The sequence below is a fragment of the Sorex fumeus genome, unplaced genomic scaffold (genome assembly GCF_029834395.1).
Source record: "Sorex fumeus unplaced genomic scaffold, SorFum_2.1 ptg000026l, whole genome shotgun sequence".
In the NCBI taxonomy this organism is placed as follows: Eukaryota; Metazoa; Chordata; class Mammalia; order Eulipotyphla; family Soricidae; genus Sorex; species Sorex fumeus.
This window is the reverse complement of record NW_026606083.1, coordinates 16,810,140-16,882,228: the sequence shown is the minus strand read 5'-3', so window position 1 is coordinate 16,882,228 and position 72,089 is coordinate 16,810,140.

The window sequence follows — 72,089 nt, the reverse complement described above, 5'->3', positions numbered from 1 at the left end:
AGCCAGGGATTCTGATTTATCCAACTATTTGTTCTAAAATTTCTCTTAAGATCCTTGGGAATACTTGCTTTTGGAAATTATGAACCAATCTTCCACTAATCCCGAACCTCCAAACAGTGCACAACTAAAGGTAAGAACAGTGTTCGGTAGACCCCCTCTCCCCCACACACACACACTCTAGAAAAGTTTAGTGGAGAACTAGGATTTTATGGTGCTATGAATTAGAATACTAGCTGTATTCTCCCACTAAGATGGGACAAAAACAGTGCCGTGTGGAGTTCTTTCAAAATCTTTCATAACAGACTGAACATGGCCAGTTTTTTTTTATTGAATTGATTAAGCATTTTGCAAAGAGAATTGGACATCGTGTTTCTAGGGACCAACTCTGGTCCTGCCTAAAAACTGTTTATAAATTTCATCCCTGGTTTCCAGATAAGGGTACTGAGGTTTGGGAAAAGATTAAGGGTAATGTCTTCAGGGAATTTAAAGAAGGGGCTCAGATCCCTAAACAATTCTGGGTAACTTGGGAAATTGTTAACTTCATTCTTAAGACTTTGGAAGGTATCTCTGAGTAGGAGGATATTAGATATACTATGGGAGGGAAAGCTTCAGGAGTTAAACAGAGAGGATTTTAAGAAAGCTCCTACTACTGAGAGAGCCTTACCCTTGGCTCCTCCCATTCCCAAGCCTAGAAAGAAGCCTGATGCTCAATGCTTGGCTACTCCCGTACCCAAGTCCCAAAGGCAGCTCAAGGAATTTCCAGTGGAAACACGTTCTCAGAGCAAAAATCTCTCTGCCACCAATGAATTAACATTCTCTACTGATGTCAAGCCAGAGAGACCCCCACCTCCTCTCTATGACTCCACTTCCAGTACATCAGAGGAAAATGATGCATATGATGAGCCAGCTACCACCTTCTCAGATTCTGAGTCTGAGAGTGGCTTGGGACAAAAATCTTCTCACAGGAGCCACTGCTCCTCGGCCAAGAGGCTTCCAGGCCACTTGGGACATGCTCCTGATAGAAGTTTACAGCTGAAGCCTCTCAGCCGTAAGGGGTCAATCCCACCCAGACCCCATGAGCTCCATCTCTTTTTCCCCTTCCAGCTGGAGGAGAATCAGTCTCCGTCTTATGAAGGATTAAGAATGGATTCATTCAGTAATTTCAAAAAGGCCTGTCCTCGTACGGACCTACATCTCCGTACTGTAGGGAGTGTCTTACAGACTGGAGTGAAAAGGCTTACTGGGTACCTCAAGATTTTCACGTGGTCGTTAAGATGTGCTTAAGCCCTTCTCAGTACATGCAGTGGAGGATGTGGTTCAGTGATGAGGCCAAGGCACAACTTCAGAGCCTGGGCCATGCTGGATGGAAATTTTCAGGGATTAAATTGATTTATGAGATGTTAATAGGTGAAGGAAAATTGCACGGCCCTAAAAAGCAAGTCACCTCGCCTCGTGCTATTTTTGCTCATGTCCTTGACGTCGCCCTGTGGGTCTGGGAGAGGATTGATGCAGATGCTGAATTCAAGGGAAGCTATACAGAGATTATTCAGGGTGCCTCAGAACCTTATGCAGACTTCATAGGGAGGTTGATGGAAGCCACTGAAAGGCAGGTAAAGGGTAAGGAAACCCAGAAGCATTTGACGAAACAATTGGCGTTTGAAAATGCTAATGAGGATTGTCAGGTCATTCTGCTTCCCATGAAGGAGAAGGAGGACATAATGGGGTACTTGAAGGCATGTAGGAATGTTGGTTCTATCAAACATAAGGCATGTATTAATGCTGTTGAGGTCTATGCCATACAGAGGCAAGATCAGGGCAAATGTTTTAATTGTGGGAAATCAGGCCACTTCCGTAAGGACGGCAGGGCATCTCCCAATCATGCCTCTGTGAGAGTACCACTTGGACCTTGTCCATGATGCCGTAAGGGAAACCATTGGGACAGAGATTGTTGCTTTAAATTTGATGCAGTTGGTGACCCCAATTCGGGAAACTTGCAGTGGGGCCAGGCCCAGACCCTGCAAAATCAGGGAATATTACCAGCTGCAGCCCTTCTCCCCAGTGTGGAGTTTCAGAGCTCCAGTCAGTAGGTTCACTGCAACAAGCCACAGCAGGGAGCGCTGCCTTTGATATTCCCTGCTCTAATACAGTTAGCATCTCTCCTACCTAGAGACCCTGTAGATTAAATTCTGGTGCAAAGGGACAAGATTTGAACCCCCAGGTAGAAAGGGAATTTGCTCAAGTGAACCTTACAAGAAGCACATCACGTTTTTATGTTTGTCTGGAGGACTCCCTGACATTGAAGGTAAAGGCATCTCCTATCCCTGACTCCATTCCTCATGCAGAGTATTTAGAGGCTCACCAACAAGTGGTTGAGTGCAGGGAACAAGAAGCCATCCCGAGTATGGGTTATGCTGAGCTGAGTTCTGCACCTAATGTGCATCATGTTTTAAGCTAGGACAAAAGTGAAGAACTTTGGAATCAAGAGTTGTGTCTATTGGTGAACTTGTGCTGGCAAATCGAGCAGAACTTTGTGTAAAAGGGGTCAGCTACTCTGAGAACCCTCAGTCAGGTCAGAGGTGGAGAAAGTCTTCTGTAGTTTGTAGTCTTGATCCCCAAAATCATCTGCCAGTAACTCAGTCTGGACAACTGACTCTCAGTTTTTTTTTTTTTATCAGAACCAGTGGTGATGTGCTAGTTCCAAGGAAGGTTATTCAAAGACTCAGGCTGGTCCAGTTTTATTTTGGGGAAAATGAACTTCTACTTCTAGTTCTTGAGATGCCACCTCTGGGAAAATGGCTTCAGGGTCAGTGGGTACATGGTTATTCTCCCACTCAGCCATTGCTTATTAAACCAGGAGGCACAGAGACGCCTCATTCCTGGGTGCTCAGCCACTCAGCCATTACAGACACTGAGTCTAGTGTGGTACAGAAGGCATTGTCACTAGAAAACTTCTGCTTGAGTGTGCGAATGGTTATGAAGCAGGTTATTTCTGATATCAGGAAAGAGCTTCCAATGAAGGCTGTAACTTGCCACATTGGTTTCTTCACTCGCCCAAGTGCCAGAGCCTGGTGATACCATCTCAGACTCAGCTTATGTGGTTGGTCTCTTCACTGGTATTTTAACTGAATCTCTAACTGCCCCGAATCCTATAGTGCAACAGTTGCTTCAGCAGCTATATGTTCTTTTACAAAAGTGCTCTGAACTTGTCTTTATTACTCATCAGATCTCATTTCCTGGGCCCGTGACTTGGGCTGGAGTGATAGCAAAGAGGGTAGGGCATTTGCCTTGTACCTAGCCAACATGGTCGACCTGAGTTCGATTCCTCTGCCCCTCTCGGACAGCCCGGCAAGCTATCAAGAGTATCTCGCCAGACCGCAAAGCCTGGCAAGCTACCTGTGGTGTATTCAATATGCCAAACACAGTAACAAGTCTCACAATGTTACTGGGCCTGCTCGAGCAAATCTATGAACAACGGGAGGACAGTGACAGTGGCAGACCTGTGACTTGGGCACAGTTTAAAAAAATAAAAAGGGAGGTATGCCCTGTTTGACTCCTTGTCCTTGACATTGTTTTCTTTACAATTTTTGAATTTACCTCAAGGGGAGACATATACAGCAGCTGAAAGGCATTTTTAGGAAGATGCACAGGCTCAGAAAATTGTTAATTCTCCTATTTGGATTATAATTGAAAAAGACTGGGTAGCAGGGAGACAGCTCATTCGAGGAAAAGGCTGTTTTTCTTTCAACAGATAACCCCACCAAGAAACTTTGGATCCCGTTGCATTTTGTCAGGAGCCGAATTCATCTGCCTGCTTTAACTTTCAGACCTTGCAGTCCTACAGCCCTTTAAATTCCAGCCCCAAGCCCTCGCCAAGCTGATTTCAGCTGGAAGTCACAAGGAAATAAGAAGAGCTAGCATCAGAAGGTCTGCAGCAAAGGCTTCCAACTCCTTTAATATGTCATGAGGTCACATTCCTTATTCCCTTCTTTTACAGGTTATCGATTGGCCAACTTCAGGACCCCATATTTTAGATTAACAATTCTTTACTTTTACCCTCTCCTTGGTATTCACAGGTGCCTCAGTTCCCAAAGGAAGAAGAAATGACTTTTAATAGGAATACCTCTTCATTTATCTCTAGGATATCTGTTTGTATTGGAGTTCCCCCGCCCCTGCCCCCCGTCTCTTTCTCTATCCCTAGGCCTGGAGATGTACCAAACTCCAATGCTCAAAGCCTCTGATAACTTTAAAAAAAGTGTTTTTTTCAAACATAAGCTAGGTTGCACATATATGAATACCAGTGAACCTGACCAGAGAATGACTGCATTCCCCTGCTGAAGAGCTCCTGACAGAAATTGTGATGCTCCTGTTCCAGTGCTCCCTGCCTGATCCAGTGCTCCCTGAAGTTCATTGGATTTCTATAGCTGCTCCTGTGGGACTCATTGCTGTGACCACTACTGCTGCTGTTCCAGAAACAATTCTTCAAATTGTGATCCGGACTCTCCATTTCTTCAAAATGTGACTAAATGACTCTGATCTCCCTGGACAGTACAGGACAATTGGACACTTTACAACTGCTCTGGGCTCAGGGGTGAGCTGAAGTTTTAGTACAACAAACGAGACCTTTGTGTTTGGAATTGTTACTCTATTTCAAAATTTTGTGTTTTTGTAAACAGAAAAGGGGGAGATGTAGGATGGCATTAATTTGTCCTTCCTCCCTTGCCACAAGGAACACAGACTTATTACAGTGCTCCTGAGGCATTTCCATTCCATTGTGTTTATCTGTAAACTCTTCCTTATGCTCTCCTCCCCAACCCGTTAATCAGCTTTTTCCCCTAATCAGACTCTGCTAACTTGTAAGGCCAGATTCCTCAGAAATCTGTGATTTTATATGTAGGAGTGAAATATTGTCTTTCTCCTCTCCTTCTGTCTTTTGAATAGTTTACTTGAGAGCAATGCCCTTTTTGTATAGATACAGGAAGACAGTTAATATTATGCTTTTGTAATTTGGGATTTAATTGGCTTCGAATATTATTCACTCCCGGGCATCTGCTTTCTCGACCTAAGCCTCAGTTACCCTACCTGTGCTTAGAGCCAGGAGTAAGCCTTCATGCTTGGCCCAACATGCCCCAAATTCCCAGGTCCTCCCCCACAAACACATTCAATAAATAAGAAACAGATTAAAAGCTTTCAATGCATATTTTCTTTTTTTCTTTTGTGAAAAGGTAAAATATTTGCTATTGAACATAAATTTAGAATATCATAATCTATTTTTTAAAGCCAATTATTGTTGTATTTGGAGATATACATACTTATTTTTTGTATTTGGAAAGATACACATAGTCTATGTCCCCAAAAGTGTTTTGGGCTGAAGCAATAGCACAGTGAGTAGGGTATTTGCCTTGCATGTGGCTGAACCGGGTTCAATTCCTCCATCCCTCTTGGAGTCCGGCAAGCTACCAAGAGTATCTTGCCCACACAGCATAGCCTGGCAACTCCCTGTGGCGTTTTTGACATGCTAAAAACTGTAACAAGTCTCATAATGGAGACATTACTGGTGCCCACTCAAGCAAATCGATGAACAATGGGAGGACAGTGTTACCCTTAGTTCCTAGCACCCCAAAAGCAGGGTCCCGACGAAGGACTGAATGGACCCAGGTCAAGCTGTGAGCTACCCTGGCATTGAAATGGGCCAGGCCAAAGTGCCATGATTCTTAACTATAAATTAAGAGCTTGATCATGGACAAATGCTGTCATGATCCAAAAGTAACGAAAGACTAGGACCTTGCTAGGGATAGGAGACTCTCTGGCCTGAGCACTGTAGTTTGAGATAGAGATGGCCCTAGGAGAGCAATTCTATAAGCTTAATGTATTTCTTATTGTGTCCATACAAAGTGATTAATATTATGAATGCTTATATGTTTGTTGGACAAGGAGAGGAGAAACACACCTAGGGTATTCCATTCTAGGGTGGGTCGACCTGCTAAATGAGAATCTGTCCTAGAAGCGGCTTTTCTTGAGGGAAACAACTTTACACCTATTGATTGTGAAACACCTATGTGTAATTGTTACCCCAACCCCTCATGTAGGGTGATTTAACTAGGTAGTAAGAGTGGGCTGAGGGATCAGGATCCAGAATCCAGAGCCAGATGGAGAATGAAGGGGGATTGAGGAGGAGAATGAAGTAGAATGGGGGAGGAAAAAGAAGAGTGGGAAAGCAGAGGAGAGAGAAGGAGTGAATGGAGAGGAGAGTAGACCAACCAGCTTGGCCCTCATTTTCTTCCTTCGCCTGCCCATCGCCATCGACCTCCCCAGGGTGGGGGAAACAGCATGAGACTACCAAAGCAGGTGGCGGGAGAGACAGAATGAGGCTGCTGTGTCTTTTTGTGTTTACACACTACTAATCAGCAGTGAAAGGGATAAATGAAGACTGAAAAGAATTATGAAAATGGAAACTTCAGGTAATGGAATACCTACATCCAAGGGAGTGCTTATAGTCTTTTTGCTTTCATATTAATGCATCTTTCCTTGTCCAAGAATCAAACTGGGATCTGCTGCATGTAACAAAATTGTCTTACTACTTGTTCTATCTCAGCCCCAGCGGTAGTCACTTCAACACCCATTTCCAGGCTAAATTTTATTTTATTTGGTCACACACAAAGCAGAAATATCAAGGCAACCTCAAGGAACTTAAACTTTTATATCTAGGTAAATTACTTCATCATTTAATGTGGTAGATGAACAAACCTAACTTTGGAAATAATTTTTGCTCTAGAAGAGCTACCTAAATTATATTTTCACTTGATCACTTGATCACTTGACTTCCCATTACTCATCAATTTGCTCGAGTGGGCACCAGTAACATCTCCATTTGTCCCTATAGTGTGCTAGTGTAGCCCCAGTGGCATCTATTCATTCTAGGAACATGAAGAACCTCAAACCAATCATTCAGGGTCTTGAAGAAGTCTGACTATCTTGTAGGTGGGCAGCCACACAGTCTTTTGACATCCCATGGAATCCAGTTGGTGACGGCTCTAGTCCAGCGGTCCTCCACTACCTCCACTACCCAGCCACCTCCACTCTTCAGGACACTTTCTGGGTGCTCGGGCCAAGACTCATGCTCGAATAAAGCCCACCAACCACAGGTGACAAAGGGATAAAACCAGGAGCCCACCCTACCCTGCCCTGTCTGCTTCCACCAACCGCCTCTGACCCAGAGATTGAATTAGCACAGAAGACCCACCCTACTGGTACCAGATAAATACCTCACTGGCAGACCTCCGCTACCTCCACTACCTCCACTACCCATCAGGATGCTTTCTGGACGTGTCACATCATAAGACACTTAATATCCATCTTCCAGGATTGCCACACCATATTTGAGAGGGTTCAAATATGGTTTGAACCATGAGAACACCTACTGGGCGATTAGAAGCCACCCTAAAAGCTTCTATCCCTCTCGGAGAGCCTGGCAAGCTACCAAGAGTATCCTGCCCACACGCCAGAGCCTGGCAAGCTATCTGTGGTGTATTCGATATGCCAAAACCTGTAAAATCAATGGGTCTCATTCTCCTGACCCTGGAGGAGTCAACAGTATGGCAGCATTGAGAAGGAGAAATTATATTTTAGGTTGAAAAAATCGTATATGCATTCAGTATCAGGGGGAAAATGTATAACTGGAAATTTTAGCTAAAGCAAGTATGAACTTTGCTGTGAATGCAGAAATATTATTATTTACTTCCCAGAGCCACTGGTATCTATAGTAGTCAGTCTCGTGTTCCTCATATACATAGAGAAGTACATGGTCTGGTGGAGTTTGAAGTCATTGAATGACATGTGATCTGTTTTCCAGTTCAAAAGATATTTAGTTCAAAGATATAAGTGGTTTTCTGATACATGTGGCTCTAATTAAGTAATGGCTATGTATTGCTTTATTTTTACTGTGTGCCTGATTGCCATTCCATCACCAAATCTAAGAGGATAAGGCTATACAGACTTTCTAGAGAATGTGAAATATGGAATATAAAAAACCAATAGTGAACTATAATATTGAAAAGACAGAAAACATTTGACTTGGGATATAAAGTTACTGGGAATGAAAGCTGTGAGTTAGGGTTAACTGGTCTGCCTGAGGAGAATGGATGAGATACAGAGCAAAAGCAGAAGAATCCCAATTGGCAGGAGGGAGGAGGCACCTCATAATTCAGTTGTATTTTTTTTCATTATATGAGGTTTCCCATGTCTTTGCAACTTATTTCAATAGAACTTACAAATCTAAGTTTCTGTTCTTTGCAACTGCTAATTTTCATGAATCTTTACTTATATCACCATTTGTTCCTATTGACCTTTTCTTAATTATCTCACTCTGTATAGAATAGGACTTCCTAAATTGCCTGCTAACTGTAAACTGAGGTAAGGCTGAGATTTGTTGGAAACCCTTGCTTTTGCTAAATGTTGGACACACTCAACCCTAATGATAGGCATAAAGATCTGGATGCCTTGACATATTACGTATCTTCTTAACTTAAGCCACCATTATATCTCTAGGAAAAAGAGATTCCCTCTTCAAAGGAGAGTCTGTCAACAATGGCTACTAAACCAGAAGTTAAGAATAACGAAAATGTATTAGTTTTGATATTTCTATTGTACCTGGTACCTGGAAATTTGCAACTATTGCATTCTTTATAAATTGCTATTTTCAAAGACTGCTGCTAGTAATTGGTAGTCATCAGAATTAGGACAGACTTATCTAGCTTGTCCAAGTAAAACGTTTCTCAGTTCTTTTGGCAAGTAGGTATGTGCTTAATTTCAATTAGAAGCAAGATTCCAGCCAAGTGTGCATTATATAGATTTGCCAACTACCCATCTGTGAATATGGGAAGGCAAAATTAACCTCATTCAGGTACTTTGAAGTAAAAAGAGAGAAAGTAACACTATAACTACTCCTTCTATTACTAAAACTTTCCTATGTTTTTTTAGGATCCTATATTAATCAACCCAAGTTGGCATAACAAAACACCATAGTTTGGGTGTCTTAAATAATGGAAATAGATTTTCTTATAGTTCTAGAGGCTAGAAGTTTAGAATCATGAAGTTGGTATGAAGGTTCTTGGATTATAGATGGACACCTCTTTGCTCTGTCCTTGATGAGGGAGAGAGAGGAGATAGAGGAGGGGAGCAAGAGCAAAAAGAGTGGGAAGTAAAAGGAGATGGAGAGAACCCATTTCTGTATCTCTTCTTATAAGGACACCAATCCCATCATGAGGGCCCCATCTCATAACTCAGATCAAGCTAATTACCCCCAATCTACAAATTCCATCACATTGGCAGTTGTAACTTCCACATATGAATTTTAAGGAATACAATACTGTCTGTGACAGGCGCTGAGAAAGAAAAAATTATGCCTGGAAATGCCAAATCTTGTGGAAATAATCTCAGATACTAATTTGCTATAAGTAGCTTATTAGAATAATTTTACTTTAGATTTGCAAATGTTTTGTCCATTCTTTTTTTTTCTATTATGTTCCTGGATCTACCTATTTCTATTAGGTTTTGATTACTCTTGTTTTGCATAGATTATCTGGTGAGTTTAGTGTTTTGAACATTTACTATCAAAGTTTACATTTTCCCTTTGATGGAATATTTTTTAAAAATAATGCTTGACTAGGTCTGAATTAAGGTATTAAAGAAATTGCACCCATAACAAGACTTCAAGGTTTTATATAAGTCTTCAGTTATAGTCAAAATCATTTTGTAGAAACTGAACATTGTACTTCTAGAATTTGATTTATTTTTGTTTATGAGGATTTTATGCTATGCTATCACTATGATCACATTTGCCTACACTACTAGCTTGAAGATTCTCCCCTTTCTTCTTTGGCCCTGCTCCCCCCCCCCAAAAAAAAAGATAGAAAACAAGATCTTTAATTTGATATTCAGATGTATTTTAATATAACTATTATTATTTTAGTTTTTCAGCCATGTCTGGCTGTGCTTAGGGCTTACCTCTGTCTCTAAACTCAGGGATCTTTCCTGGCTGGGTTCAGGGCACCACAGAGGTGCTGGGGATTGAGTCTGGATCTGCCACATGTAAGGCAAACACCCTACCCATTGTACTATTGCTCTGGTGCCTGATCCTCAATATTTCAACTTGGATGATAGCTAGGAAAGTGAATAGGAGAGACAAGGGTTCAGGGGATTAAAGAACGACATGTTAGAACATTCATTTTATGCATCAGACAACAAGAGCATCTGATATTTAAAATAAGTTTCTCTCATGAGAATAAAAGAGATTGGAAGAAAAATTATGCTGATTTGGGAGAAAGATTGTTTTTACGTATCTTGTGCTAGAAAATTTGCTTTGTGAATATGCAATGGGAGTATATCATTTGATTTCACAGGGGCTGATGTTCTGATTCAGAGCTTCTGGTGTAAAGCACAAACTATTGTGATGTATGATGAGGAATGCAGTGCTGCTGCTTGTGTTAAGCTGAGAATCACCATAAGTTTCTGATGGGAGATTAATTCAGGAAGTTCTAATTCATGAAGTTTATTGCTGCAGTTACCATATTTCTTTTTTAAATACTACTTCTTTGAGAATAAGGAAACCTAGAGTCATGTCTAAGACAATGAACATATTCTCTGCTAAAAGGTGTAAATAAACTTATTCTTAGCCATCAGTATTGTTTCTGATTTTACATAACATATTTTCTAAAGTCATATGAGGTATTTATATAGCTTATAACAGGGAGTCAATTTTTGAGTTTACCTTAAAGAGGTCCTACCATTATTTTTGTTGCATGTGGGATTTGACTGTTGGCAAGGTGATCATACATTTAAGTTTCTCTAAGACAATTCCAGTTTCTGATTGTTATTCCACTTTACTTATTGATGGCCCTCAAGCTTGTACTCCCAACAGTCTTCTAGTTTGGATGATGAATTATAGGACTGTGAGAGACTACAGAGCTCCCTAACTTTTAATTATAGGACATTTATCTCTCCGAGTTCAAACCTCTCACACATGAGAATCTATATAACCTTTAATTACACAAGTCCCTTTTCAATAAAGAAATTAGAAGTGACTTTCCTGAATAGGCTTATTTTTGTATTTTAGCATAAAAACTATCTTTTTAAAAAAAATTTATTGAATCACTGTAAGAAAGTTTACAAGCTTTCATGTTTGGGTTACAATCACACAATGATCAAACACCCATCCCACCACCAGTGCACATTTCCCACCACCAATCTCTCCAGTATACCCCCATTCCCCACTCTCCCCCTGCCTCCATGGCAGACATTATTCTCCATACTCTCTCTGGAATGGAAAGAAATGGGAGTGAAGATAGATGGTCAGCAACTATAACACCTCTGTTTCGCTGATGACATCGTTTTAATAACACCAGACATTAGCCAAGTGGCACAAATGCTGGCCGACTTCAACTGTGAGTGTGGAAAGATCGGACTACAGCTGAACCTCACAAGGACAATGTTTATGAGAAACTGACTTGTTCTTGACAATCCATTTGCTTTCAACAGAACGAACATCTCTGAATGCAACAGTTATGTGTACCTAGGTCGAGAAGTCAACATGACGAATGACCTGGCACCTGAGTTGCGCAGGAGGAAGAGAGCAGCTTGGAACACCTTCAAGTGCATTGGAGAAATAGCTAAGAGGATGAAGAACCTCTGGCTCCAGGCACATCTCTTAGATTCTACTGTTCTTCCTGCATTAACATATGCCTCAGCGATCTGGGTCCTAAGAAAACAGGATGAGAACTCTATTCGAATCTCCCAAAGAGGAAACAAAAGAGCTATGCTTGGAGAACCACACTTCACTCAAGAGAGAGAAAGAATCCAGAATTCTGACCTCTGTCAATGATCAAGAATCAGGGATACTGTCTCATTTGCTAAGACGTCGAAAATCAGATGGGCTGAACACGTAATGCGATTTGGAGACCACTGCTGGACTAGAGTCGTTACCACTGGATTCCATGGAACATCAAAAGACTGCGTGGCCGCCCACCTACGAGATGGTCAGACTTCTTCATCAAGATGCTAAATGATTGGTTTGAGGCTCTTTGTTTTCCTGGAGCGAGCAGACACCACTGGGCTACACTAGCACATGACAGGGATGAATGGAGATGTTACTGGCATCTGCTCAAGCAAATTGATGAGTAATGGGATATTAAGTGATCAAGTGATCAAGTGACTCTCTCTGTACTTTTGGGCATTATAATTTGCAATACAGACACTGAGAGGTCATCATGTTTGGTCCATTATTTACTTTTAGCACACATCTCCCATCCTGACTGATTCCTCCAACCATCATTTTCTTAGTGATCCCTTCTCTTTTCCATCTGCCTTCTCTCCTCCACTCATGAAGCAGGTTTCCAGCTGTGGGGCAATCCTCCTGGCCCTTGTATCTACTGTCCTTGGGTGTCAGCCTCTTGTTATGTTATTCTATACTCCACAAATGAGTACAGTCTTTCTATGTCTGTCCCTCTCTTTCTGACTGATTTCACTTAGTATGTTACTCTCCATGTCTATCCACTTATAAGCAAATTTCATGACTTCATCTCTCCTAACAGCTGCATAGTATTTCATTGTGTAGATATACCAAAGAAAAACTGTCTTAAGAGTGACTAAATGTTGAAAAGCAAATTATTATTTTTTAATCCTTTGTACATTCAGAGTGGGAAATCATGGTTATCATCCAGACTTGAATTCTATGAGGGGTTTGTTTTTATAACACTTGAGACTTTTCTGAATAGTTAGTAACCCAAAACTATTCAGGACAGTTGTATTCTTCAAACTAATCAGGTCTGTATCAACAAACTATGTAACTCAAAGGAAGGAAGGAAGTATGATGTATTATTAGTGGGCAGAAAGTGAACTATTTCTCTGTAGGTTACATAGGGTATAGAGGAATTTCCAACAATCTTTTGAAGCATCTGGAATAAAATAGGAAGATTTTTTCAGTCATATTATTATAAGAGACATGTCAATGTCAAAAAACTTAAGAGTGAATGATGGTTTTTTCTTTAGATACCACTTGGACAGAATATCTGTAATCTTTTTGAAATTCCTTGTGCTTTAGAAAATGTCCCCCAAATGTTCCTTTGGTTCATCACAAATGTGTTCTTAGGTCAATTTTATCTTCCTCACCTGACAATTATAATCAGAAGTCTTCCATTGCCTTTCTCATTGAACTCCTTTATATCTTGAATCTGTTGTTTATTCCTTAGTCTTTTTCTTGACTAAACTACAAACCTCTTTTATTTTCTTTTAAATTTTTTTGGTGGAATTTATAGTCCCTTGAGAAGTTCTATCTTTTGATGAATCACTGATTAAAATGGACACAATATTAGATTTGCACAATATTAGATTTACTAGATTAATACTAGATTTATTGAGGATGTTTCCCAAGAGTTTGTTCATTTGAAGGTGCTCACTGGGTTCAATTCATTTTCTACAAATGAGTACAGAGAGGGTCAGACATAGAAAGACTGTACTCATTTGTGGAGTACAGTCCACAAATGAAAGAATGCTAAAACTATTTAAGTACTTGTCTTATGTTAATACATTACATTAAACAACCTGTAATTTACATCCCAATGTACAGGTACCTAGCAAACTCAGAATTAAGTTAAATGGCAAAGTTCCCCACCCCCATTTTGCATTTAGTAATCAGCACTCCTTCCTTCCTGAACATAGTAGTTTACTGGTTTTGAGAAGATAAATTTATTCTGACATCATTCTAAATAGTAAATTCTATTTAATGCAACAAATGTAATAAAATCTATGTTGTAAGTTTAATAAATTCAATTTAATTGCTTTACAAATGAATAAAAGAAGCAGCAAATATTTTAAAGGAATGAATGACTGACAAAAATATCTCACAAAATTTGAAACAGCTCCATGGAAAGAAATTATAAAGGGAACACAGCACCAAATAAGAATGCCTTTTTCTGGCAGAGCTACAGACCAATGGAACAGGGTTGAATATACTGAAACCTCCCCCCAAATGTATGATCTTCTAATCTTTGATAAGGGAGCAAGAAATGTGAAGTGGAGTAAGGAAATCCTCTTTAACAAATTGTGCTGGCAAAACTGGACAGCTACATGCAAAAAAATGGGTTCAGATCTCTACCTAACACCATGTACAAAAGTAAGATCAAAATGGATTAAAGACCATAACATCAGACTGGAATCCATAAGGTACATTGAAGACAAGGTTGGCCAAACCCTCCATGACATTAAAGCGAATAGTATCTTCAAAGATGACATGCCACTGGCCAAGCAAGTGAAAACAGAGATAGACAAATGGTACTTTCTTAAACTAAGAAGCTCCTGCACCTCAAAAGAAACATGACCAAAATACAGACAGTCTACATAATGGGAAAGGATATTCGCCCAATACCCATCCGACAAGGGGTTGCTATCAAGGATATACAAAGCACTGGTTGAACTCCACAAGAAGAAAACATCCAACCCCATCAAAAAATGGGGCGACAAAATGAACAGAAACTTTCTCAAAGAAGAAATCCAAATGACAAAAAGGCACATGAGAAAATGCTCTACATCACTAATCATCGGGGAGATGCAGATCAAAACAACGAGATATCATCTCACACCACAGAGACTGGCTCACATCCGAAAGAACAAAAGCAAGTGGTGTTGTCGCAGATGTGGCGAGAAAGAGACCCTCCTTCACTGCTGGTGGGAATGCCGACTTGTTCAGTCCTTCTGGAAAACAGTATGCATGATTCTCAAAAACTTAGAAATTGACCTCCCATTTGACCCAGCAATACCACTCCTGGGAGTATATCCTGGAGAGGCAAAAAAGTACAGTTGAAATGACATCTGCACTTCTATGTTCATTGCTGCACTGTTCGCAATAGCTAAAATTTGGAAAAACCCCGAGTGCCCGAGAACAGATGACTGGTTAAAGAAACTTTGGTACATGTACACAATGAAATACTATGCAGCTATTAGAAAAGATGAAGTCATGAAATTTACGTACAAGCGGTTCGACATGGAAAATAACATGCTAAGTGAAATGATTCAGAAAGAGAGGGACAGACATAGAAAGATGGCATCTCACCTATATCTTCTTTAATCAGTTGTATCACTTGTATCTCTTGTCATCTTGTTGATCATCAATTTGCTTGAGTGGGTGCCAGTAACATCTCCATTCTCCCTGTCACATGTTAGTGTAGCCAATGGCATCTGCTCACTCCAGGAACACAAAGAGCCTCAAATCATTTGATCTGGGTTTTGACGAAGAAGTCTGACCATCTCGTAGGTGGGTGGTCATGGGTTCTTTTCACGTTCTGTGGAATCCAGTCAGTAACAGCTCTAGTCCAGCAGTTATCTCTAAATCACAGTACTTGTCCAGTTCATCTGATTTTCAATGGCTTGGCAAATGAGACAGAGTCCCTGATTCTTGATCATTGAAGGAGGTCGGAACTCCGGATTCCTTCTCTCACTTGAGTGAAATGTGATATTCCAAGCATAGCTCTTTCAATTCCTCTTTGGGATACCTAAATAGCATTCTCATCCTATTTTCTCAGGGGCCCAGGTATCTGAGGCATATATTAGTGCAGGAAGAATGGTGGAGTTGAAAAGATAGAAAAGATGTGTTCGAAGCCGAAGATTCTTCATCCTCTTAACCAGTTCTTCAATGCTCTTGAAGGCGTTCCATGTTGCTCTCTTGCTCCTGCACAGTTCAGGTGCCAGGTCATTTTTCATGTTGATTTCTAAGCCTAGGTACACAAAACTCCTGCATTTGGAGATGTTCGTTCTACTGAGGGCAAATGGAACATCAGAAACTAGTTCATTTCTCATGAACATTGTCTTTGTGAGATTCAGCTGCAGATTCCGAACTTTCCACACTCACAGACGAAGTTGGACAGCATTCATGCCTTTTGACTGTTATTTGGTGTTATTAGAACGATGGTATCAGCGAAGCGGAGGTGGTGTAGTTGCCGACCATCTATCTTCACTCCCATTCCTTCCCATTCCCATCTTCGCATGATGGTCTTGAGGGTGGCATTGAAGAGTTTCAGTGAAATGGTATCGCCCTGTCGAAACCATCTCTTTACTTTGATGATCACTTCCTTGTAGAATGATTAGATCCTGGTAGTGAATCTGCAATGCATCTCCTGGAGGATCCTGATGTACTGAGTTTGAACGTCCTGTTTGGCTAGGGCTTCGATTACCACTTCAGTCTCAACAGAATCAAAGGCCTTCTTTAAATCAATGAACATTAGACAGAGTGGCATCTTGAACTCTCGTGAAACCTCAATGAGCTTTGTCACCATGTTAATATGGTTGATCATGTTGAATCCTTTTTGGAATGAGGGTTGCTCACATGTTTGTTCTTCATCTAGTGTTCTGCCAATCCTATTCAGGATGACTCGAGAGAATAACTTGTGGATGACTGACAACAGGCAGATGGGACGATAGCTGATGATGTTGTTCTTGTACAACAGGATGGTCCTGCTGGTTTACCATTGGGACGGAAGTTTGCATCAGACAGGTAGCTTGTGAAGAGCCAAGCCAGTGTATTGATGAGTACTGGCGGCAGATTATTCAGGTGTTCGGGTCTGACCTTGTCTGGACCGGATGCTATATGCTTCCTTACCGACAAAATGGTGTGTCAGATTTCAGAAGGGAGAATGCTGGGAATGACATATCCATTCTGTGTAATTTGGTATGTGGGCAGGTGGACATGGTTATCAAAGTGATACGAGTAGAAGTCATGGATAACCTTCTCCATTGCCCTTCTGGAAGATGTGATAGATCCATCAGGATATCGGAGGGCAGTCATCTTGGTATTATAGTTGGTGAAGGACAGACGGGCATTGGGAATACTTTTTCCCCGCCTCTGTCGCATCAGCCAACACTGCTGCTCTTCTCTATTTGAGGTCTTTCTTTATCTCTTCTCTGCACAGCTTTGTGAGCTTGGATGTTAGCTTGTGATTGCCTGAGGCTCACAACAAACCACATTGGTGATGAGCACAAGAGTTTTCGAAGACAGGAGTCTTTTATGGCTTTCTCTCTCTTGGTGTTCCTCACACAATCATGGAGGTCCTGAACGAGTCTTTTGTATTCTTTGTTGATGTTGTCAACGACAGCATCTTCTCATATTGCTGCAATAGTGCCAAAGAGCTCCCAGTTGATGGTAGTTCTGGGAGTTCTCTTCTTAAACTTTGCAGTCCTGTCTTTCTGCTCCATAAAGTAGAATTTTGCACGAAGGTGACAGTGGTCTGATCCTGTTTGGAATTTTGGGACAACAGTGACATCAGTCAGGCAAAACCATCGATTGAATATGATGTGATCAATTTCATTGTGGAACTGTCCACTGAGAAACTCCCATGTCCAACATTTAAAGTTGGCTTTCTGGAACTGCAAGTTACCTTGGATGGTCTTGGTCAGGATAATGAACTTAGACAGTTTCTCACCCTGTTCATTCCATTCTAGGCCGTGGATCCCAATGTGGAATCCTTCGGGCGACCTTCTTGGTCCTATCTTGGTGTTAAAATCACAGACAATGACGTTGTAGAAGGTGTGGTCTTCTTTATAGAACTTCTCCAGCTCCATGTAGAACTTCTCAATTTCTTCTCTGTCATAGTTGAATGTTCGTATATAGATGACGAAGATAGAAACTGCCAGCAATGAGCCACATCTATTCAAACATAAGTGTCCGATTCAGGTTGGTAGGCATTCAAATGAATCAATGCTCATGGCCAAGTTCATGTTGACGAGGACACTGGCACCACCAACGCCTCTATTGTCATATGTTCTGAGGTACAGTTCTTCTCCAGTGTTGAAAAAGGCATGATGTGATTGATGCCTTCTTCTCTCTGTCAATCCAATGACGTCATATTGTTCTTCTGTGTTTGCACCACCAGGTGTATGTAAAAAATATGTATGTAAAAAATACCATTGGATGTTCTTTAATATATACACATATATGAATTATAAACTGAAAATGTGGTGATGAACATATAGAGAGTAAGTATCTCTGTTGCTCTGCTGGTGGGAATTTGAATTGGAAAATGATATATAAATATCTAAAAGGAAAATGATATATAAATATCTATAATTATAAATGCCTATGATTATAAATATCTAAATTTATAAAAAATTTAAACAATTCTAAATTACTAATTTATATAATTTCACTCAGAGGTATGCAGCAAAAAAAAATAAGAAAACACTAATTTGAAAAGATACTGGCACTCCTCTGTTCTTAGAGCACTAATCAAAATAACCAAAATGTGCAAACAAATGAGATCTTTTAGTTTGAATCATTTACATTTCAGATTTTCTTTAAAGAGTATGCTATTTCACAGTAACTGCTATAGATCAGGTGACAAAAGTTCTCAGTTGACATACATTTTTCCCCAGGACGCACAGCCAATTGAAGTGTTAGCATTTAACCTCAGGTCTGTTGAGGGTGGAGTCTCCCACTTGCTCCTCATTTACTGCGTTTCTAGAGGAGCATTGCTCCTGTTACTTTTTAACTTGAACAAGTTTGGGGATCACTGGGTGTCATTGATCCTAGTATTCTTTATTAATTTTTAAAAATAAGTCAATGAATTGCACAGTAAGAGGGTGGATTCAATATTGTAGTGTGGGATTGGTAAGAGAAATTAAGTGAAACAAATATCTTGGTACCTTGAGGATAAATGATATCCACAGGGAATTCTCTAATCTCTGTTTTTCCATCCAGTATTGATTTTGCCTAGAAATGAATATGTTCATACATAAAATTTGGAAACACTGTAATACATTTCATACAGAGCAAGTACAATGTTAAGAGAGTTCAACACTGAAGTAAAAACATTTCCTGGAGCCTTAGATAAATTAGCAGCATGGGATATATATATATATATATATATATATATATATATTTCTCAAAAAGAATTTTGCCTCACCTCTTTGCAGGTGGATCAACCCCTGGACCTGTGCTTACAACCTCACAGGGACTTCACAGTTGCATTCACTGATTCTTGAGATGGTCGGAGTATCCTGGGGTATCCAGGTGGGTCTGAGGTAACCGTAGATGTCTTTATAAGGAAACTGAATCAGAGGGGTAGGGACTTAGTGTTGGAAGCAGACAGATTATGAACTTTGAAGACAGAAGGAAGGGGCTTGAATGCATGTGAGTTTGGTACATTGCAAAAAAGGCACGGAACTGTAATTTTGCATCATTGTCTCCAGAAAGAATCAGCCCTGGCAATACCTAAACTTTATCCTATGAAAATAAGTTCAGATTTCTGAACTGTTGGAATGGTCAGAGAATAAATTTATGTTATTTGAGATTAATGGTAATTTCTTATTAGTGCACAGCTTCCTAATTCAGGCAGCTAGATATCTCAACAAAGAAAATGAGGTTTTTTGCAAATAAATATTTTTGAGTGGAGAGGGGCTGGTCAAGGATGATTTCAAAAGGACACTTTCGTGGAGCACGAACAACCAACCAGCATCTGTACTTCAGGGAAGAAGGACAATTTGAGAGGGTCTCTGGGGCAGGAGGTATTTAAGTGCCTGGCATTATTTTATGTTGTAAATGAACTAGCAGGTATTTGACTCTTATTTTTGTAGTTTTTTTTATCATATATATGAACAACAAAAAGTCCAATTTGGGGGCTGGGAGGTTAGTACAGTGGATACTGTTCTCGCCTTATATATGACAGAGCTGGGCTCAATTCCCAGAACCCCATTGATCTCCCAAACCCTGCCAGGAGTTATAGCTGAGTGGAAAGCCAGGAATAAGCCTGGACACTTCTGGATGTGGCCCCTAACTTTTAAAAATGAAATTTCGGTAGTTGAAAATTTTATGTTACCAGTATTAGGAAAAATATGGAATTTTCTCTCACGGAGAATTGTAAGACATCTAAATAGCTTAATGTATATGTTATTCATCAAATGAGTGCCAGTTAATTGATTAATTTATGGGAGAGGTTTGATCATGGGCATTTTTTGTGAATGAGAGATAATATTTATAGGGATTTATTATGTTCCAGGCACTGATGATTCTTCTGATCAGTATTTTCTCATGAAATTCTGACAAACATAGACAAGTGTATTTACAGGGATCCAAATGAGTTATCAGAATTTAGACCTCAGAGTAGATACTTGGGTTCAAAACTTCGCTCTACCATCTCCTAACCCTGGGACCACAGGCAAATTACATAAATATGTATGGGTCTTTGATTTCTCATCTGAGAAATGAAAGCTGTGATAATAGTAGTACATAATTCATAGAGTTGTTTTAAGTAATAAGTGAATTCACGGTCACGATCACAATCATCCTGTTGTTCGTAGATTACCTCGAGCAGGCACCAGTAATGTCTCCTTCTTCCTAGACCTGAGATTTTAAAAGAGCCATATTCAATGCTCTTTCAGGGCTAGGAGAATGAGACCTATCATTGTTACTGGTATTTGGCATATTGAGTATGACACGGGAAGTTTGCCAGACTCTGCTGTGTGGGCAGGACACCCTCGGTAGCCTGCTGGGTTCTCCAAAGAAAAAGCGAGATGAGATGTCTCAGCTGCACACTTCCGGGAGTTGGGTTTTATAGTCTATGGGTCTTGGCCATTGATGGGATCACCGGGCACTGGCAGCAGCTGGTGGGTGTGACACCTACCTACTGGAAGATGGTGGATTTGGGTGGAGGAAGCCCAGTTCTGATCGAAGCAGGCTTGGTGATTCAGCCCCGGGACCCACATGCCTGAGTTCTTCTCCAGTTCCTTCATGCATGAGGCTTGTCCGGACGTGTGGAGAGTGGTCTCAGCTTGGCTGTGCCTGGTTCTGGAGGTCTTTGGCTACTGGGGCTCGGCTCAGGGCGGGGAGGGAAACTCAACCCACCCCCTTCCAAGGGGCCCCCGTGAGGACAGCCATGTGCGGGGGCAGGAGACTCTGTGAATAAGTGAATTAACTCATTAAAACCTCTTTGAGTAGTACTCAAAAATTTGTAATGACTAATTGCTATTCCTCTTAATAACTACTACTGTTATTAACAGAAAATCAGAGTTTCAAACAATTAATGTAGGAGCTATAGCTTAGTAAACATATGACTGATATTTTGTCTTAAGCATACTGGATGAACTCCACCAGATATAATGTTCAGTTCAATATGTGACTATAGCAGTCAAAATAATTCTTTTTAACCTCCTTTTAAATAAAATCATTCTCCTGATTTTTGAATTTTAAGTCAGTTTTTGTTAAATATTTGGATTTAAAGAGTTATATATACCCATTCTCTATATTAGTTAAGAAAAAATAAAATACTTGTAATCTTCATAATTTGCCGAAATATGAATTAGAACTGTCCATTTTTGATAAATTATTTTTGTATTCCAATACTGGAAAGATCCTTAAATAATTCTCTTGGCAGAGGGAGGAATAAGTTCATGGTATTGCAACCTTTCCTTAGCTACCTATAATAGTTAAAACTAATGTTTATACCTCCTGAGTTTCATCTAGATTGAGAAATTGACTTTGGTCAGAACTAGCAGGGCATAATATAAGAGAAAAACAAATTTTTCAGTTTTAATAAGAACTTTCTTAATAGTGAGGAGTGCTTTAAAGACAGATATTTTGTGTAGTTTTTTCATTGAAAATTGCTATGGAAATTTGAATTAATCCAGTATGCGTGTGCAAAACTAGCTATTTTATCACTTGATCCTTTGACTTCCCATTAATTGTTGATTTTCTCGAGCGGGCGCCAGTAGCATCTCCATTTGTCCCTTTCGGGTGCTAGTGTAGCCCAATGGCATCTGTTCATTCTAGGAAAATGAAGAGCCTCAAACCGATCATTCAGGATATTGATGAAGAAGTCTGATCATCTGGTAGGTGGGCAGCCATGCGGTCTTTTGACATCCCGTGGAATCCAGTCGGTAATGGCTCTAGTCCAGTGGTTGTCTCCAAATCTCATTACGTGTCCAGCCCATCTGATTTTTGATGCCTTGGCAAATGAGACAGCGTCCCTGATTCTTGATCATTGACGGAGGTCAGAACTCCAGATTCTTTCTCACATTTGAGTGAAACGTGATACTCCAAGCATAGCTCTTTTGATTCCTCTTTGGGAGACCCGAATAGCGTTCTCATCCTGTTTTCGTAGGGCCCAGGTTTCTGAGGTGTATGTTAATGTGGGAAGAACAGTGGAATCAAAGAGATGTGCTCAGAGCCGGAGGTTCTTCGTCCTCTTAGTTATTTCTTCGATGCTCTTGAAAGCATTCCAAGCCTCTCTCTTCCTCCTGCGCAACTCAGGTGCCAGGTTATTCATCTTGTTGACTTCTCGACCGAGGTACACATAACTGTTGCATTCAGAGATGGTCGTTCCTTTGAGAGCGAATGGAGCGTCAGGAACGGGGCTGTTTCTCATAAACATTGACTTCGTAAGATTCAGGTGTAGTCAGACCTTTCCACACTCACGGTCGAAGTCGGCCAGCATTTGTGCCACTTGGCTAATGTTTGGTATTATTAGATCAGTGTCATCAGCAAAGCAGAGGTGGTATAGTTGCCGACCATCTATCTTCACTCCCATTCCTTCCCATTCCAGTCGTCGCATGATGTTCTCGAGGGTGGCACTGAAGAGTTTCGGTGAAACGGTATCACCCTGCCAAACCCCTCTCTTGACATGGATGATCACTTCTTTGTAGAATGGTGAGATCCTGGTAGTGAATCCATAATACAGCTCACGGAGGATCCTGATGTATTGAGTTTGAATGCCCTGATTGGCTAGGGCTTCAATGACCACTTCCGTCTCAACATAATCAAAGGCCTTCTTTAAATCAATGAATGTTAGACAGAGCGGCATCTTGAACTCCTGAGAAACCTCAATGAGCTTGGTTATCGTGTGGATATGGTCGATGGTGCTGAATCTTTTTCGGAACCCAGCTTGTTCGCATGGTTCTCCTTCATGTAGTGTTCTGTCAATGCTATTCAGGATGACTCAAATGAACATCTTGTAGAAGACAGACAATAGGCAGATTGGGTGATAATTGCCAATGTCGGGGATGTCTCCCTTCATGTACAATAGTACAGTTCTGCTGGTTTTCCATTGGGGCGGAAACTTGCATTCAGATAGGTAGAATGTGAAGAGCCAAGCCAGCCTATTGATGAGTTCTGACGGTAGCTTCTTCAGGTATTCAGGTCTGACCTTGTCTGGGCCGGGTGCTGTTCGTTTCTTAACCGTCGAAATGGCGTGTTGGATTTCGGAAGGGAGAACATTGGGAACGACATATCCATCCTGTGGAATTTGGTATGTGGGCAGTAGACATGGCTATTGAAGAAATCTGAGTAGAAGTCATGAATAATCTTCTCGGTTGCCCTTCTGGAAGATGTGATAGATCCATCAGGATCAGAGGGCAGTCATCTTGGTCTTGTAGTTGGCGAAGGACAGGCGGGCATTACGAATGCTTTCCCCGGCTTCTGCTGCATCTACCAGCATTTCTCTTCTCTCTTTGAGGTCTTCCTTGATCACATCTCTTCACTGTTTTGCGAGCTCGGATGCTCATTGTCCATGCACCAACATCCAATTACGATGAAGGAGAAATTGAGAAGTTCTACATGGAGCTGGAGAAGTTCTATAAAGAAGTTCTATAAAGAAAACCACACCTACAAGATCATTGTCGGTGATTTTAATGCCAAGATAGGACTGAGAAGATCAGCTGAAGAACTCCACATCAGGACCCATGACCTAGAATGGAACGAACAGGGTGAGAGACTGTCTGACTTCATCATGCCGACCAAGACCATCCATGGTAACTCACAGTTCCAGAAGGCCAAATCTAAACATTGAACATGGGAGTCTCTCTGTGGACAGTTCCACAATGAAATAGACCACATCATATTCAATCGACGGTTTTGCCTGACCGATGTCACTGTTGTCCCAAAATTCCAAATGGGATCAGACCACCATCTCCTTCGTGCAAAATTCTACTTCACAGAGTGGAAATAAAGGGCTGCAAAGTTTAAGAAGAGAACCCCCAGAACGACCACCAACTGGGAGCTCTTTGGCACTATTGCTGCAACATGGGAAGATGCAGTTGTTGACAACATTGACGAGGAATACGAATGACTTGGTTCAGCACCTCTATGATTGTGCGAGGAACGCCAAGAGAGAGATAGCCACAAATAAACGCCTGTCTTCGAAAACTCTTGAGCTTATTTTCCAACGTGGTTTGGCGCATGCCTCAGGCACCCACAAGCTATTTTATATACAAAAAAATAACCCTGCTAGAGTACCAACTCAGAGAGTGCGTTCATATCATTACTTACATTACAATTTGTAAAAATGTTCACTTTTTAAAGCAGATATTCACTGAATGAGTCAAATGCAATTTTAAACTCACTTCAAATAGCAGCAAGTAGACTTTTAAAAGCAAGTTTTTACTTTAAGGGTTCAACACAACTTTTTTATTCACAAATATGCACATTAAACCAAATGGTTAACTAGCTGTTGCAGATACTTGCAAAATAGTACAAAACCTGTCAGTGAAATGAAAAATCATTGCTCTAAGGGTGCTTACTCTAACAATGTTTTTCAATCAACTATAATTTGATCTTTTTCTTATTTCAGTAATTTTCAAAGCAATATTGTGTTAGTGCCTTCTCATTCTTCAAAGCTCTCTGGACGATTTTTTACTGGGTTTGATTTGTGATTGGCAGTTTCATGAACACCTAAGGATTTGCCACTTGAGTAAGCCAAGCCCTCACTTTCTTGTCTCTCTAGAATCATAATATGAAATTGATTCACGGTCTCCACTCATATCATGTACACCTAATTTCCAACAGATCTGATGCTGTAACAATCTTAGTACCTGAAGAAGACCAAAATAATAGTGTGGGGAATTTTTAGATTCCTTTATATATAAGGTAGTTTTAACTATTATAGGTAGCTATATATTTACATATAAAACATTTAGGAGAATCTTGGGCTCTTAGGAAGGAAATTGTTAGACATGAGAACTAAATAGTCTAGCAGGAGAGTAGAGGGCAGAGGGTGGGCAAAAGTGCTTTAACTTTGCAGTTTCATCTGGAGGCTGCCAGTGTTTAGAATATTCTTAGGAGGCTTATCTTCTCTAGCTCACTTCTTTGTCTCTCTGTGGGGAGGGTGTTGTATATATCCTTCATGAAGTGGTAGTAAAGAGGATTTTTATTGCTAAGGGAATGCTTCTTAAATGATAAGCACTGAATTTTTAGCTGCTGATTAGTGACAGCAATGATAAGTTGAGAACTTTAATGTTTTTATTTACTACTGTAGTATAGAACCAGTGCTATGTAAAGAATTTCCATAACCTTCCTCTTTTCCTTGAACCCTCAGAGAAAAATCTAAAAAGCAAAAGACCCTCCAAAGAATTTTGCTCATATGGCAGATGAACGGAGGCTCACTGTTAATATGACTTACCATGAACGAGGCAGGCTAGTTGCTAATAAAATCTGTAATATGGACATCCATAGCGAGGTTCTACTCGAGATCTTGTTTTCATTTCTTTTTCCAGGTTCATGTGATTCATTGAGGCTCTACATTTGCTTTTGTATGTCTTATCAGTGTTGCGAGATAATATTCCATAGTGTTCCCACAACCGAGGAAGTGTTGGTGCTGGATTATGTTTTGAGGATGTTCATACCACAAAGAACCTTGCATACTAGGATTGGCCTCTCTATGTCAGAGGTCAGATAAGTCTCAGAGTTTAGCACTCTCTCCCTCTGGGGTGCAGGTTAAGTGGGTTTGCCTGCACACCTCCTCATAATATTGGTGTTTTCCTAACATGGGGAATCCTCAACTTTGTCACAGACCCACTGGATGCAAAGCATAAAGACAGCCTATCTCCCATTGCCCCCCAAAACTTGGGGTGACTGGGAGAACTGATGGAAACAAGATTTCATGTTGTTTTTTGAGGTGAATAGTAACAGTTTCATCTTTGACTCATGAGCCTCATGTCTCTTTCCAGGGTCTGTGAAACTGTGGAAGTTTGACTTATGAGGCCAAAAACAGGGTGAATTTTCAAATCTTTTCCAGTTGTGTTTTCTTTGTTCTAAATATGGATGATTTCATCTCCCCATGATTGTACAGCATGGAGGTGTTCAAAAATTTTTTTAACCCAAGCTTCATTTATCATCCTGTGCTTCTGATAATTCAGGGGCAATATGCCTATCTATAATACATATATACATCAAATCATCATGGTTATATTTTAAACATCTTACTGATTTATTTTTTAATTATATGTCAATAAAACTGAATATAGAGAGAGAAAGGCCAAGAAGCTCATAAGACTCTTGGAATATGCTTTTACATCTAGAGGAGAGTGATGGTATAATGGAAAACCCCCAAGCTTTGTTAGAACTAAGTGGAAACATCTTCAGATATTGCAACAAATCAGGACTGTGTATAACCCACCCACTCTGTTACAAATATGTAGAAATTATCTCATGTATGAATCATTAGATGCTGTAATACTGCTGGAGATGAAGCACATGCCTTGTAGAGAACATGCTTTGTATCTATGAGGCCCTTGATTAGATCCCTGGGCCAATAATCATCATAATAAACATTTTAGTTTCATGTTGTAATATGCTAAAAAGAATTTAATTTAAATAATTTTTCATTTATATGAGGAGAAACTTAATAATAATTTTTTTTTCTTTACCTTAGCTAGTGGGTTGGGAATGGAGGAGCCATCAGACTTGAACCTTGGACTCATGTTAACCCTTTATTGTTGGCACTACCTAAAACTTGTTGGAAATGCAGAATATTATGACCACCTAGACTTACTACATCTCAATCTGAACCAAATTCCCAGAGATATACATGAGAATTGCAGTTTGAGGGGCTCTGCTCTAGAGGAGTTGTTCTAAGGTAGTTTCGCTAATCCAACATCCATCCTAGTCCTCTTTTGGTTTTGATGGAACCTAAGCTTAGTAAATGAGGGAATACTGAACCATGAGTCTGGAGGACACAAGAAACTACAAAATGACAAGCAATTGAAAACATGGGAATAGAACATATGCTTCCAAGAAAACAGACTGGAACAACAGAAAAAAACCGTAGATGGTAAACTTGCACCTGTGTGATCTGTGACTCACCTGTACCTCCTGGATTCAAGAAATCTGGAAATTCAATTAAAGGTTCAAGTCCAGTTTGTACCCAAAGACAGTTTTTTTGGTTTTGATTAAAAAAAACCCACTATGTCAACTTTGTTCTCTAAAACCTCATGCCACAGAGCTTAATGTATCTTTTACATGATACGTTTTCCCTGCCTTGCCTGACAGGAAACTAGTTAGCCTTTACTGTGTGTCAAAAATGTTACTGTTTTGGGCCAGAGAGATCGTACAGTGGGTAGGACACTTGGCATGCTTATGGTCAACCTAGGTTCAATCCCTGGCACCACATATAGTCCTCTAAGCTCCACCAGGAGAACTTGACGATTTCTTCACTGCCTTCTTATGTTCTAAGGATGAGAATTACTAAACACTTTTCCTTTGAATCCTTTGGCTGGCCATACTACACAGTTCTGACCAATTGAGACAATAGTCTGTGATGCTATCCTGTTTCTCTGGACTAGAATATAAACTCTGGCTGGCACAGGAGCAGCTGTCTCGTAACCATCAGATGATATTAATAAAGATTAAAATGTTTGTATACCTTATATTTTAAGATTCTTCACATTTCAAGATTTGAAGAAGCAACAAAAAAATAACCTATCTGTTATACTTTTATGGAGGGTGTGGCTCACCTGACTGTGTCCAGGGTTTTTACAGTTCGAACCCAGATCAGTTGTGTGCAAGACAAGTTCCTTCTTCACTACACTCTCTCCAGACTGTCTTTTCATTATGATGGAAAGGAAATCCTGTTTAATCAAGTCAATTCAATAAAATTTATTAGCTGCTATTAAATGCAATTCTCATTGATAGAATAAGCACAATAAGCAGCAAGATCTACAGGAGTAAAAAATTAGAGAGGGAGAGAAAAAACATTTCCACTCTGGGTGTTTTAGAGTAAATATCCAGAGGCTCTCTGAGACCAGTCTCCACACGCATGAAGATACCAGCAGAGGAACAAAGGCATGCAGGTCCTGGGGCTGAGATCTCCAAGCCTGCTCAGATCGGGGCTGAGCATCCTCCACCCAGATCCTCCAAATTCTAGTAGGCAGGGGTAACACCTACCAACTGGCCCCCTGGCGCCGTGTAATCCCATCAACGGCCAAGACTCAGATTATAAAACCCATCTCCCGGAAGTGCGCAGCCACAAATCTCATTTCTACTTTGGACAAACTGGAGGCTACCGAATGTAACCTGCCCACACAGCAGAGTCTGGCAAACTCACCGTGGCATACCCAATATGCCAAATACCAGTAACAATGATGGGTCTCATTCTCCTAACCCTGAAAGAGCCTTGAATATGGCACTTTTTAAAAAATCTCAGGGCTAGGACAAAGGAGACATTACTGGGGCCTGCTTGAGGCAACTGATGAACAACAGGATGGTCATGATCATGATCCAGAGGCTTATTTTCTAGAAGAGATTTAGATAACCAGCTCATGGAGTAACCATAATGCTGGAGTACTGAATGAATCTATTAAAGAGCCCAAGTACTATTAATGCACATGGTAATACAATTTTAACTCCAGACTTTAGCACTTACCTGATCAGCTATGCAAATTTCTTATCTATTGAATTGAAAGCTAGTATTTGTTTCATAGAGTTGTTGTGAGTTTTAAAAAGATCTTTTTAAAAGAAAGTTACCATTGTTAGTTATTTACAAAATACAGTCTGAAAATATTACATAGCAATGTAATGATTATATGCTTATGTTTAAATATTATACTTAGCTAATATGTGTGCTAGATAGCATTATGAACATTCAAGAATACTTCTGATCACTCTGAGCATGTGTTTATTCATTTTAAATGAGTGCATTAAGACCTTTATACTCTGGATGTGCATGATATAGTATCCAGTAGTCTGTTTTCCCCAAGAGACTTTGATAGCCAGCTCTTGGAATTTTGTAGTTTTCCGGATATCCAAATATTTTCAATACTGCCTGCATTCCCAGAGTTTCACAGGTCTTTGAGAGTTTCTGTTTAGTGAACTGAATCATTTTTGGAATTCTATAGACTGAATTCTCCAGATCAGGTCAACCTAAGAGATGGTACTCACTGTTAATATGTCTGTCTGGAGGCGTGAAATATCCTAAGTTACTTTGAAACTTTAATAGACACAGAAGTTATTCTAGATACAACACATTATTATTTAATTTTATTTTCTGTGAGGGAGAGGAAAGTATGTTGTTCATTATATCATATTTATGACATCTCGTACTGGTTCTTGGCTCCTTTATTATCACTATGGCTTTATTTTGGGTTGATTCCAACATCTCCTTTTGCTCTTCTCATTGATAGCTTATCATTGTACATTTTACCTTCCTCAAGACAATTAAGATTCTCTTACTCAGATTATTGTCATGCTATGCTATTCTCAAGCTTCAAAACTTACCAAATTCCATACTCCCAGAGACGCCTTCTCCTCCACAGACACTCTATGTAGACATAGAGATGTTTGTTTTATTCTTTTAGAAGCATCATTTATACTATGGAGCTACTTTCAATCAGAGAAAGGAATGTTCAAAAAATTAAGAGCTATATATATGAACCCACACACATTACATACATGATATAGTACTCTCTATGTGGATTTGGGTTCAATAAGAGAAGGAGATTGGTAATTACAAAAGGAGCCTCTGGCATAATTTATAATCCCCTCTGCTTTTGGGATTATGTATAGAACATGATGATTGAGTTCATATTGGTGAAGATTAAGTCATGAAGATAAAGCTAAACCAGGTGAAAGAAAATCTTAAGTTCTGGTATTAATAGAATATGTGACCTCAATCTTTATTTTGGAGTGGGATTTTTTAGGTTGATCTTATAAAGCTGGAAAAATGGCGTGAAAAGCCTGAAAACTTTTCTCCAGGCTTTTGGAGATGAAGATAGATGAAAGTTGAGACTTCCATCTACCTTTGGGGAAGCAGATTATTTTTCTGAAGTCTGGAGAAATGAATAGCTTCCTCAGGATAAGTTTGAGTTTAATTCTATAGGTGATAGTGAATCTCTGAAAGAATTTGACCAGAAGAATGTCATTGATCAATATACTCTTACAAAGATTGAACCAGAGAGAGAAGGATGGATCACTGTGGGAAAGGGAAGAGAATTAGCTGGATGCTTGAGATTTATGGTTGCTTCTGAAATATCTGTGTTTATGAGAAAAGTATCAAAATACAGGTCCAGACAACTCTATCTGGGTTATTACATCAGTGAAAATTTTAATGATAATGGAGTCATTTTTGTCAAAGTGAAAGTTACAGGGTTAGTTTGGGGCAATGGACCTAGTAGGAATTAAATGTACGTTGAGCCTGACCCAAGTGTTATACTTTCTGTCCTTGGGAACTCAGCGCAGAAGGACAGTTAGGCAAAATTAAAAGTTCATTTTTTTCTTCTAGTTTTAACTTTTCCTATTTAATGCTTCTGCTCATGCTCTATGAGGATTGTGACTAGACATAATTAACACAATTTCTCTCTTCCTTTCTCCTTCTCTCTGTAAATATACTTGCACAAGAATATATAGTACATTTATATGTACGCATGAATATCCATGCTTAAATTGGTTTCTAATTAAAAGATATGCTGCTCTCATTTCTCAAAATATATTTAAGCAATTTAGTTTATTATCTCTGTAAAGACCTCAGTAAAGGACCTCTAGTAGAAAATATTTATATTATTTATATATGATCCCTAATTAATCATAGAAATATTTCTAGCTATTAGAAGCACTTCACAGGAAACTGACACATCTTTGTGAGTCTATTCCTGTTTGAGATGAAGCGTGGTTTCCCTGCTTGTTCATGCTATTAGTGTGTGATCATGTCTACATGCACCAGAAAGGAGCTATGGGTCAATCGGGTAGCTTATACCGAGTTTCCCTGTTCACCACACCTTTGATAGGACTTCATAATATATAATTCATGACTAAAGCAGAGATTGTTAGAGGTTAGCCAAGAAGTTTCCATTTGAAATGACATGAGAAAAGAATTCTTAATGAATAACACCAAAAGATTTAAGCAGTAACATTTTTCAGTCTTTGCCTATATTTTTAGATTCCTAACAGTCGCCAAATTGTGTTTACATTTTGATCTCTAGCAATCAGTGAGTTCTCAGAAAGAAACTTCCCTAAAGAAAGACCTGCATGATAAATTTTGGACAGGGACATATTGGAGAAAAAGAAACATTTATAAAATAAAAAGGGGAGAGAGTGGAGTTCTTTTGACGGGAACTAAATGATGTGTGAAGAATATAGCCAGAGTGAAGGTTTTGTTGGTTGTTGATTGGAAAGCATTAGGCATCAGTCTGTATACTCCTGTGTACCAAGGTCCTCCATGTTCATTTAGATTCAACTGGTGTTTAGAATTTCTGCCCAAATGCCTGTAAGGAATCTGGTGGAATACTTAAGTATAAGTTAAGTTGGAATTAAACTTAAATAAATGGATGTCCCTTATTTCTTATTTGAGATGATGAAATTCATCCTGATTAAAAGAGGTAAGTGATCTTGTATAACTTAGATGAACACACACAGAAATGCTGTTTTTGATCATCACCAAGACCATCAAATTAAGATTGTTGTTCCCTAAAATGACTTTTGATCCCCTAAAACACAATATCCCAAAATGTGTTTTGTGAAAAACTTGTGCAGAAAAATCATTTAGAAGAGTAAATAAAGGAATTCTACATTAACTAATGCCCTCACCATCACCAGACTTAAAGAACTTTGTTAGCATACTAAGAATTTGAGATACCCTCTGGTAAATAAAATCCATTTAACTTTGCTTCACTAAGCATTGCTCATAGTTATTTGACCACAGAATATTTTTGCATGAAATGTCAGCTAACACTCTTTGGTGCCAATGTTCTAGGGACTGTGGGATTATATTTTTGGGAAGATTGCTTTAGTCCAAAAACCAGGTAACAAAGTGAGAGGGGGGGGGTTGATAGATTTTCCCCTCAGCATTTTATAAATTGCATATTTTAATAAAGTTGCATATTAGGGATTATTTTCATTTGTCATAATAATGAGCTTTTAGGTTGATATTTCAAAGAGTAAAATCTGTCCAATTTAGAAGTCTCCTGTTTTTTATTTTTATTGTTGGCATATTTAAGTTTTAAGTGAATCCAGAATAGAGAGTTACAGAAAAACATTTAAAATTTGTATTTATTCCCTTTTCAGACAAATTCTGGACAAAGGCGAATATGAATGATTCTGTTTCCATTTAGTACCTGCTGGTTCTTTTAGTAAAAATTATTCCTTATTAAATATTTGCAAAGACCCCCTCCCGTTGATCGTCGATTTGCTCGAGCGGGCCCAGTAACGTCTCCATTGGAGACTTTGTTGTTACTGTGTCTGGCATATCGAATACTCTCGGTAGCTTGCCGGGCTCTCCGAGAGGGGCGGAGGAATCGAACTCGGGTCGGCCATGTTGGCCGCGTGTAAGGCGAACGCCCTACCCGCTGTGCTATCGCTCCAGCCCCGTTTGTATTTCTAAAATAGTTGGAGTATCTAAATATATATCTTGTATATTGTTCAACCATCTTAAGATATGAAATAAGAATCTCTTAGAAGGCCCTGTGTTTCTCTTCAGCCCCAGTACTACAAAACCATGTTCCTGAACTTTGAAGATTCAATTTCTTTCTTTTCCTTCGATAGTTTTCAAGTCTAACCATCAATCCAAAGACATTTTTTGATTATCTAAAAGAAGAGAAACATCTGGTGTAAATCAGCCATCATTTTTAAACATCACTATCAGAAAGCAAAGCTGATGGATTTTTAAGCATCTTAGAACAGCCTCATGAAAAATTTATTATTAATTTGCATCTAAAATGAAACCTGATTAAAGAAGCTAGCATGAAACCATCAAGAAATAAAACCAAAAGAATATAATTAAAAGAGAAAAGTTTGAGAAGTTTGAAGGAAAGAATTTCAAGAGACATCGACACATATATATTTGGAAAATGTAGAATTGTTAATAAAAATGTGACAAGTGTAATCTTTTTTCTTCTTACACAATACTGTAACTGTGTGGAAACTTTTGAAAATAAAAGAGTCCAACTATGAAGCAATTATGAAGATTTTTGCATAAATGTTCTTAAGTTATTAAGGCAGTTAAATGAAGCACAAATAATGAAATAAAACATCAGCAATTAATGTTCTAAAAGAAGTGTGATCTATTGTAAATGAGGAACCAGAGAGCATTGAAATTTCTCTAATGACAAAGCATACTTCTCAGAAATAAAATTTTAAATGTAGTTCTTTTAGAAAATAAATTATTTTCCCAGGACTGAAACCACCAGTCTTGGATCTGTAAAAATCTGTATGTAAATGAAACTATTTTACTTAACTTGGGATGTATTATTTAATTTTTATTTTAAATTGTAAATAATAAATAATAAGTCACTGTGAATTATAAATTTATTTATTATTGGGTTTCAGGAATACAATGTTTCAATACCAATTCCTTCACCAGTGTCCACTTGCCTCTACCATTACCTCCCATTTCCCTCCAACCAACTCACCTACTTCTATGAGAGGCACCTTTTCTTAATAACTTTTGACACTGTGGTTTACAGTACTGTTACAAATAGGTTATCATGCATAAACTTAACTATCTTGTTGAACAATTTTACCCACTATTGTTGTAGCTCTTCCTTCCCTGTCCTATCCTCCAAGCCGTCACCAAGTGAATTGCTTCCTACTGAAGACCTGTATGCATGTACTTTGTTTCTGTTGTTTTGAGGCATTTGTAATTCCACTGCTGTTTCATTATATCCAATATATGAGAGAGAGACAGAGAGAGAGAGAGAGAGAAAGATTTCTGTGTTGGTCTCTTTCTAACTTCACTCAGTCTGATTCTTTCCAGATCCATTAATACAAGCAGCAAATTGCAGGATTTTATCTTATGTCTGAATAATATTCCATTTGTATCTGACCTATATTTTCTTTGCCAGTCACCTATTCTTGGACACTTGGGCTTTTTCCAGATTTGGTCTATTGTGGATAGTACTTCAAGGAACATAAGGGTGCAAATGTCTTTTCTCCATTGTGTTTTTGAGCCCTTGGAGGTAGGTGCAATGAAGTAGAATTGCTGAATAAAATGGGAACTCAGTTCCTAGTTCTTTTAGAAATATCTATATTGTTTTCCTGAAAGGCTTGACCAATTGACATTTTTACCAGCAGTAAATAAAGGTCCCCTTTCCCTTGTATACTGCCAATACTGTTTGTTGTTCTTTTGGATGTGTGCCAGTCACTGCGATGTGAGGTGCTATATCATTGTTGTTTTGATTTGCATTTCCCTGATAACTAGTGCTATAAGGAATTTTTCCATTTCCTTGTGGCCATTTGTATTTCTTCTTTGAGAAGGTTTCTGTTCATCTCTTCTTTTTGATGAGATTAACTTGTAATTTAATGCTGAGCAAGAACATTGGAATTATTATGGAAATGAAATGCTACATATTTCTCTGAAAGTAAGAGAAAAATATGTCAATTATGTCTTCCTATAAGCAACTGGTCAGAAGACATAGACGGATGTTTGGAATAGTTAACATAAGAAAATGACTCAGAAAATGACATTTCAAGTTGACATCAATTGATAGTAATTGTTCAGTCTAGTTGATAATCAGCTCAACACTTGATATGTCAAAGGAAAGCAAATCTTTTTCCAGTGACTGATTTAGCATTTGCCTATTATGTCAATCTAAAGGGTTTTACTTATTTTCTGATTGAGTTAGAATATGTTCAGAAATCTTAGGAAAACAAGATTGAAAGTCACAAACATCACTGTCACTGTCATCCTGTTGTTCACCGATTTGCTCGAGCAGGCACCAGTAAAGTCTCCATTCGTCCCTGTCACGTGCTAGTGTAGCCCGATGGCATATTGGAGGCTCTTTCAGGGTCAGAGGAGTGAAGCAATTGTTGTTACTATTTTTGACATATAGAGTATGCCACAGGGTAGCTTGCCAGGCTCTGCTGTGCGGGCGGGATACTCTTGGTAGCTTGCTGGGCTCTCCGAGATGGACGGAGGCTTTTGGGGTGGCCTCTAATCACCTTTACCGGTGTCTCCAGTCTATCAAATGTAAGCTTTTGGCAACAACAACAACAAAATACCATGACTGGCATGTTGTAATGATCTGCACACTGACAAACGCACCTGTCTGCATCTCTGGACAGCACCTGGGACATCTGTACCCTCAGGTTGATCTTCTTCAGGTTGATGGAGTGTGTCCAGAGGTTGTTGAGCAGCTGACAGAGAAGGACTCTATTTCAGAGGGTCTGTGCCAGGTCGAACAACTGTGCTGAGTCCCAGGTCACCTAGTGGTTGGCTGGCAGCACCCCAGAGTGGATGAGCCACTGTGCACTGCCGCCACGGCTCTATGTCTGACGTGCTGCAACTCAGTTCAGCCAGGGCAGGTTTCAATGCTGTGGCTGCCGCCTCGTTTTTTTCCATGCCCCGCCAACACCATTTTGTCCAAATCTCGCAAAACAGCTGGCGATGTCCATCAGGAATCACACATATAGTTCCAGCAGGGATCACACATACAGTTCCATGCCTGGCATGCTGAGCCGAGCATTGTCTAAGGCAGGATGGTGAGCTGGTGATACCTAAGGATAGTAGATACATGGACAGGTAGATTGCTCTATAGCTGGAAGCCTGCCTCATGAGCAAAGGGGAGAAGGCAGCTGGAATAGAGAAGGGTTCACTAAGAAATGATGGCTTGAGGAACTGGTCGGGATGGGAGATGTGTGCAGAAAGTAGATAAAGGACCAAACATGATAACCTCTCAGTTTCTGTATTGCAAACCATAATGACCTAAAGTAGAGAGAGAGAGTATGGGGAATATTGTCTGCCATGGAGGCAGGGGGAAAGTGGGAAAGGGGGGGTATACTGGGGATTTTGGTAGTGGGAAATGTTCACTGGTGGAGGGATGGGTGTTTGATCATTGAGTGATTGTAATCCAAACATGAAAACTTGTAACTATCTCATGGTGATTCAATAAATTTTTTTAAAAATCATATACAATAAGAGAGAGAAATACCTAGAGCCCTCTAAAAAAAAGAGATGGTGAGCTGGGTTTGGGAGAGCATGAGGGGTTCAGGTGGCATCGGTGCCACCTTGCCTTTAACACACAAACACATATGGGAATTAATTCTTAGCTGAAATGATGACTTGTCTATCGGCCTTTGAATACTTCTCCTTAGCAAAAATATGGAAACCAATGGCCATTATCTAGGACTCTCCTGGCTCCACAATGGTTTCTTCCATGAAATTCTCTTCATTTTAGTCCATCTTCCGATTTCTGGACTCAAAAACCCTGAAATGAGTCAGATCATTAATTATTCGCAAAATTGTTTTTCTGCTTCTCTGTGGCTTGTAGAATACCTAGATTCTTCCCTATATAGAACCAATACTAGCCAACCATCTCTCCACCAGATCACAGCACTCCTAAGTCTCCCAGCTAGATGAAATCCTCAACCTTACTGCTGAGACCTCAGTGCCACAACTGAGCTTTTAGTCCCACAGCTGAGTGCTTTAGGCACCCTTGATGGAAAATGTCCCTTGATTGTAGTTCTAATGATATTGAAAACATGCAGCATTATATATGGGAGATATATGTATAAATATGTATATATAGGATATATATAGGGGATATGTATTTTATATATCAAATTATGTGCGTACTATATAAGACAAGACAGAAACAGAAGGAGAAGATTATACTAAGAAATGCCAAGTTTGCTTACTGCCATCAGTAGTTAGGAGAAAAATAATGAAATGATTCTTTTTCATAATCTACTGTAACCAATCCTGCAAGTGTCATAATTTTCAATTTATGGCCTCCCAAATTGTGAGAGAGAGTGAGTTGTTTACATCCACTGAGTAGAGCTGTGTATGGCAGCTTTAGGAGATTGATTCATTCTCACTCTGCTCATTTCTTCCATCAAATAAATGCCTTCCTCAAGACCCAGACCAAGTGCTGAATTCATGGTCTAGGAATAAGTGGCAGAGGTTCAGTGAACTTCTTGACTACCTGAACTCAAATACTATCTTTGCCATATAACGATAAAAAAATATTTGGTGGTACATGCCTTGAAAGCAAGAGGCGAATTTTTTTCTTTTTTGCCTTTTGGGTCACACCCGGTGATGAACAGGGGTCACTCCTGGCTTTGCACTCAGGAATTAGTCTTGGCGGTGCTCAGGGGACCATATGGGATGCTGGGAATTGAACCCGGGTCGGCCAAGTACAAGGGAAATGCCCTACCTGCTGTGCTATTGTTCCAGCCCGAGGCTGATATTTTGACCCTCATCATCACTTCACATGTCCAGTGTGATCCCAGTGGCACTGTCTGACCTCTGAGATTCCTATAGTATCTTAGGAGAGCACCAAAACCAGGAGTGGAAACTCAACAATAACAATAGCATCAATAGCAACAACAACAAAAAATGTGAAAGACAAGGGAAATTAAAAAAAAAACTTCAGATATTTGATCTCTCTAGACTTCAGCTTTCTAAATGTGGGAATGTAGAATTTTTAGTGAGTGTTCCAGAACATGGAAAATAGTTAGAATATTTTTGAATTATAAAAACATTAAAAATGTTAACTATTATTCTTTATGTGCACGCCTTCATAATTTCCCCCAGAAAATATTTGTCACCGCTATTTAAGGGGCAAAAGTAAAATAGGAAGATATGTAATAAATAAACTAGCACTTAAGGAAGCTTAGAGCGCTAAGTAAAACTATTGTAAAACTACTCTGAGTCTATGGAAACATCTCTTAATTCTTTCCTACCTCAAGACTTATCATAGACACACAGCCGCAGAGAAGAAGGGCCACGTGGAGGGCTGGCTCCACAGCTCCCGGAGAAGACACCAGGTTCCAAAAAGAGCCGAGATCACCGGGAAGTCCCAGATGGGGTAGGTGCGGCATCCCACCTCCCCCAGATGGAACCCTGGTGTCCAGAAGCCTCTACAATCATAGCTCGAGTATGTGAGAACTAGGACTTTTCCTCCAAACCACACAGCCGCTTACGAGGGCCACGCGACATCTCTATATAAACAAAGTGATCAATGGGAAGTTAATCACCCAACGTTTCTCCCTGAAAATCAGAGTTAAGCTTGGAGCAGAAAAGTGAACGGACTATGCGTTAATCCAGGCCATCATGTCTACCCCGAGGGGAAAGGGTATTGCTCCCTTCCGCCCTCCTCCCTCTGGAAAGAAAGATGGCAGCTGCATGGGAGCCTTGTGGAGAGCAGGTATGAGCCGGGGTGTGGGGGCGACTAAAACCTCATGGGAAGGGGGGCGTTCCGGTCTGTCCTTCATGCCCTATCTAGGTCACCAGTTGACCCCCACAAGCGTCTCTCCAGCACAGCCACAGCCCCGGAAGCACAAGGACTTAATGCAGAACCCAGCAGCTTGGAGCAGAAAAGTGAACGAACTATGCGTTAATCCAGGCCATCATGTCTGCCTGGAGGGGAAAGGGTGTTGCCCCATTCGCCCTCTCCTCTCTGGAAAGAAAGATGGCGGCCAAATGGGAGCCTTGTGGACAGCAGGTATGAGCCGGGGTGTGGGGGCGACAAAAACCTCATGGGAAGGGGGGCGTTCCGGTCCGTCCTTCATGCCCTATCGAGGTCACCAGTTGCCCCCCACGAGCGGCTCTGCAGCACGGCCACAGCCCCAGAAGCACAAGGACTTAATGCAGAACCCAGCAGCTTAGAGCAGAAAAGTGAATGGACTATGTGTTAATCCACGCCATCATGCCTGCCCGGAGGGGAAAGGGTGTTGCTCCCTTCCGACCTCTCCTCTCTGGAAAGAAAGATGGCGGCTGCATGGGAGCCTTGTGGAGAGCAGGTATGAGCCGGGGTGTGGGGGCGACTAAAACCTCATGGGAAGGGGGGCGTTCCGGTCTGTCCTTCACGCCCTACCGAGGTCACCAGTTGCCCCCCAACAAGTGGCTCTCCGGCACAGCCATGACTCCAGAGCACAGAAACCAATCTCTTAATTATCTGACTTTCAGTAGAAATACTTCCAGGGTTAATAAGTAAAATAGCCGAAATCTAAAACCAACATTTAATTCTTGAACCCAGCTGTAGAAAGCAAATCATTTCATAATGCTTTTTCAGCATGTCTGATTGTGGGGGGGTGGGTAAACTCTAAATAATAGTGGTGCATCTTTTATTGAAACAATGAATCTAATCAAAGCAGATAGAGTGTTAACTAGAATTCATCTGCCTCACAGGAAAGTATTGGTAAAGGGAAATGTATTTGATATTTGCATGACTGAGACCTAAACCTGAAAGCTTTGTAACTTTCCCCACAGTGATTCAATAAATAAATAAATTATTTAAAAAAATAATAAAAAAAATAAAAAATGGAAAAAGACTATAAAAAAACTTATCATAACTGGTTTCTGTATCTATTCAAATTGGTGAGTTTTTCATCCAAATGTCTAGCATGATCCTTAGAAAACACACAGCCAACAATCAGTGGATGAATGTATTCAAGAGCCCAGAGACAGATGGATAAGGATTGCTTTCTCATGGATGGATGTTTCTAGTAATACAAATTTTGTTTATTTCAAATGGCAATGATTATTGTTTATTGTCTCAACTCTGGTTCCAGCAAGCTTCTGGATGATGGAAACTTGATATTCCTCAGGTGCCCTTCATCATGTTTTTTTATCTAGCAAGTATCAGTGAACATACCTTGTGGTGCTGGTGGTGTTTATGTAAGAAGAAATACGAACTTGCTTCTGACTGTTTCTCACACTTGGACTGATTCCTTTTCTCACATCTTTGATTTTTTCTATCCTCACTACCTCAGGGATACCTAGTTATACACAGGTTTATAGCCTCACTGACAGTTTATGGTTTTTCATCAAGTCAAAAGTTAATAAGATGATACTGTTTTCTTTTTTAAAAAAAACCCCGTATGTCTTCCTATATCTTCCCAGATATCAGATTAGAAATGATAGTTTCCAGCCGTCTGCTGAGTTCTCTAACCACAGAATTACAGATTTTTTTAGAGTCTTGGGGCAATCATTCAGTTCAAACAGAATTTCTCAACTATTAATTGACACCTGATATATGTCTGACACTATTTGATATATCTAGAGCAGGACAAGAAGGGAGGAGAAACTCATACTAATCTTATGCTAGGTGATATTTAGAATGCAAAAAATACTTTTATAGAATTATTGTCTAAGTACTTTTGCATTTGAAACCTATTTATTGTTATTTATTGTGTTTCTTTAGATGTAACTAATAGTAACTTTAATTCTTTGTAGCACAGAGGTAGGGCGTTTGCCTTGTGCACAGCCGACCTGACCCATCCGGGTTCAATTCCTCTGCCCCTTTCAGAGAGTCTGGCAAGCTACTGAGAGTATCTTGCCTGCACGGCAAAGCCTGGCAAGCTACCCGTGATGTATTTGATATGCCAAACACAGTAACAACAAGTCTCAAAATGGAGATGTTACTGGGCCTGCTTAAGCAAATTGATGAACAATGGGGTGACAGTGACCATGACAGTGAACATTAAAAAATTATAAATATATTTAGAAAATAAAAGGAAGCAAACACCCAGTTGTATTGGGTAAAGAAACTGGAGCAATTCAAGATTTTTTGTATAGATGTTAGCTATTCATACTATCAGTTTATTTATTATCTTCAATGTGGTGGACAAACACCTGTCTCAGTTTGTGGTTTATAAAAGAGAATTGCTCCTTGCTCTTTATATATGATAGAGAATAAGCAAGGATATAAGAGAAAATAGCAATGGATAAAAGTTAAAATCAGAGGAGATAATGGCAAGCAAAGTCCTGGGAATTTTAAATGGAGCTCTCAGAAATGCTTTTTGGAGGAGGAGATTTTCAAAGTGACTGAGATGAAAGAGAAGAGGAGAACATGGAATGTTGGAATACAACATTCTGGTTGGAGAGACAGACAACTACAAAGAATCTGAATCAGGGCTATACTTGAGAAGTCTCAGAATGTCAGTTTTATTGGCCTGGGATGGAAATAAACAGCAGGACACATTGTTTTAAATTCTAGCACTTGGCCTAAACCCGCAGGGGAGAAGCAATGGGACAGATGTAACTTATGTTGCATGGCCATGACTTGCTAGTGTAGCCCAATGGCATCTGTTCGCTCTGGGAACATGAAGAGCCTCAAACCGATCGGTCATGATCTTGATGAAGAAGTCTGACCATGTGGTAGGTGGGTGGCCACACGGTCTTTTGACATCCCGTGGAATCCAGTCAGTAACAGCTCTAGTCCAGCGGTCATCGTTAAATCTCATTACGTGACCAGCCAATCTGATTTTTGACACCTTGGCAAATGAGACAGTGTCCCTGATTCTTGATCATCAACGGATGTCAGAACTCCGGATTTTTTCTCTCATTTGAGTGAAACGTGATATTCCAAGCATAGCTCTTTCTATTCTTCTTTGGGAGACCTGAATAGCGTTCTCATTCTGTTTGCGTAGGGCCCAGGTCTCTGAGGCATATGTTAATGCAGGAAGAACAGTGGAATCAAAGAGATATGCCCAGAGCCGGAGGTTCTTCGTCCTCTTAGCTATTTCTTCGACGTTCTTGAAGGCGTTCCAAGCCGCTCTCTTCCTCCTGCGCAGCTCGGGTGCCAGGTCATTTGTCATGTTGACTTCTCAACCTAGGTACACATAGCTGTTGCATTCGGAGATGGTCGTTCCGTTGAGAGTGAATGGGGCATCAGGAACAAGGTTGTTTCTCATAAACATTGTCTTCGTAAGATTCAGCTGTAGTCCTACCTTTCCACACTCACAGTCAGAATCGGCCAGCATTTGTGCCGCTTGGCTGATGTTTGGTGTTATTAAAACAATGTCGTCAGCAAAGTGGAGGTGGTGTAATTGCCGACCATCTATCTTCACTCCCATTCCTTCCCATTCCAGTCGTCGCATGATGTTCTCGAGGGTGGCACTGAAGAGTTTCGGTGAAATGGTATCACCCTGCCAAACCCCTCTCCTGACATCAACAATCACTTCTTTGTAGAATGGTGAGATCCTGGTAGTGAATCCGCAACACAGCTCATGGAGGATCTTGATGTATGGGGCTTGAATGCCCTGATTGGCTAGGGCTTCAATGACCGCTTCCGTCTCAACAGAATCAAAGGCCGTCTTTAAATCAATGAACGTTAAACAGAGCGGCATCTTGAACTCCTGAGAAACCTCAATGAGCTCGGTTACCGTGTGGAATTGGTCGATGGTGCTGAATCCTTTGCGGAACCCAGCTTGCTCACATGGTTGTCCTTCATCTAGTGTTCTGCCAATCCTATTTAGGATGACTCAAGTGAACAACTTGTAGATGACAGACAATAGGCAGATCGGGCGATAGTTGCCAATGTCATGGATGTCTCCCTTCTTGAACAGTAGTACGGTCCTGCTGGTTTTCCATTGAGACGGAACCTTGCATTCAGACAGGTAGCGAGTGAAGAGCCGAGCCAGTGTATTGATGAGTACTGACGGCAGGTTCTTCAGGTGTTCAGGTCTGACCTTGTCTGGGCCGGGTGCTGTTTGTTTCTTTACCAACGAAATGGCGTGTCAGATTTCGGAAGGGAGAACGTTGGGAACGACATATCCATCCTGTGGAATTTGGTATGTCGGCAAGTGGATATGGCTATCAAAGAGATTTGAGTAGAAGTCATGGATAATCTTCTCCATTGCTGTTCTGGAGGATGTGATGGATCCATCAGGATGTTGGAGGGCAGTCATCTTGGTCTTGTAGTTGGTGAAGGACAGGCGGGCGTAACGAATACTTTTCCCAGCTTCTGCCGCATCTACCAGTACTTCTGCTCTTCTCTCTTTGAGGTCTTCCTTGATCGCATCTCTGCACTGCTTTGCGAGCTCAGACATTAACTTGCGGTTGCCTGAGACATGCGCCAATCCACGCTGGCGAATTAGCTCAAGAGTTTTCGAAGACAGGCGTTTTTTTGTGGCTATCTCTCTTTTGGCGTTCCTTGTACATTCATGGAGGTGCTGAACCAGTCGATCGTATTCCTCGTCAATGTTGTCAACAATGGCATCTTCCCATGTTGCCGCAATAGTGCCAAAGAATTCCCAGTTGGTGGTTATTCTTGGAGTTCTCTTTTTGAACTTTGCAGCCCTTTCTTCCCACTCTGTGAAGTAGAATTTTGCACGAAGGAGACGGTGGTCCGATCCCGTTCGAAATTTTGGGACAACAGCGACATCGGTCAGGCAAAACCGTTGATTGAATATGATGTGGTCTATTTCGTTGTGGAATCATCCACCAGGAGACTCCCATCTCCAACGTTTAGATTCTGCCTTCTGGAACTGTGAGTTACCATGGATGATCTTGGTAGACATGATGGACACTACCTCCACTACCCAGCCCTCGCCACACTCCAGGACGCTTTCCGGACCCGCGTGGCAGCTCTGGCCGAGACTCACGCATGACTGAAGACCCACAGAACAAGATAAGCGGAACTCTCTGAGACCTTGGACTCCAGCTCGGCAGATCCAGGGACAGAGTATCTCTGCTTGCTCCCACCAACCACAGGTGACAAAGGGATTCTAATCAGGAGCCCCACCCTACCCTGCCCTGTCTGCTTCCATCAACCACCCAGGGATCGGATTGCGCACAGAAGACCCACCCTACCCAGATAAATACCCCACTGGCAGACTTCCACTATCCACACTACCTCCACTACCCAGCCGTCGCCACACTCCAGGACGCTTTCCGCAAAGCGGCCGCTCAACACATCATAAGACACTAAATACCCATCTTCCGGAATTGTCGTACCATATTTGATAGGGTTCAAATATGGTAACACCTACAAGGGGGATTAGAGGTTGCCCCAAAAGCCTCTATCCCTCTCGGAAAGACTGGCAAGCTACCGAGAGTATTCCATCCACACCGAAGAGCCTGGCAAGCTATCTGTTGTGTATTCGATATGCCAAAACCAGTAACTACAACTGGTCTTATTCACCTGACCCTGAAGGCTTCACTGACATGGCAGCACTGAGAAGGATGAGAAAGGAGAGGCCGACAAAATCTCAAGGCCGAACTAGGCTGCCACAACGAAGGAAGACAAAAATGATTGTCTATAGTTTCTATGCACGTACGCTAGCATCAGATACATCCATCGAGGACCTGATGGTACAAGCGTGAATGATCAAGTACGACATCATTGGTCTGACCGAGACAAGAAGGCACGAATCTCACCATGCCATTTTTGACACTGGAGAAGAATTGTTCCTCGGAACATGCGATAAAAGAGGTGTTGGAGGCGTTGGTGTCCTTGTCAAAACAAACTTGGCCAAGAGCATTGATTCATTCGAATGCCTAACAACCCGAATCGGACGTTTACATTTGAATAGATGTGGCTCACTGCCTGCAGTTTCTATCTTCGTTGTCTACGCACCAACATCTCATTATGATGAAAGAGAAATCGAGAAGTTCTACATGGAACTGGAGAAGTTCTATAAAGAAGACCACACCTTCTACAAGATCATTGTGGGTGATTTTAATGCCAAGATAGGACCGAGAAGATCAGCTGAAGAATGTCACATCGGGACCCATGGCCTAGAATGGAACGAACAGGATGAGAAACTGTCTGAGTTCACATTCTGCTGGCACCAGATAATCTCATTATCAGCCGCCATCCCGATTTTTTTTCCCCCGGAAGGGAGCAACATGACACCCAGCCTAGCCATGCCACTGGACCCCTCACCAGGCTGTTTTACTGGGGGCGCCCCAGAGTGGGGTGGGTGCGAGCCCTCCCCATCCCACGGGACCCAGCCCCAGCAGCCAAAAACCTCCAGAACCCAACCACTGCCATGATCAAGGCTGCTCTCCGCATGCTCTGGCTGAGCTTTGCACACAAGTGAATGTATTCCTGGACCATATGACCACATAGGACACTCCCTACCCATTTTCCAAGAGTCACGGTCATGGTCCTCCCGTTGTTCATCGATGCTCGAGCGGGCCCAGTAAAGTCTCCATTGGAGACTTTATTGTTATTGTGTTAGGCATATGGAATACATCACGGGTAGCTTGCCAGGCTCTGCTGTGTGGGCGAGATACTCTCGGTAGGTTGCCGGGCTCTCCAAGAGGGGCAGAGGAATCGAACTCGGGTTGGCCATGTTGACTGCGTGTAAGGCAAACGCCCTACCGCTGTGCTTTCACTCCAGCCCTCTCCAAGAGTACCATACCATAATTGATGGGGTTCAAATAGAAGGCAGCCAATTATACAGGGAAATATATATATATATGCATACATACATATTTTCTGACATATATATATATATATATATATATATATATATATATATACAAAAGCTCGCATCACTTTTCTTTTAACAACATGTTAGTGATATCCTAAAGAATTTCTTAGTGGCCCCTGCCAAAATAGAACAATCTTCACACCTTTTTCCCTCTGGAAACTTTTTTGTAGCATTTTCAGCAGTTTTCCATAACAGATGCACTGTAGCACTGTAGCACTACAGTTGTTCATCGATTTGCTCAAGCGGGCCCAGTAACGTCTCCATTGTGAGAATTGTTGTTACTGTGTTAAGCATATCGAATATGTATGTCATGCGTAGCTTGCCAGGCTTTGCCATGCAGGTGAAATACTCTAGGTGGCTTGCTGGGCTCTCTGAGAAGGGTGGAGGAGTTGAACCTGGGTCGGCCAGGCCGGCTGCATGAAAGGCAAATGCCCTACCACTATGCTATCGCTCCAGCCTTCCATAACAGATGATCACTTGATCACTTGGTCACTTGACATCCCGTTACTCATTGATTTGCTCTAGGGGGCACCAGTAATGTCTCCATTCGTCCCTGTCACATGCTAGCATATCCCAATAGCATCTGCTCGTTTTAGGAACACAAAGAGGCTCAAACCGATCATTCAAGGGTCTTGACAAAGAAGTCTGGCCATCTCATAGGTGGGTGGCCACGTGATCTTTTGACATCCTGTGGAATCCAGTCCGTAATAGCTCTAGTTCAGTGGTCATCTCCAAATCTCATTACATGTCCAGTCCATCTGATTTTCTATGCCTTGGCAAATGAGACAGAGTTCCTGATTCTCAATCATCAACAGAGGTCAGAACTTTGGATTCTCTTTCTCACTCGAGTGAAGAGTGATACTCCAAGCATAGCTTTCTTGATTCCTCTTTGGGAGACCTGAATAGAGTTCTCATCCTGATTTCATAGGGCCCAGGTCTCTGAGGCATATGTTAATGCAGGAAGAACAGTGGAATCGAAGAGATGTGCCCGGAGCTGGAGGTTCTTCATCCTCTTAGATATTTCTTCGATGTTCTTGAAGGCGTTCCAAACCGCTCTCTTCTACCTGCACAACTCAGGTGCCAGGTCATTCGTCATGTTGACTTCTCGACCTAGCTACACATAACTGTTGCATTCAGAGATGTTAATTCTGTTGAGAGTGAATGGAACATCAGGAATGAGACCATTTCTCATGAACATTGTCTTTGTGAGATTCAGCTATAGTCCGACATTTCCACACTCACGGTCGAAGTCAGTCAGTGTTTGTTCCACTTGGCTGATGTTTGATGTTATAAGAATGATGTCATCAACGAAGCAGAGGTAGTATAGTTGCCAACTGCCTATCTTCACTCCCATTCCTTCCCATTTCAGTCGTTGCATGACGTTCTTGTGGGTGGCACAAGAGTTTCAGTGAAATAGTATCACCCTACTGAATCCCTCTCTTGACATGGATGATCATGTCCTTGTAGAATGGTGAGATCCTGGTAGTGAATCCGTAATACAGCTCAAGGAGTATCCTGATGTATTGAGGTTTGTTTTTGTTTTTGTTTTTTGTTTTGCTTTTTGGGTCACACCTGGTGATACACAGGGGTTACTCCTGGCTCTGCACTCAGGAATTACTCCTGTTGGTGCTCAGGGGACCATATCAGATGCTGGGAATCGAAGCCAGGTCGGCCGCAGGCAAGGCAAACGCACTACCCGCTATGCTATCTCTCCAGCCCCCTGATGTATTGAGTTTGAATGCGCTGTTTGGCTTGGGCTTTGATGACTGCTTCAGTCTCAACAGAATCAAAGACTTTCCTTAAATCAATGAACGTTACACAGGGCAGCATCTTGAACTCCTGAGAAACCTCAATGAGCTTGATTATCGTGTGGAATATGGTTGATCATGCTGAATCCTTTGTGGAACCCAGCTTGCTCACATGGTTGTCCTTCATCTAGTGTTCTTCCAATCCTATTTAGAATGATTCAAGTGAACAGCTTATAGACAACAGACAACAGGCAGATCGGGCGATAGTTGCCAAGTTGTGGATGTCTCCCTTTTTGTACGGTAGTATAGTCTGCTGGTTTTCCATTGGGACAGAACCTTGCATTCAGACAGGTAGCGTGTGAAGAGCCGAGCCAGTGTACTGATAAGTACTGATGGCAGGTTCTTCAGGTGTTTGGGTCTGATCTTGTCTGGGCCAGGTGCTGTTTAATTCTTTACGACAAAATGGCGTGTCGGAATTTGGCAGGAAGAACGTTGGGGATGACATACCCATCCTGCGGAATTTGGTATGTGGGCAGCTGGACGCAGCTATTGAAGAGATTTGAGTAGAAGTCATGGATAATAATCTTCTCCATTGCCCTTCTAGAAGATGTGATAGATCCATCAGGACATTGGAGCGCAGTCATCTTGGTCTTATAGTTGGTGAAGGACAGGAGGACTATGTGAATGCTTTTCCCGGCTTCTGCCAGCACTGAGACTCTTCTTTCTTTGAAATCTCCCTTTATCGCTTCTCTGCATTGCTTTGCAAGCTCAGACATTCGCTTGCAGTCACCTGAGGCTTGCACCAAGCCACATTGGTGAATGAGTTTGAGAGGTTTTGAAGACAGGCGTCTTTTTGTGGCTATCTCTCTCTCAATGTTCCTTGCAGAATCATGGAGGTACTGAACCAGTCAACCGTATTCTTAATCAGTGCTGTCAATGACGGCATCTTCCCATGTTGCCACAATAGTGCCATAAAGCTCTCAGTTGGTGGTTGTTCTGGAATTTCTTTTCTTAAACTTTGCAGCCCTTTCTCCCCACTCTGTGAAGTAGAATTTTGCATGAAGGAGATGGTGTTCCGATCCCGTTGGAATTTTGGGACAAGAGCGACATTAGTTAGGCAAAGCCATCAATTTAATATGATGTGATCAATTTCATTGTGGAACTGTCCACCGGGAGACTCCCACGTCCAACGTTTAGATTCGACCTCCTGGAACTGTGAGTTACCATGGATGTTCTTGGTCAACATGATGAACTCAGATAATTTCTCACCCTGTCCATTCCATTCTAGTCCATGGTTCCCAATGTGGAGTTCTTTGGCTGATCTTCTTGGTCCTAACTTGGTATTAAAATCACTGACAATGATCTTGTAGAAGGTGTGGTCTTCTTTATAGAACTTCTCCAGTTCCATGTAGCTCTTCTCAATTTCTCCTTCATCATAATTGGATGTTGGTGCATAGACAATGAAGATAGAAACTGCTGGCAGTGATCCACATCTATTCAAATGTAATCGTCCGATTCAGGTTGTTAGGCATTTGAATGAATCAATGTTTATGGCCAAGTTCATGTTGACAAGGACACTGAAACCACTGACTCCTCTTTTGTCACATGTTCAGAGGAACAGTTCTCCTCCAGTGTCGAAAACGGCGTGATGTGATTGATGCCTTCTAATCTCAGTCAGACCAATGATGTCGTACTTGATCTTTCACGCTTGTACCATCAGGTCCTCGATGTATGCATCCAATGCCAGCGTACTTGCATTGAAAGTACAGACAGTCATTTTGGTCCTTCTTTGTTTTGTCAGCCTACTTCAGCCTTGAGATTTTATCAGCCTCTCCTTCCTCACCCTTCTTAACACTGCTGTATTGGTGGCTCTTTCAGGGTGAAGGGAATGAGACCCATTGTATTTACTTTTTATGGCATATCGAATACACCACGGATAGTTTGCCAGGCTCTGCCAACAGATAACAGATAACAGATGATATTAAATAGATTATTTCAGTTGTGCTTTGGGACAGGGACTGGAGCTTGGGATTCAAACATCCCAAATATGGTGGTCGGAAGGTATAATGGTGGTGGGATTGGTGTTTGAATATTAAATGTAATGAAATATTGTGGACTACCTTATAAAAGTTTTTTAAAAAAGCCTTCTTCATACCGCTCCACCAACTTAAAAAAATGTAAAAAATTCACTAACATTTCATAAAATTTCAATAGTCTATGTTTTAGGGACCATATATAAATTCAAAGTTCAAGAAGACCAAAACAGAAGATTGAAAATTAATCACAAAATTTTGAACTGTTTTTAAATATCAATAATTCTAACTCTGCATGTTCAATAAATAATATAGCAGTTTGGGCTTTCCTCTTTTCAGAGTGCTTTAAAAGTATGTCAAAGAAGCATATTTAAGCCCAGAGGAAGAGCGCTCTCCTTAATTTGAGCCTCTGAACTACATGGTCCCCTGCAAACACCACATGTCGTGGTCCCCCAACATAAACCTTGTAGTAATCACTAAGAACTCCCAGGTGTGGTCCCACTACCCTAAAAAAGAAAGAAGAAGCAGCATCATATTAACTAATTTCCTAAATATTTTGAGATTTCACTGTCACTGTCATCCTGTTGTTCATCCATTTACTCAAACGGGTGCCAGTAATGTCTCCATTTGTCCCTGCCCTGAGATTTTAGCAGCCTCTCCTTACTTGTCTTTCCAAATGAAACTGCCATATTGGAGGCTCTTTCAGGGCTGGGGGAATGAGACCCGTTATTGTTACTGTTTTTGGCATATTGGATATGCCACAGGTAGTTTGCCAGGCTCTGCTGTGTGATTTGAGATTTCAAGATTTTTAATTTATTTATCTTTGACTTTGCCAGTAAACAAAGTTTTAGACCTTTTACCCAATTTATAAATATTCCTCTAGACTTTTAGTTTTTTTTTTTTTTTTGCCTAAACCTTCCTAGATTAGTGCTGATGGATCACTCCTGGCACAGCTCAGAGGACCACATGTGGTCCCAACAATCAAACCTAGGTCAGCTGCAGGTAATGGTAGGGCCTTACCCACTGTATTATCTCTCTGATCCTGCTGTAGACTTTTTGTTGTAGTCACTTGTCTAATATATAGGCCAGTTTCATAGAGTTCTTGTACATGATGTGTTTAAAATAAAGAAATTAATCAACAAATTATTTAATACCATAGGACTAACATAGAGGCTGCAATGAAAGATGTTTCAGGTGGTTTAGAAATAGATTCCTACCAGTTAAATGTAGAACTTAATTATAAGTTATAAAGCTCAGGGGATTCATATCATAAAAGTTTCTTGAAAGTAGCTTTCTTGGAAGTACTCATATATAAAAAAGTACTCATAAAAATGAGGATGATAAAGACAGGTGTTTTTGCCTACATAAATAAAGACAGATGGCACATTAATAAAAAAAAATCCAAAAAATGCATCCTCTTAAAATTAATTCATCAGCTAACAAATATGATTCTATCAGACAGCAAACATTAGATATTTGCCATTAAATTTGTCATAAATATTCCATTTCGACAATGCTTATTCCAGAAAACTCAAGAGTATAATTTTAAAGTCCACTGAATTCAATTAGCAATCATTTCAAAATAAAGCTCATGTTCAACAAACCAATCTAATAATGCTGAACATCTTTTCTCAGCTATAATCCACAAATTTTCATATTGTACTTCAATATTTATTTCTCCTAAAAAGTGCAGTTTTATTAGGGAAACTACTTTTTCCTTGAAGTTCAGTGATTCCTCTACCACATCTAGTCTATTGATGAGGCCATTAAAGATATTCTTTGTCTTTGTTTTTCTAATTTCTCCTTTATTATATTTTAGAATTTTTTGCTTTCTTCTTATCTTACTCATACATCCTTGCATGTGGCCAATGTTTTTATTTTATCAACTTTTCTATTTTACCAAATTTATTTCAAACACCTGGAGTGATCATTCTAACACCTCTGTCATATCTGAATTTGACAGTGTTGCTTCCCCTCCCCAGCCCCTTCTGTCTTAAATGCATTTTTTCCTTTGGTATAACTTGTAATTTTTTTTAATGTAGGAGTACTGCTATTTATTCAGCCACTAGCTTAGCAGATTGTATTGGGCATGAACTCCATCTTACTTTTTTTATTTTTATAATTTTATTTATTGAATCACTGTGAGATCAATTACAAAGCTTTCGGGTTTAAGTCTCAGTCATACAATGAAACACTCTTACCCTCAATATGGCCCATTCTCCACCACCAAAAACCCCAGTAAATCCCCATTCCACGCCCTCCCCCTACCTGTGGGGCAGATGATTTTCCCATTACTCTCTCTATACTTAGATTACATTCAAGATTTTGACACCAGACCAACCATTATTATTTGGGATTTTTCCCCAACAATCAGATCTGCTGGTCCTGGAGGTCTTTGGCTGCCGGAGCCCTGGTCGGGGCGGGGAGGAAAGCTCAACCCACTCCCCTCCAAGGGGCCCCGGCGAGGACAGCCAGGCGCGGGGGCAGGAGACTGCACTGTTCTTCTTCCGGGAGCTGGTTTTTATAGTCTCTGAGTTTTGGCCGTTGATGGGATTACACGGCGCCAGGGGGCCAGTTGGTGGGTGTGACCCCCGCCTACTGGAATTTGGAGGATCTGGGTGGAGCCGAAGACCTCCAGGACCACCCACCACCATGCTGAGACCACTCTCCGCACACATGAAGGTACTGGCAGAGGGACAAAGCCAGGCGGGTTCCGGGGCCAAGATCTCCAAGCCTACTTGGATTGGGGCCGAGCATCCTCCACCCAGATCCTCCAAATTCCAGTAGGCGGGGGTCACACCCACCAACTGGCCCCCTGGTGCCGTGTAATCCCATCAACGGCCAAGACTCAGAGACTATAAAAAACCAGCTCCCGGAAGAGAACAGTGCAGTCTCCTGCCCCCACGCCTGGCTGTCCTCGAGGCCGCGTGACATCTTATTATGACATCTTATTGTCTCATTCCTACTTTGGACAAACTGGCAGGCTACTGAATGTAGCCTGCTCACACGGCAGAGTCTGGCAAACTCCCCGTGGCGTACCCAATATGCCAAATACCAGTAACAATGATGGGTCTCATTCTCCTAAAGAGCCTTGAATATAATCTCAGGGCTAGGATGAAGGAGATATTACTGGGGCCTGCTCGAGGCAATCCAATCGACGAATAACAGGATGATCTGTGATCTGTGATCTGTGAATCAGATCTGCTAAAAAGGCAACAGCAGACAATTTGTTTTCTATTGCTGGTTATAAATAACATATTGTGTCATATGGCTGCAGTAGTGGCCATACGATTTTGGAATTCTGAAGTTTTAACAATTAAATCTGGGGGCATTTCTGCCCAAAGCTGCTGGATTTCGAGATTTGTTTCTGAGTCTCTGGGATCATGGCCGTTAAGCAGCTTTATCAGGAGCCAGAAAGGCCATTCATGGGTGATGACTTGGGGTCTCATTGGGGTAGGGAGGAAAGGGTTGGATCCCCCACATCCCGTGAGTCCCTGTGTGTCTCATCACTGTGGGCTCAAACCTGACTGTCCAGTGGCTTCTGGAGGATGGCAGTCACCAGGCGACCAGGGGGAACAGGCCAAGACACTAAAACTATTCCCACCTGGGGTGGCCCAGCACCGGTAACCTGCTGCAGGAACAGGACGCATTTCTGCCAAAAGCCATTTGGTTCTGAAATTTGTTTCTGAGTCTCTCGGATCATGGCCATTAAGCAGCTTGATCAGGAGCCAGAGAGGCCGTTCGTGGGCAGTGACTTGGTATCTCGTTGGGGTAGGGAGAAAAGGGCTGGCTCCACCCTCATCCTGTGAGGCCCCACATGTCTCGTCACTGTGGGCCCAAGCCTGACTGTCCAGTGGCCTCTAGAGGATGATGGCCTTCGGGCCGCCAGGGGGAGAATGCCAAGGCACAAAACCTATTCCCACCTGGGTTGGTCCAGCACCAGTAACCTACTGCAGGGACCGGATGCATTTCTGCCAAAGGCCGCTGGGTTTCAAGATTTTGTTTCTGAGTCTCTGGGATCATGGCCGTTAAGCAGTTTGATCAGGAACCAGAGAGGCCATGCCCCCAGTTATATAGCTGAGCCAGAGATGGTTTGTGGGTGTGTCTTCCACATACCTAACTTTTGGCTGTTTACTTTCTTGGTAAACTTTGCCCCAAGTTATTTTGGGTCTGGCCAAAGGCACAGCAGCCATTTTGGGAATATGTAATTCTGAAGGCACCATCAGGCTGCTGATGCACTCGCCTCACAGGTACAGATTTACCTGCTGGCGGCACCATACTCCCATAACTTGTAATTTTTTGTTAAAACTTGGGACTTTAGTATTGGAAAAAGGGACAAGGTGATATATCATGTGAGATTTTATTTTATTTTTTCTGTCTTGGAGGTAGACTCTGCTGACTGTTTGCAGAAACTATAGATGCAGGAGATACAATTCCCTCTAGTGGATTTGATTTTGTTACCCCTATTACCTTTGGATTTCCCTAGAAACAGATTCTTAAATAATATACAGTCTGCAGTATGTATTTTTCTTAGTTGCTTTCCCACTAATGATTCTAGGGGCAGTTGCTACTCCCAGACTTCTGATTCATTATAATTTTCTTCATTTGCCTGCCTTCCTCTTATATTAGGAGAGTATTGGTTTGTTCTATGATACTAATCACTGAGATATTTGAGAACACTTGTTTTCAGTTTATCTAGTTTCTTCCCCCCCCACCAAGTTTTTTTTTTGTTATATTTATTTATTGAATCACTGTGGGAAAAGTTGCAAAGCTTTCAGGTTTAAGTCTCAGTCATACAATGATCAAACACCTTTCCCTTCACCAGTACTTATTTTTCACCACCAAGAACCCCAATATACCCCCCTTCCTAAGCCCTCCCAATGCCTGTGAGGCAGATGATTTCTACCTAACTGTCTCTCTACTTGATTACATTCATTATTTCAACAAGAGATGCACCATTGTTTAGAGTTTCCACCCAACAATCAGAACAGTTGAAAAGGCATTATGAAATAATTTGTTTTCTATACCTGGTTATGAGAACCATATGAGGTTGTGCAGCCGCAATAATGGCCGCGCGATTTTGGATTTCTGATATTTTACTAATTAAGTCTGGAGGAATTTCTGCCAAGAGCCAGATAATCACAAGATTAATTTCTGTGACTCTGGAGCCATGGCCATGTTCGAGAGTTGCTCGTGGGGGGCAACCCATGGCCTCAGTAGAGCATGAAAGACGAGCCGATACTGTCCCCCTACCCATGAGGCTGCAATTGCCCCATCACCACCAGCTCATACCTGGCTTTCCAATTAGCTCTTTGGCAGTGGCCACCTTTCTGCGGGGCGGGGGGGAGGAGGGGGCAGGGAGGCAGAAGAGACAGACACTATTTCCCTCCCAGGGAGGCAGGGCGCTGTAGTTTAACGCATAGTCCATTCATTTTTCTGCTGCAAGCTGCTGGGCTCTGCATTAAGTCCTCGTGCCTCTGGAGCCATGGCCATTCCAGAGAGCCGCTCATGGGGGGCAACTCGTGGCCTTGGTAGAGCGTGAAGCTTCCCCCAGTTTTGAGCGGGAGATTATGACTTCTACCCCTCTGGCATGTTGGACTAAAAGAGAAAAGTCTAGGAATATTACTTTTTAATTTAGAAGAATCTAGAAAGCTTGAATTACATAATCTGTATGCTCAGTGTCACCATCAACTCATCTGTCTGAGTCAGTCCTAAATCTTAGCTCCTGAGGGCTAATATCTTGACAGACCTTGTGATGGAATCAAATGTCTTATGAATAAATCTGCATCCATCTATTTTTTAAATACAAGCATACCAGAACCCAGATTGTATAATTTGCTGAATTCATTTTGTTGTATTTATTAAACCTGTGTTAAATTACTCATATTCTTGGGGACCTTATTATTATGCCTTACTAGGAAGGCAAGGTAGGTGTTCTCTTTCAATAGCTACACCCTCTAATGTCAGAATGGAAAAAATGCTAGAAGTATAAATTGGCTTTTGCAAGGTTCCATTGCTAGTCAGTGACTAATTCAGATTCCAACTCGAATCAGATTCCAAATTGAGAAACCAATGTTTTTCAACCTTTTTCTGACTATGGTCCCCACTTGAACTTGTTTCATTCCTGTGACCCCCCTGTCTTATCAGTTGCCACCTTAATTTTATGCGTACCCCATTATTTATGTCATTTTTTTACCCATGACTCCCTTGAAAAATCTTTAGGGACCCATAGGAAACCATATGTTTCCTAGTTGAGAAACACTGCACTTCTAAGCTCTATTTTCTTAAATCTAGGAACAATGTTTTTAACATTTTTCCATTGATCCCATTTTTATTTAGAAAATATTATCAACTGTTTTATGTGCTCTGTTTAGTATTTATTCATTTTATATAAAGTGCAGGGCTGGAGCGATAGCACAGTGGGTAAGGCGTTTGCCTTGCAAGCGGCCAATATGGCTGACCCGAGTTCGATTCTTCCGCCCCTCTCGGAGAGCCCAGCAAGCCACCGAGAGTATCTCACCTGAACAGCAAAGCCTGGCAAGCTCCCCGTGACGTATTCAATATGCCAAACACAGTAACAAGTCTCAGGATGGAGATGGTCCTGGGCCCGCTCGAGCAAATCAATGAATAACGGGAGGACCGTGACCGTGATATCAAGTGCAGCTTCATTAAGGAAACCTCCCTCCCTCATTTTTCCTGACTCTGTTCTGTCCTAGGTACTTTCCCATAGAACAAATAGTCAAGACTGCAAACCTAACAATAAAACATTGATTTGGCAATTTCTGTAAAACTTCACAACTGTCGTGGAAAAAATAAAGTGGGGAAGGGTGAGAGAGAAAATGTAAATAGAGGTTAATCATTACTGAAAAAGTAGCATTTGACTCAAAGGTGTTAAGAGTGAGTGATGAGTAAAGCTAAAGAACTTTCAGGATGAGAAGATACACAAGGGACAAAATACACAAGATGGAACATTTGAGAAGCAGCAAAGTGATCAGAAGTCTATGTGATTGCATCTCAGAATTTTCAAGGGTCTCACATTAGGGTTTTCATGTATTTCAGCTTGGATTCACAATGAGAATTGGGGTCATGGATAGTTCACAGACATTTTCTTGGGATAATCCTAATGTTCTTATAGAGGCAGACCATAGTAGAAAGATACTAGGGCATTCAAACATTTTGAATAAAGAAATAGAGATTCATAAATCTCCCATAGTTGATCCAAAATCAACAATGGATGAAGATACCAGAAGGCTCGATTCAGTATTGTGCAGATGAAACTATGATATTGTGGGAAAACTTCTGGATAAGAAAATAATACTTGGGGCAGGAGTGATAGTACAGTTGATTGGGTGTTTGATTTGCACATGACCAACCCAGGTTCTATCCCTGGCACCATATATGCTCCCCCATCCCACCAGAAATGACCTCTGAGTACAGAGCCAGGCGTGACCCCTGAGTACCACTGGGTGTGGTCTTACTTTCCCCCCCCCAAAAAAAAATAAAATTGAACAAGAATCACAATACCTGACTTCTTGTTTAGTCAATTGCTGGTCATATGGTTAAAAGTTAGTGCTTCTCCCCATCACAGTTACTTTCTTTAATAGTTTCTGTGATAGTCTTTGGATCACATTTTTTTCTTTGCAACTCTCAAGCTTTCTTTTTTCCCTACTCTGTTTGCTCTCTCACCTCCATATTGTACTCCATAGCAGTAGAGTCAAGCTAATATTTGTGGATTACTTATCATGTCTTTAGTGCTATTCCCAAAGCATCAGGTCTCTTAGATTGCTTCACACTCAAGAATATCCTAGGAAGTACAACTGTCACAAGCATATCTATTTCATTGTCAAAAGTGCTGACTCCTGAAGATTGTGGACTTACCCTGACCTTCCAGCTATTAAGAGGGAATAGGATCCCAGAGGCAGGAAGGCTCTGCATGGAATTTCCTGCTGCTTCATCACAATCTGCTCTTGTGGGATGCTTGCCTCTGATTCTATAGAAGCTGTCTGACAAAACTACAGTGGAAACCACATATACTAGCTTAAATTTTCTAGTAATGATATTTGAGAAAATATCAACGTTAGTTCATTTGAAAATATATCTAGCATACCATGTCAATATATTATCATCTAATGATGTTTTCAACATATTGATGATTAATGAGCCATTTCATCACATTTTTATCATCTTTATTAATTTGTATTAAGTTTCTGAAAATCCATATGTAGTTTATGGTAATAGTCCATCTCAGGTCAGATTTGTCACATTTCAAGTGTTTGATAGCCACATGTGGCTCGTAGCTAGCATTTTGGACAGCAGATAGGATCTTGTATGTTGAACATCTCAAGGAAGTGCAGCCCATGGGGTCAACAAGTATATTAGCAGCAAAAAGCAATGTTATGATTTAGGTTATGATTTATGTTCACACAACAAGCTAACTCACACATAGAAGTTACCACAACCAGACAGTATTCTACTTGTTTGCTTTGTCTTGATTCATGAAGACAGTACTATGAGCAAGTTACTTTGGTTGTTTTCATATAGATAAACTAAAAAATTGCATAATTTTGTTCAGAGTCACCTGACTGAGAACTCAAATGCAGAGACTCAAAATCAGGCATTTTGGCTACAGGGTCTATGTTTTACTCTCTTTGTGGATCCCCTTATTGCAATAATTGGCTTTAAAAATCTTAAACTATGTCTTTTTAAAGCTCATAGAAGAATGAGTATATCATGAGATGGAATGAAGAAGGATAAATGCATTTTCATTTGAAGTTAAAATTGCCAACAGCGTTTCTCTCTGGACTTCTTTTAATCTCCCATTGATCTGTGTGTTTAAATCTAGGAATGGAATTTTGGATCAGCAGGGTACACTGCTGAGCATGAGAGCAAGGCCAGGAATAGAGTTGAACCACACCAACAAGAAACCAAAATGCCCTTTGGGGGTAATTAATGCCCTTACCATTTTTGTGTGTTCTCAATAAATCCAGTTATCCCAGAGCTCAGACTACTTTCAGAGATAATTAGGGACTGCTGAAAGCTGCATTAACTCTGCCAGGCCACGGGAGCATTGTAAATCACTACTTCTCAAAGAGACTCATCAGCTTTTAGCAATTTGCAACACCTCCAGTTCAGTTCCTGGGAGGGTCAGACATGGATTTCTTGGATTATTGTTTTCCCCTTTGGAGATTGTGAAACTCTTTGTGTAGGACTGATGTCACTTCCATGTTCTAAAGGTATACCATGGAATCAGTGGTGCCATTTTTTTAATGCACACGTAATTGATAGTTTAAGAACAATGCTCGAGAACAAGCATTCACCAACCTTTAAAATATTCATGACTATTTGCATTTAGATCCTAGGTATATAGCTGTTTTATCTTTCTGTGGACCCTTTTCTATACAAATTGTCAAATATGCTTTGTTAAGGTGGAATAGCTATGTTTATATTATGTGCCCCACATTTGTTCCATATTATCTCTGACCCTAAAATAATTATGCTATACTGATAAGATCAGTCAACACATGGGGCTGGAGTGATAGAACAGCAGGTGGGGCATTTGCCTTGCATGGGACAGATCTGAATTCAATTCCTGGCATCCCATATAATCCCTCGAGCATTGCTAGGAGTAATTCCTAAGTGCAGAGCCAGGAGTAACCCCTGAGCATTTCTGGGTGTGACCTAAAATAGCCAAAAGAAACAAAACAAAACACAAAGCAAGAGCAACCAACACAAAGAAAAAGCTATGAATGCACGAGGCATAACTGAGAACCCTTAAGCATATACTTTAGCTATTGGCTACACCAACATCTCACAAGATGAGTACTTCTGATTCTTTCCTACTGATTGGGAGAAAGGCAAGAACAGAGATGGCAAATAATGCTACCCTACCACCCAATTAGCAACTTGTCAGAAACATTTTATTCTATCAGCCAACTAGGAACTTGACAGAAACACTTCATTTATTTGTTTTTGTTTTGTTTAGGGGCCACACCCAGTGATGTTCAGGGGTTACTCCTATCTCTACACTCAAGAATCACTCTTATTGGTGCTCAGGGAATGCAGGGGATCAAATCTGGGTGGGCCACATGCAAGAGAAGTGCCCTACCCACTGAACTATATCTCTAGCTCCTGTCAGAAACATTTTAAATGCAGATGGCTTAGGGATGCACATTCTCAGGCTCTTAGGCTTTTTTTTTGGAGGAGGGTGTGTCTGAGGCCTGAATTTCAATTACCTGCAGACTGCTTTGGTTAGCAGAGTCAAATGGCTCCTTTTTGTTCCTTGGTTCTTATAATATATATATATATATATATATATATTTGGCCATGTTGGCTGCGTGCAAGGCAAACGCCCTACCACTGTGCTATCGCACAGTCTTTGAGCATTTTCTACTAAATTAACAAGTTTGTATCATGGTGAAAGTTCCAAGCTTTTGAAATTTGTGTATGACAAAAGTACTTCTCAGTTACAGTACTTCTTGTGACTATGAATAATAGAATAAAAACAGAATAAAAATGTCTCTAGTGACCAGAATGTTATTAAAGTTCTGTTTTTTGTATATTTAAAAAAAAATATTAAAAGAGAGGGAAAAAACCCCACTTAACAGAAAATATGATTGTATTCAGGAAGAAATGGAACCCCATCAAGTGACAAAAAGGAATTACACACTTCACATTCAAATTTGGGTTCTATTTTCAAGGTTTCTATTTGATATTTTTTTATTGTAGAATTTCTATACATTTATGTAATTCACTTGTGCTGTGCTGGAAGGAACAACAATCAAAAAGCCCTACATATTTTTTTATATCTCGTAATGAATTTCTGGAACTCTTTGGCTCTGTTGCAGCAACATGGGAAGATGCCGTCATTGACAACATTGATGAGGAATATGATCGAATGATTCAGCACCTCCATGATTGTGCAAGGAATGCCAAGAGAGAGATAACCACAAAAAACCGTCTTTCTTCGAACACTCTTGAACTTATTCGCCAACGTGGCGTGGCACGTGCCTCAGGCAACCACAAGCAAACGTCCGAACTGGCAAAACAGTGCAGAAAAGCCATCAAGGATGACCTCAAAAACAGGAGAGCAGCAGTACTGGTAGATGCAGCAGAAGCTGGGAAAAACATTCGTAATGCCCGCCTGTCCTTCACCAACTACAAAACCAAGATGACTGCCCTCCGACATCATGATGGATCTATCACATCTTCCAGAAGGGCAATGGAGAAGATTATTCATGAATTCTACTCAGATCTCTTTAATAGCCACATCCACTTGCCCACATACCACATACCACATGATGGATATGTCGTTCCCAATGTTCTCCCTTCCGAAATCCAACATGCCATCTCGTCGGTAAAGAAACAAAAAGCACCTGGCCCAGACAAGATCAGACCTGAACACCTGAAGAACTTACCATCAGTACTCATCAATACATTAGCTCGACTCTTCACACGCTACCTGTCTGAATGCAAGGTTCCATCCCAATGGAAAACCAGCAAGACTGTACTACTATACAAGAAAGGAGACATCCACGACATTGGCAACTATCGCCCAATCTGCCTATTGTCTGTCATCTACAAACTATTCACTCGAGTCATCCTGAATAGGATTAGCAGAACACTAGATGAAGGACAACCATGTGAACAAGCTGGATTCCGAAAAGGATTCAGTACCATCGACCATATCCACACAATAACCAAGCTCATTGAGGTATCTCGGGAGTTCAAGATGCCGCTCTGTCTAACGTTCATTGATTTAAAGAAGGCCTTTGATTCTATTGAGACGGAAGCGGTCATGGAAGCCCTAGCCAATCAGGGCGTACAAACTCAATACATCAGGATCCTTCGTGAGCTCTATTGCGGATTCACTACCAAGATCTCACCATTCTACAAAGAAGTAATCATCCATATCAAGAGAGGGGTTCGGCAGGGTGATACCATTTCACCAAAACTCTTCAGTGCCACCCTCGAGAACATCATGCGACGACTAGAATGGGAAAACATGGGAGTGAAGATAGATGGTCGGCAACTACACCACCTCCGCTTTGCTGATGACATCGTTTTAATAACACCAAACATCAGCCAAGCGGCACAAATGCTTGCGGACTTTGACCGTGAGTGTGGAAAGGTTGGACTACAGCTGAATCTTACGAAGACAATGTTTATGAGAAACAGCCTTGTTCCTGACGCTCCATTCACTCTCAACGGAACCACCATCTCCGAATGCAACAGTTATATATACTTAGGTCGAGAAATCAACATGATGAATGACCTGGCACCTGAGTTACGCAGGAGGAAGAGAGCGGCTTGGAATGCCTTCAAGAGCATTGAAGAAATAACTAAAAGGACAAAGAACCTCCAACTACGAGCACATCTCTTTGATTCCACTATTCTTCCTGCATTAACATATGCCTCAGAGACCTGGACCCTACGAAAACAGGATGAGAACACTATTCGGGTCTCTCAAAGAGGAATCGAAAGAACTATGCTTGGAATATCACGATTCACTCAAATGAGAGATAGAATCCGGAGTTCTGATCTTCGTCAACGCTCAAGAATCAGAGACGCTGTCTCATTTGCCAAGACATCAAAAATCAGATGGGCTGGACATGTAATGAGATTTACAGACAACCGCTGGACTAGAGCCATTACTGATTGGATTCCACGAGACATCAAAAGATCACGTGGACGCCCACCTATAAGATGGTCAGACTTCTTCGTCAAGACCCTAAATGATCGGTTTGAGGCTCTACATGTTCCTAAAACGAACAGATACCATTGGGCTACGCTAGCACGCAACCGGGATGAATGGAGACGTTACTGGCACCCGCTCGAATAAATCGATGAATAACGGGGATTAAGTGATTAAGTGATGATAAGTGATTAATGAATTTCTGGACCAGCCTTACCTTAAAACACCAATTAGTGTACAATTTTTTTCTCTTTTTAAACTATCTTGATCTGAAGAAATAAAAAAAATAGAAGAATAATCGATAATTTCTCATGTAACCTTTGAAAAGTATTAACATTACATATGCACACACACACATATGTATGACACTTTAATGGGCCAACTCCCATTGGTTCTCTAGTCATAGTTCTAACATGTTTCTTCTCTTCAGAGGAATTACCCCATCTCACATTTATATCAATTTATTCATTTATTTTATTCAAATGTAATTTTATTCATGTCTTTTACATATTATTTAACTTTTCAACTCTTTTGATATATCATATTAACACAAAATGATCAAGTTCAGTCTGTTCAATATCCTTAATCACTTCTTCTATACCATATGCCATACTTTATTTACTCTTCCTGAAAATTGTTGAGTTTGTTTCTAAAAGCTGATTATTACTAATAATGTAGCACTGAATATTATTATAGGTATTTATGTTAGTTCCCCAAGATACCAGAAATAAAATATTATACCTAAATGGCACAAATAGAAATTATGTTTTTGGCCCCTTCTCTGACCTGTGCATTCCCTTGTCGTCAAAGGACATTTGCTATATTGATCATATGAATTAAGTCCTATCCTTATGAAATCATTTAACTTTATCTCTTTAAAGTCCTTACTTCCAAACAGAATCACACTGTGAGGAATACTGGTGATTAGTACTTCAACATAGAATGGGGGTTGATGGGACTGAGGACAAAATTAGTACCAATAACTATATCTTGTACCATTGGCAGGAGTCTAGAGTAGGGATATGGAGCTAGGATTCTGGAATCATACTGCATGGGATAGATCTTGAGTCTCCATGTAAGTCATGAGAGTAGCTACTTTTGCTAATTAATAGCCACAATTATTATAATATCCACATGTCTTTTTAACAACCACATGTGATTGTTCAACTAGCTACATGTAAAGTGCCACAGCTATGCCTTATTTGTTGTTACCTGTTGTTAGATCAACTTGTGTGTATTGAGTTTATCTTCTAATGTACTAGTCCTGGCATTTCTCAAGCATCAGAGACAGATTTTCAACTTTTTGTAGCCCCTGCCAAATTGCTCTCCATGGAGGATACACCTATGAACACTCAAATCAGCCAAGTATGAGTTCTTCATTTATTGTAAACAAGACCATTTTCATAGCTCAACCATTCTGCCCATTTTAATGACAGAGAAAAGTATGTTGTTTAGTATGTTTTTTGATATACATCTGTTTCAGATCTATCAATCGTAAGGGAAAAGTGCTACAGGTGGTTCTATTTACTACTCATAGCTACTACTTTAGTAGATTCCAATACAGAGAAAGACACAACACAAATGAAAACTCTCTTGGCCAGAATAGAATGCATTCAGGGAGTAAATCAGGTTCTCTTTTCATCTTTCTCTGATCTCCAGTTCTTTTGGTGCTTTTAGGGATTTCTATTCTTATGACAAGAAGTCAAGAGAGAAGAATTTTGGCCACATGAGGCAGTGCTCAGGGCACCATGTATGATGCCAGGGATTGAACTGGGATCAGTCATGTGCAGGGCAAGTGCATTAACCCTTATAATATCTTCCTGACCCCTACAGGCTATTTTTTAACTGGATACTTAAGCTTAAGAAAGTTAGTACCTCTGTATTGGTGACAATTTTTCTAATGCTGAAGCATTAGCTCTCAAATTAAAAATTTTCCAACCTAAATTTGATTAATTTTGAACATTGGGTTTTAAACATTGTATAATTTTAGGTTTATATCATTGTAATTCAATACATACATATATGTATATACATATATTTGTATATGTATATGTACATATATGTACATATGTAGCATGTGTTCACCTCAAAAAGTTTAGTATTTTTCTTTTACCAATCTGACACTTGTAATATGATTTTAGTTGTGCCCCAGAATCTTGTTCAGCATGTTCTTAGGGTAGAAGCACAGTAAACTAAATACTTTGCTGGAGTCTGAGTCACCCCAGGTATGAGGTATGAACAGGGGCACCTATGACACAATTCCAGGATGAGTAAACACTGCTTCCCCCACCACTGCCCTACAAAAATTAAAAGTTTCATTTGATTCATTTCATAAGTTACCATAAGATTCTAACAGCTCCGTCAATATGCTCATTTGTCACCTTTGTAACCAATCTACCATGTCATGATTATTGGCTCTTTTTTTTTATTTCTTCCTTCTGTTCCTCTAGCAGTCTCCCTTGTCAATAAGACAAATAAAATATTTCAGTGAAATTCTGAGTCTATTTCAACTATACGACACTTTATTTCTATTTGCTTCTAGTAGGTAGAAAGAGAAAGAGTTGAATTGAAACACGAATTTCTATGCCTTCTTATAATTAGGATTGTGCTTTCAGAAAAGCTAATAGCTGAGAAAATGGCAATATATCCAACTTCTGATCACATAACACTGATAGATCCTTTCAAGTTTAAGTCTTTCTTCATACTGGCCAGGTTTAAGAATCACTATTATATTTCTTCAGACAGTGCCACATGATTAGTGATGGTAGAAGAATAAGGAAAGTGGAATAACTCTTGTACTAGATTTACCAAAAGCTAAGCAAAAAAAAAAAAAAAGATACTTAAAGATACTGCACAAGTAACTGAGAATTTGAAACATTTTTCTAGCACCAAAAGTATATTTTTATGTTTTTCTTTGGTTTGAATTTTGATCTATACCCGGTGATAGCGATAGCATAGCAGGTAGGCCATTTGCCTTGCACGCGGCCGACCCAGGTTCAATTCCTCTGCTCCTCTCGGGGAGCCCAGCAAGCTACCAAGAGTATCTCGCCCGCACGGCAAAGCCTGGCAAGCTACCCGTGATGCATTGGGTATGCCAAACACAGTAACGACAAGTCTCACAATTTGTTGTGAGATGTTACTGGTGCCCGCTTGAGTAAATTGATGAACAATGGGAGGACAGTGCTACAGCGCTAGCCAGTGATACTCAGCGCTCATTCCTGGCTCTGAGATCAGAGATTTAGGGTGTCAGGGATTGAACCTGGGTCAGTTCTGTGTAAGGCAGGAGGCTCACCTGCTGTATTATATCTCCAACTCCCAGAAGTATATTTTTAGACACACACACACACACACACATATGGAAACCTACATGTAGGTTTCTAAATATATAGGCTGATATATATACACATATATATGAATATTTTATATGCAATTTTTCCCTTAAATAGTAAGCAAACTATTTGAATCAAAATATCCCTTTTTAAGGCTGTTCATGTCCTTTACTCTCACAATGCAGCTTTATGACTGCTAAGCTATCCATTTGTCTAGACATAATTTTTTTAGCAACTTAAACTTAAATCATCATAAAAAAGCATACTGCTTTGCTTGAACTTTACTTTTTGTCTTGGAATTCTAGGTCATTTTAATTTTATTTTTTTGTCCAGTTTCACATTTTCCAAAATGTCCACAAAAGATATCTATACTTTTGTAACGAAATCCAAAAAAGAATGTTTTAAGTGAAAATGGATGCATACTTTCAGTATCGCACATGTTTTAAAACTCAGTGAGTCTCATTGAGTTCAAATTCCACTAAACCAATTTTATTTATAATGAGTTGAACTACTTTGCCACTATAAGTCAGGGGAGAAAAATACATCATTAATCCCTTAATAGCATTTTGCTTACTGATGGAATTCTCTGCTTCCAATTTAGGAGGTCACTCTGTCCAGGGTTGAGTCTGCCTAGGCTCCCACTTGATCGCTGGCAAGGAAGCAGTTTCTTATTTAGCAAAGAAAGACCCCAGGCAAAACCTTTAAGAAGCTCAGGAAGTTGCACTGGCATCCACATTTTAAGTTCCAGAATTTTAAGTGCTTCTTCAGCAGTTACAAAGCCCTATTGCTTGAGAAGATACCCGTTTACATAGGTTTCCTTCCATCTTTTCTTTCTTTATGTCACACTCCTGAGGTTAGCTAATGGGATAATTAGTAGTGGGAAAAAATGGTGACTTTAGGGGGAGAATGCATCTGCTTACTCCTCTATTCTGAAATGTCCTCATCAAGAATTAAAGTCTGAAGTTGCATTTGATTTGCTTAGTGAATCTTCACAAAAAGCCCTTTGCTTTCACAATCCTTTTGTATTTTATAGGTTTGAAACTTGGTTTTGTCTCCAGATATCTCTCTAGGATTTAACATATTTCAGCTAATTGTCAAAGTTGTAAGACCTCAAGAATAATTAAACCACCAGAATTAAATTAAATTCATTAATTCTGATAGATGCTGGTTGTTCATATAAGACTTTTCTCCTCTTCTCATTTAATTTCTCAAATATAGCCTATTTCTCACATATTAATAAGGGATGTATCTATCTCCAAACTAATTTGACAGGAAAATAAGTCTCTAACTTGAAAATCATTAAGAACTTGACTTGCTTTCAGTTCATGTTAATTTCTAGAAGTTTAATAATCTGTATTTCTCCCCCAGTAAGATATCTGCTGTGACTGTTCACAATAATCAGAATCTGGAAACAACCTGAGTGCCCAGAACAAATGACTGGTTAAAGAAACTTTGGAACATGTACACAACAGAATACTATGCAGCTCTTAGGAAAAATGAAGTCATGAAATTTACATACAAGCGGTTCGACATGGAAAATATCATGCTAAGTGAAATGAATCAGAAAGAGAAGGCAGACATAGGAAGACTGCACACGTTTGTGGAATATAAAAATAACATAATATGAGACTGACACCCAAGGACAGTAGACACAAGGGCCAGGAATCTGTTTCATATTTGGAAGCCTGCCTCATGAGCTTTTGGAGAAGGTAGCTGGAACAGAGAAGGGATCACTAAGTCAATGATGGAGGGATAGTTCGGGATCTTTCAGGATGGGAGATGCTTGCTGAAAGTAAATAAAGGACCAAACGTGATAGCCTCTCAGTATATATATTGAAAACCATAATGCCCAAAAGTAGAGAGAATATGGAGTAAATTGTCTGCCATAGAGGCAGGGAGAGGGTTGAAATGGGGGGGATACTGGGGACTGGTGGAGAATGTGCACTGGTGGAAGGATGGGTGTTTGATCATAGTATGACTGAAACTCAAACATAAAAGCTTTATAACTGCATCTCACAGTGATTCAATAAAAATAAAAATTAAATAAAAGATAAAAGAAAAATATCTGCTGTGAATTTAATGCACAGACTTAAAAAACACAGATTCATGGCAAAGAAGAAGCATTCTATTTTGAACAGTTTGGTTTAAATCCCAGAATGGGGAGTACAGTAACATACTATGTGGGGAGATTTTCCCCAAAAAATTACTGAATGTGCAAATAGATGTCAAAAATATTATGATCTCATGAGAAGACAATAAGTTGTCTTCACTCTGTCCTAGAATGTATCTCAAGTTAGGTAGGAAACATTTATTATGCTTTATGTCCATATTAAAGAGAGTTGCAAAACCATTCTGATTTCAAAGAGAGGATGAGGATTACAAATGATTTAAAACAATGAATAGTTCTTCTCAAATCAACTGAATTGCTGAGGGTGGTAAGTGTTGGGGAACAACAATCTACCTCCTCAAAAAGTCAGGCATATGGTTAGCTTCTTAAGCAGGGATCTACGATACTGAGAACCTTTTATGAAAAAATGTTTAGATGTCAGTCTCTCTTTAGAACAACATCTTTCTCCAAGAGCAGGGAAGAACTAACCCCTTTATGTCTTTTCATCAGTGGTAAAATCAGACCTTGAATCTTCTTGCCTTTGCTTACTCTACCCTGTAACTAACTTTCCCATTTCCCCAATATCCTCTTCTTTAAATCTATTTTAAGATGGGTTTTCATGAATAAGCTATGTGTCATTGCTGGGTCTCTCTCACTCCCCAGCCCAACACTTTTTTAATAAGGGGGTATAAATGATATTGATGAATTTAAAAACTTGTCCCTTATTGGGCTGGACTGATAGCACAGCGGGTAGGGTGTTTGCCTTGCACGTCGGCCAATCCGAGTTCGATTCCTCCGCCCTTCTCGGAGAGCCTGGCAAGCTAACGAGAATATCTCGCCTGCACGGCAAAGCCTAGCAAGCTACCCGTGACATATTCGATATGCCAAACACAGTAACAACAAGTCTCACAATGGAGACGTTACTGGGCCCACTCAAGCAAATCGATGAACAATGGGAGGACAGTGCAGTGCTACAGTGCAGTCTCTTATTAGTCAATTTGATTTTGTTTGGTTATCTTTCCAGCTTCTGAAGAACCAAAAAGAACTTTTATTTTTTTCTGATTTAAATACTCTGGTTAAAACATTCTGTGATAGGAATAATAATAATAATACTTATTTTTCTCCCTAAGAACTTACTGTCCTGTGCTCTTTATGAGTTTAACAATCCTGTATGGGTATCAGTTAGTTCAGACTTTGATCTTAAGCCGAAGAATAATGAAGTCAATGAAGTATATACCTTGGTTAAAATTGCTCAGAATTAGGATGATGTTGAATTATATACCTAAGTTTTAGCAAAATACATTTTTATTTGTTTTTGGTTTTTCACTGTACCATATAATGATCAAAGTTTGAGTACATTTCTACCAGGTGACATTTTGTAGTCAGTCCAAGCTAAGCAACATTTTCAGTTTCTTATTTTGGTACTTATAATGGAAGATGACAGCTCCCAGGGAAAAGATGTACCCAAATTTAATAAAAATGGGAAGGAAGGAAGGAAGGAAGGAAGGAAGGAAGGAAGGAAGGAAGGAAGGAAGGAAGGAAGGAAGGAAGGACTCTACTAACTCTTTGGCTGACTTCTTTGGGCTCATGCTTTTGGGTATTTTCCCCTAGTATGCAGATATTCCTCGGCTTAGGTGAACTCCACTCATTTATGGTTCATAGCATGTTGACTTGTTAATCAAATCATAAAAATATGTTGATCTCACCATAACTTGCCTTCTTTTAAACTTCAACTAAATGGATCCTACCATACAGTGAATTTTTTTAAAATGTCTCTTTTCATTAATCTCAAAAAATATCTTTAAAGTCTTTAGACGATAAAGTTACTATTAAATGCATTCTATATTCATGAATTGGGACTTATAGTTAAATAGCACATACTAGTGTCTCGCAATTATAACGTTCAACTTTTTATGAAAAATAATAAGATGGCTTTTTGCATAAGATGTCCATTATGTACTCATAATGATATATTTTACAACTGCTGTTTGTAGTGAAGAGTCTATCCTTGACTTAGTATTAACTATAGAACTAATGTAGATTGAAATTTGGTTGATAGTTGGTTGGATGACTTCTAGTGCTTTTGTTGATTCTTTTTGTTTGTTTTTGAGCACACCTGGCAATGATCAGGACTTCCGCATGGCTCTGCACTCAGATTTCACTCCTGCAGGAGTTTGGAGTACTATATGGGATGCTGGGGATCAAGTCCAGGTTGTGTACAATGCATGGCAAGTGCTCTAACCACTGTACTATTTCAATGATCCCTATTTGGTGTTTTAGGGGAGAAAAACTTGGCAAGATAAGAGAGTTGCAAAAATTTAAGTTGTGGTTTATAAATTTTTAAATAATATAGGAGAGATAGAAGGTGTTTTTATGATTTTGTCGATGCAACTATAACTATGGATCTGTTGAGCCTGGAGTCCGAGGTCACAGAATTCTGCTTTCCTTGCTCCGTGGGGTTTCACTCGTGTGTGAGTCTCGGCCTGATTGTCCAGAAAGCGTCCTGGAGTATGTTGGTGGCCAGGTCATGGAGGTAGTGGAGGTAATGGAGGTCTGCCTGGCTGCTGGGAGCAAGCAGATGATCTCTGTTCCCGGATCACATACGCTGGCATCGGATGCATCCATCGAGGACCTGATGGTGCAAGCGCAAAAGATCAAGTGTGACATCATTGGACTAACCGAGACCAGAAGTCATCAATCATATCATGCCATTTTCGACACTGGAGAAGAACTGTTCCTTGGAACATGCGACAAAAGAGGCGGCGGAGGTGTTGGTGTCCTTGTCAACACGAACTTGGCCATAAACATCGATTCATTCAAATATCTAAGAACCCGAATCAGACAATTACATTTGAATAGATGTGGCTCACTTCCAGCAGTTTCTATCTTCATTGTCTATGCACCAACGTGCAATTATGATGAAGGAGAAATTGAGACGTTCTACATGGAACTGGAGAAGTTCTATAAAGAAGACCACACCTTCTACAAGATCATTGTCAGTTATTTTAATGCCAAGATAGGACTGAGAATATCAGCCAAAGAACTCCACATTGGGACCCATGGCCTAGAATGGAACGAACAGGATGAGAGACTGTCTGAGTTCATTATGTTGACCAAGACCATCCATGGTAACTCAAAATTCCAGAAGGCTAAATCTAAATGTTGGACATGGGAGTCTCCCGGTGGACGGTTCCACAAGGAAATTGACCACATCATATTCAATTGACAGTTTTGCCTGACCAGTCTCACTGTTGTCCCAAAATTCCAAACAGGATCGGACCACCATCTCCTTCATGCAAAATTCTACTTCACAGAGCGGAGAGAAAGGGCTGCAAAGTTTAAGAAGAGAAATCCAAGAACGACCACCAACTGGGAGCTCTTTGATACTATTGTGGCAACATGGGACGATGCTATTGTTGACAACATTGACGAAGAATACGATTGACTGGTTCAGCACCTCCATGATTCTGCAAGGAACACCTAGAGAGAGAGAGAGAGATCGCCACAAAAGACGCCTGTCTTTGAAAACTCTTGAGCTCATTCGCCAACATGGTTTGGCACAAGCTTCAGGCAACCGTAAGTGAATGTCTGAGCTCGCAAAGCAGTGCAGAGAAATGTTTAAGGAAGACTTCAAAGAGAGAAGAGCAGCAGTGCTGGCAGATGCGACAGAAGCTAGGGAAAGCATTTGCAATGCCCGCCTGTCCTGCGCCAACTACAAGACCAAGATCACTGCCCTCCGACATCCTGATGGATCTCTCACATCTTCCAGAAGGGGAATGGAGGCAATTATCCATGACTTCTACTTGATCTCTTCAAAAGCAACGTCCACCAACCCACATACCAAATTCCGCAGGATGAATATATCGTTATCGTTCCAAAAGTTCTCCCTTCCAAAATCTGACACGCCATGTCGTCAGTAAAGAGGTGAACAGCACCCAGCCCAGACAAGGGCAGACCCGAACACCTGAAGAACCTGCCGTCTGTATTCATCAATACACTGGCTCAGCTCTTCACACGCTGCCTGTCTGAATGCAAAGTTCTGTCCCAGTGGAAAACCAACAGGACTGTACTACTGTACAAGAAGGGAGACATCCACGACATTGGCAACTATCACCTGATCTGCCTGTTGTCTGTCGTCTAGAAGTTGTTCACTTGAGTCATCCTGAATAGGATTGGCAGAACACTCAATGAAGGACAACCATGAAAACAAGCCAGTTTCTGAAAAGGATTTAGCACAATCGACCATATCCACACGATAACCAAGCTCATTGAGGTTTCTCGGGAGTTCAAGATGGCACTCTGTCTAACGTTCATTGATTTAAAGAAGGCCTTTGATTCTGTTGAGACTGAAATAGTCATCGAGACCCTAGCCAAACAGGGCATTCAATGTCAGAACATCAGGATCCTCCGTGAGCTGTATTACGGATTCACTACTAGAATCTTACCATTCTATAGAAAGGTGATCATTGACGTCAAGAGAGGGGTTAAGCAGGGTGATACCATTTCACCGAAACTCTTCAGTGCCACCCTCGAGAACGTCATGTGACGACTGGAATGGGAAGGAATGGGAGTGAAGATAGACAGTCGGAAACTACACCACCTCTGTTTTGCTGATGACATTGTTCTTATAACACTAAATATCAGACAAGCGGCACAAATGCTGACCAACCTCAACCATGAGTGTGGAAAGGTCAGACTATGGCTGAATCTAATGAAGACAATGTTTATGAGAAACAGTCTCTTTTCTGGTGTTCCATTCACTCTCAACAGAACGAACATCTCCAAATGCA